The 71,943-nt window shown below is 42.5% G+C and overlaps 2 protein-coding genes across 7 annotated transcripts in view; both read left to right on the top strand.

Moving 5' to 3' along the window:
• The window catches only part of ASB11 (ankyrin repeat and SOCS box containing 11), a 24,369-nt gene extending 5,472 nt beyond the window's left edge, over positions 1–18,897 (top strand). For 2 of the 4 annotated variants that reach the window (XM_019665834.1, XM_019665848.1), the window contains exons 2-7: positions 4,415–4,494; positions 8,531–8,638; positions 11,027–11,177; positions 13,750–13,884; positions 15,416–15,607; positions 18,406–18,897. In XM_019665834.1, coding sequence (XP_019521379.1) covers positions 4,415–4,494; positions 8,531–8,638; positions 11,027–11,177; positions 13,750–13,884; positions 15,416–15,607; positions 18,406–18,530 — 791 coding nt within the window. In that variant the 3' untranslated portion in view covers positions 18,531–18,897. The remainder of the gene's footprint in view (positions 1–4,414; positions 4,495–8,530; positions 8,639–11,026; positions 11,178–13,749; positions 13,885–15,415; positions 15,608–18,405) is intronic. The other 2 variants (XM_019665839.1, XM_019665858.1) reach the window with 2 other exon arrangements.
• Positions 18,898–24,286: 5,389 nt separating this feature from the next.
• ASB9 (ankyrin repeat and SOCS box containing 9) lies at positions 24,287–44,009 on the top strand. 3 transcript variants are annotated; one of them, XM_019665887.1, is made up of 8 exons: positions 24,295–25,014; positions 25,309–25,524; positions 31,973–32,052; positions 34,447–34,554; positions 36,093–36,243; positions 37,921–38,055; positions 39,600–39,791; positions 43,795–44,009. In XM_019665887.1, the coding sequence occupies exons 1-8, from the start codon at positions 24,849–24,851 to the stop codon at positions 43,917–43,919; spliced, it is 1,173 nt and encodes a 390-aa protein (XP_019521432.1). In that variant the 5' UTR covers positions 24,295–24,848; the 3' UTR covers positions 43,920–44,009. The 3 variants fall into 3 exon arrangements, with proteins under 3 accessions (XP_019521440.1, XP_019521432.1, XP_019521447.1); XM_019665902.1 differs by lacking the exon at positions 24,295–25,014 and adding an exon at positions 25,039–25,217; XM_019665895.1 differs by lacking the exon at positions 37,921–38,055 and having other exon boundaries at positions 24,287–25,014.
• The last annotated feature ends 27,934 nt before the right edge of the window (positions 44,010–71,943 follow it).

The raw sequence follows: 71,943 nt of genomic DNA, 5'->3' as shown, positions 1-71,943 counted from the left end.
AGAGCGCAATGAGAATACCAACATGGGCCAGTGAAGGGATGTAATCCACAACTAGACTGAAGAACAAAAGGACAGCAACTTGTCTGTTTACCTTCCCGGATTCCCCAACGCTGTTCCCCTCCCCCAATTCCCATTAAAATCTTAAAAAAAATAAAGAGAATCGGAAAGCAGTGGGGTGGTGAGTGAGAGGCCCAGGACAACCCACCATGCTCTCTTTCTTGGTGGAATGGAAGACAGGCTTGCTGCGACTTCAGAAGCGTGGGGTGGGAGTAGGGGGCATCAGAGGGTGCTGCAGCAATGGGGAACATGAGGACAGGTGGCCAGATGCCAGTGCAGAGGAAAGGGGCCCAGGAGTGGCCCTGGTGTGAAAGCCAAGGCCACAGACCAGGAGTGAGATCTGCTGTCAAAGCTGAGTGTGCAGGACTGGCGGCCTCTTTCAGTTAACTGGGGAGACATCTGCCCTTTCCTCTGGCTTCTCCCCACTCCCAAGGCACCAGAGGAGCTGGCACCTAAAAGGAAGTGGGGACGCGTGTAAGAACACACCACACTTTAGCCTCCAGCTGCTCGGATGGCAGAGAGGCCCATACTCTGCCTGCCCTGGGAGTGGACAGATGAGCAGAGATTACAACTTTAAAGTGGACTGCCCAGCAGACTGGTGGTTTTTAAATCTCTGTATTGCAATGTGACGTAAACGCAGACAAGTGCACGAATCCTAAGCGAGCAGCTAGATGAGTTTTCACAAAGCAGACACAGTCGTCTACTAGCTCCAAAGGTCAAGAAACCATGTTATCAGCATGGCCCCCACCTGGCCGCCTTCCAGCCGGCCCCCGCCCTTCCTTGGGGTACTTAGGACTGCTGACACCCAGTGTGAATGTGGCCCGTTTTGTACTTTGTAGAAAAGAATCAGCACACTCTCTTGTGCCTGGCTTCCTTCTTTCCATGTTAGGCTGTGAGATGTCTCCAGGTTGTGTGTACAGAGCAGGTCGTATGGGTCTGATGAGAAATAGAAAGTTACTAGAAAAAGGGTAAAGGGGTGTGGTTCCTGCTTCCCAGAAGGAAAGGGTACATCACAGCCCACTTGGAGGCAAGTTAATTCTAAGTTAACAGCAAGTTACCACTTAAATCTTTTTATTTTTGAATCAAATATGTATAGTACCTTTAGGTGACTTGGGTGGACTGGTTATTGTTAGAACAAAAGAATAACAGGGCCACGTTTCTGGGTTTGCTCCTCACATTGATCTGGGTGCTGAGGTACCGTCCATGGGTGACATCTGTCCTCGCAACCACGGTGCCCACGTGCATTACCAAGAGCAGTTAGAGGAGAGAGCAGCATATTGGAAGTAGGCTTCACATGGAATGAGATGGAGATGCATTGGAAGAAAACCAAAGCTGAAGAATTGAGTATCACGTGTATACATTATCTCATTATGCAAATTATAAATTTCTACGAGACTTAAAAAGACTCCACTCATTAGCTTATAACCTACTCATGAACAAGTAGAGATACAAGCACAATATATTTTCATCTTAAAGATTTTATCTGTTTTTCTTATGAAAGCATTCCACATTCATATTAGCCGTATGAAAACACTAGTGATTATATATATATATATATAAATGTACATGTACATTTTTTTATTTTTTATTTTTATTTTAAAGATTTTGGGGAATTGGGGGAGGGGAACAGCACTGGGGACTCGGGGAAGGGGAACAGACAAGTTGCTGTCCTTTTGTTCTTTGGTCTAGTTGTGGAGGACGTCGCTTCACTGGCCCATGTTGGTATTGTGATTTTTGATTTCTTCCCAGGGAAGGCAGTCACTCGCTGGCCATTGGACAGCAGCTCACGGCAGCTCATGGCAGCTCATGGCAGCTCACACCCGCTGCCAGCCAGCCCCACTGCAGCATACGCCATCGCCGGCAATTCATGGCAGCCCAGATCCAGGTTGAGCTGTTGTTCACCATCTTAGCTGTAGAGGATGCAGTGTCACTGGCCCTCATGTGGGATCCGAACCGGGGTCCTGCTGCTCAGAGCTGGTGTCCCAAGCCAACTCAACCAACATGCCACTCGGCCAGCACCATTTTTTTATTTTGAAACTAATTTCAAAATGACAGAAAAGTTACAAGAGTGATACAAAGAATTCCTACTTCTCTTTGTCCACAGACCCCATTCATGTTTATCCAGCTGTCCTAATGTCCAATCCAGGGGCACACGCTGCCTTTAGATGTTGTGTCTCATCAGCTTCCTTCAGTGTGGAACAGTTCCTCAGTCCCTCTGTGAGCTGGTTATAGGACAGTTATTTTGTAAAATGTCCTCAACTTGAATTGGTTCACAGCATCCTCATGACTAGATTCGGGTTATGCATTTTAAGCAGGAATGTCACAGAAGCACGGTGTGTTCTTTCTATTATTCACGCCAGTAGTACGTGGTATCGGTCATGTATTCCATTAGATGGCAGTCTGCCAGCTTGTCTCCACCACTTCTGATGTTAACTTTGATCCCCTGGGTGAGGTGTGTCTACAATTTTGTTCCTCTGTAAAATTACCCATGTTCCCTAGATAACTAGTAATTATTTTGTAGGGAGATCATTTGAGTCAGATTCTATTTCTACATTTCTAAGTTGGAGTTCTACTCTAAGGAAGAGCTTTCTCTTCTCCCAGTTTATATAATATATTCATTTATATCAGTGATGACCTTTATTTAATAGGAATTAAATTATTTAATCTCTTACCATGATTTATGTTGATGCTCAAATCGTCCCATATTTGGCCAGTGGAAGCCCCTACAGGCCAAGCTTCCGTGTCTTTTTGACATTTTCCATAATTCACTGAGCATTTCCTTACTTTCTGGCAAGGTGTTTGAGGCCCATCTTATATTTTTGCTGGCCCAGCCCTGGAATCAGGCATTTCTAAAGGAGCCCTGGTTTCGGTGTTCTCAGTGCACACTGTGTGTGTGTGTGTGTGTGTGTGTAGCCACATTTTCATACCAATTGCTCCAATTTTAATCCAACCCTATGTGTGTGTGTGTGTGTGTGTGTGTGTAGCCACATTTTCATACCAATTGCTCCAATTTTAATCCAACCCTATTGAGTTCATTCTAGCTTTCCCCCTTTTCATAACCCAAAGGGTTAGAGAGGATAAAAATTGAGTTTTAGTGTAAGAAGACAGCTTACTGAAATGTTCGTAGCATTGGTTCCTATCAATTGGAAAAGTTCATGCTTTCCTTGAGGCCTCAAGCTATTTCAAATCTACATAATTCCATTTTTGGTGGGATTGTTTTTGCCAAGGTTGTGTATGGGGAAAACTGAATTCTTAATACCATCAGGATCATGATGGTATTAGATGGCAACCCAGAAAAGACTGGTTGCATTAAATTCAAATTGTATTACATGCAATTTAGTGTGTGAAGAGCACAGTTATAATTTGAAGAATGCTCTGATTTTGCAAACCAGAGTAGGTTTTCTTCCAAAATGGATGATTACCCTTTGGCGTGTTTGCTAGAGGGTTACTTCTCAAATGTCCATTTAAGCTGGTTAGTCTCATTTGCTGATAAGCAAGTACAAGAAAACGATGTTCCTGAGGCAATTCTGAGGCTACTCCCTGGAACACACACAGACTTAACCAAATGTACTCATATTGTGCACCTACCATCAGGGATGTATTTTATTGGCCTACTAAGACACCCAAGCACTTGTTAAATACTGGATTGCTATTACGTCATTTTACAGGTCAGGAAATCGAAGTTCGAGTAATTTTAGTAACTTAGCCATTTTTTTCAGAGAAAGTGGCCAAGGTAGGACTTGAACCGAGGCAATGTGGTTCCACTGGCCCCAGGCTTAGCCATCACACTCAACTGCCCCCAACCAAGTTGTTTAGGGAGAAGCTTTTGGAGGATTATATCATCTGAAAAACGACATTCTGCATTCTGATCATAGATATGCTTCATTACCAAATTGAAACAGGCAATTATGTAGGGAATTTAGAACAAGACCATTTTCCTGACCTGCTAGAATCTCCTTCATGGTGATAGGAAGTTGAGTCTTTAGGGTAGGGGTGAAGGTGAGAGGCAGGGGAAAAATGAAAGTAGGGATGCTCATTGTCCAGCTTTGCCCTTCATTTTGCTTTATGTAGAGCTATTGATTCAAGCACTGGGCAGTATTGATATGAACTACATCTATTGCTCGTTAAACTGCTCTAAAAAGCCAGAGATAGCCTGTGTGCTCTCCCCTCACCCATCACCAAGCTAATGGACTGCATACTGAGGCACCTGTCACCCTGAAAGTGGCTGACAAGAGAGCCTGATGCTTGTTATAAGCGTCTCTCCTCTTCCTCCAAACCACCTCTCACCATGGGTGGGCAGCATGACTGAGCTGCTGAAGAGTGCTGACCTTGGCTCTGAGCTTGATTTGTGTTTCAGACTGCTGGGCTGATCGATCCCCACTTCATGAAGCTGCGGCCCAGGGGCGCTTACTGGCCCTTAAAACTTTAATTGCACAGGTAAGAAAACCGAAGACTTGATCCTTTGTGTTTATGATATAATCAAGCATCTTTCTTTATTAGCTTTGCCTGTAGCAGAGGTCTGGCTTGCTGGGCCCCCGTACGGGCATTCTAGGTGTATGTATCTGTCACGTCCTGCGTGGCAAGGGCAAATGGGACACGAGAGGGGCGGCGCAGATTGAATAAGATCAAGAGACAGAAGTCAGATTTGACAGCAAGACCAAGGGACTCAGCCTAAGAAAGACTGAGCCCTGAATTAGGTCAATGCTTGGCATTTATTGAGAATTTTCAAAAGAAGCAAAACTGCAGAACAGTGAATCATTAACCGTGTATACGTGGGTGCCTTAAGGCTTGTTCCCATAACCGGACCCCTTTGTACTCCAACAAATGCTATGCCTTCGTACATCACTGCACAGTCCCAGGACACTCTGTTACATGTCCTCCCAGGGGAGACAACTGATATCATTCCATCAGGTCTCAGTTTTCCAAGACGCCCCCTGAGAGAGCTTTACAGATATCATTCCATCCGGCCTCAGTTTTCCGAGACACTCTCTCGACTACAGGGTAGGAGGCTAATGCAGAGGGGATGGTCGTGGGATTGGCTGTAAGGCAACATGTATCCTTTGACAGCTCACCATTTGTTTCTCCTGCCTCTCCATTCTTGGGATACTGGCTCATTTTCTGCCCAGTTCCATCCTTCCCCTTCGGGGCCTTGCTCTACTTCATCGGTAGTTTCCCTGTGGGTGTGATGGGGGATTCCCTCACATTTATGTTGCACTAACTCACCTTACACTCTCCCGATGTGCCTTCGTAGCAGCAGCCCTCAAGTTGCATCAGTCAGCTATTGCTGTGTAACCAGTCACCTCAAACCATAGTGGCTGAAACACAACACTTAGATTCTCATGGTTTCTGTGGGCCAAGAAACAGGTTACGGTAGCTGGGTGGCTCCGAGTCTCTTACAAGCTGTGAAGTTTCAGCCAGGGCTGCAGTCATCTCCTAGCTCGACTTGGGGAGAATCTGCTTCCAACCTCACCCATGTGGCTGTTGGTCAACTTCAGTTCCTTGCCACGTGGGCCTCTCCATAGGGTAACGCCTGCATCATGAGATGGCCACTGGCCTCCCCCAGAGAGAGCGTGAGAAAGTGCCTAAGAAGGAAGCCTCAGTATAACCTCATCTCCAAAGTGACGTCACTTCTGCCATAGTCTCCTCATTAGGTAGGTATGAGTCAGTAAATCCAGCCCACCCTCAAGGGGAGAAGAGGATACAAGTGAGCCAATACCAGCAAACTGATAACACTGTTTCAAGAGCGAACATTAAAATAGGTTGACAAACAGGTAAATCTTACTCCTTCGGGAAGACTTATTAAAGTCTTAGTTACCAAGGCTACTTTATTTTAATTTATGACTGTATCCCTGGCACCTTGAACAATGAATGGCGGCCAAGTAAATATTTGTGAAACGAATGAAAGCGTACACGCGCCATTTGTTTTGTTCTAGGCTCTATGTGTGGACAGAAGAGGTGAGTCATTGTATCTTTATTCCACATCCTAGTTACCACCGAAGCTGGCTTCCTTACCAGTTTCAGTTTAAACAGCTGGGCACACTGCTCTTTATTTGTGTAGGTGTGCCTTTTTTTCCCTCTCCTTTATGAATTGCGTTAGTTCTCAAGAAAGTACAGACAAAAAGAACACAGTACTGCCAATAATGATCAAATAGGTTTCATCGCTTGCTTATTTATTTTTAAGCATTTTAAATTGGATTGGATTAGATTCTTTTCAGATGTAATATATTCACAGAATTCAAAAATTAAAATGATATAAAAAGGTGCACAACGCAAAGGCTTGCTTCCACCTCCTCCCTCTCAGCCTCCCACCTCAATCCTTTTATGAGTAGTTTTAATAGGCTTTTCATTTTGGAATGATTTTAAAGAAGCCTTGTAAAGGTAGTACAGAGTTCCTGAATACCCTTCACTCAACTCATAGCGATAACATCTTACATAACCGTGGTTCTTTAGTTAGAAATAAACAGTTAACACTGGTGCAATGCCAATCACTGAACTGCAGATGATTGGGATTATATCAGTTTTCCCGCTAGTGTCCATTTTCGCTTCCAGGATTCAACCCAGGATACCACATTACACTGAGCACTTCTTTATTTTTAACTCTACTTCATACGCAATACGCACGTTGGTTTCTATAGTGTGCTGAAATGTGTAAGGAGCATTCTTCCTAGAGAAGTTCAACTTTTCCTAAGTACACCCTCACTTCTTTGCCCTCACACACTAGCCAAATGTATCCTATTTTTATTTTTCACTTTGTTTCACCTTAAGATAGTGTGGTGTGCTGAGTAAAACATTAAACTGAGGACCGGGAGCTCCTGGTTATCGAGCTGGCTGTCACCGACAGCTGGGGAGCCTCCAGTCTTATTAAGAAGTTGAATTTTCTGCTTCTGCGTTTTCTCACGCACCGCGAAGGGCATTCACGCTAGATGGTCTTTCAGGCCTGCCCAGCTTGCCGCTTCCAAAATTCCAGGTGTTCTGAAAGTTTGCGCTGATCGTTTTTTTTCCCCTGGTACATTACTGCCACCTTGTGGTCTAGCCGTTTTTCTTTTCTTGGACAGAAAATCAGATCACGAGAAAAGTAAAAGGGAAAGACTTTTCTAATTGCGTTAGATACCCAACTTGAAATACAATACATAGCACCGCTCTGGAGTAAATGATGTCATATTCAGGACATGAAAATGGACAGAACTGAGGAGGCACAGAGAGACCCTAAGATGAAGGGACAGGCACCACCACGGAGGTCTGGCAGGAGATGGTGGGTACTTAGGTTAGGGATTGGGGTTCGGGGACATGCACTAGGTTTGGGAAGCCTTCGGCAGGTGAATTACAAGGCAGGGAATCCAAAACAACTCAGCCTGGAAGGATCAATCAGGGACCTAATTCCCTTCATAGAGAGCAAGTGGAAATCATGGGACAAAGTGGTGAGGGCCACGTTCTTAAAATCAGGGCATGAAGTCAGACTGGGCCAGCAGCCGGGCCGGTCCTGTCGTCTGTCACCTGGACTCTAACATGAGAAAGGTGGAGCACGGCAGTGTGGGGAAGGGGGCAGTATGCTAGCACTGGGCCCCCTGGACCTGGGTAAGGAGATGGGGCTAGGAGAAACCCCTGGCGCCCAACCCTGGTATGCAGATGCCCCTGCACACAGCGGAGTTGTGGCGGACAGCAGCACTGCTACTGTGGCCTAGGAGCCCCGGGACATGGCCCACTTTACTTTCTTCTCTATAGCCTGGGGGTCATCCTTTTGTTCCCAATCTGATTCCGGCACTTTAAGTGTGTTTTCTCTTCCTTACGATTTCCTTAACATTTTCTTTAGCTTACTTTATTGTAAAAATACAGTACGTAATCCATGCAACATACAAAATATGTTAATTGACTATGTTATCAGTAAGGCTTCCAGTCAACAGTAGGGTATTCGTAGTTAAGTTTTTGGGGAGTCCAAAGTTACAGATGGATTTTTGACTGCGTGGGGGGTGGGGTTTGGGTCCCTAACCCCTGTATTGTTCAAGGTGTAACTACTTATTTTTTCGCCTTCCTAGCTTGAATTTTTTTATGCTTCAAGCCTTAGCTAAGTACTACCTAATTTGCGAAGTTTTTTCTTTCTTCCCAAGCCAGATTCAAGGATACCCCATGCGCCCAACTGAAATTTGAACATGCTTCCAGTACAGCAATATATTTTTGCTGCTTCCCGCCGCACCCCACCCCCATTTCTGTTTCCCCACTAGGTTCTTGGAGGAGAGAGACCTATGTCATAAGCTTTGAAGACCCAGGTACTAACACATTGCCTGGCCCAGAATGCTGAATAAGCATTTGCTGAATACATGAATTCAAGGCTCCCACGCCATATTTAGATTTCCCTGGTCATGGCCTCTATTCTGTGTGATCCCCACAGGCCGACAGAAACAGCTCCAACCATGTTGCTTTCATTGATTTTGCTAATGCAGCCTTTACCTTGAACCTACTTCTCTCCAAATTGTAGGGTGTCAATGTGAACCTCGTGACTATTAACCGGGTCTCTTCTCTCCACGAGGCGTGCCTTGGAGGTCACGTAGCCTGCACTAAAGCCTTGCTGGAAAATGGTGCACACGTGAGTACCACCCCTGCCCCACAGGTCAGTCTGCCCAAGTGCAGCTGCTACCATCTAGAAACATGACCTTCCAGACTGTTTGCCCGCTTTAGGTACAGGTGTGACCCCATCCGCATCCGCATTCCTGAATGGTCGGGAAAGCACTGCTGCTTGCCCCTCTTCTCAGGCTCCCTGCCCATTTGGGAACATTTAGATGAGGTCATGCACAGAAGCCTTTCAAAATTGCGATGCTAACTTTAGAAAAATCAGTTGAACTAAAAAGTAATTTGAACACTGATCTTGGAAAGTTTATTGTAAAACATTAAAAAGAACACATTTGAAAGAACAACAAAAACACTCTTAATTGAAAACCCTAAGTGAAGAACTGTTTTTATTGAGCAAATTATTAAAGCAAATGAGCTTCTAATAAATAATACATGGCAAAAAAACTACAAAACTCACTTTATCTTATTTTTAAATTCTCTCCAAGGAGTGTCTGAGGTGCGGTATGTAATCAGATATCAGAATATAGGCTTATAAAATTAAAACTTTTGAAAATCTCAGTGACATTTATTTAGTTGCCAGATACTGTTTTGTTGCTAATTTTGTTTTTAAACTCAGTCCTTGCATTCTTTGTTTCACGAGCTGCAATGTATTTAAGTGCTTAATGAAGATTTGCTGTGCATTTTATATGGAAGTTGGGTTTCTACATGTAGAACTGAATAGCAAAGTCTCCTGTGGGTAAACTGATTTCCCCAATGCCACTGTGGTTGTGTGTTTTCAGTAGGTAGCACTTACTTAAGTTACCACTTAGTCCACTTACGTGTAATGATGAGGTCAAGGTTGGGGGAGCGCCATTTCCTTTCCAGCTAGATGACTGGAGTCTCCGGCGGCAGTCTGTGAGTAGGAACTATCAGACAACATCGGGGAGGTTTTGTGAGGATCAAAGAGGAAGACATGGTCCCTTGTCTTTGGCAATTTTATGAGGGCACAGTCAATGCCTATGATATTATTTAATATTTACATCAAAATGAGAAGAAACAAGGGAAAGTTGGTCCATCAGTAGAAAATTCCTCAAAATTGACGGTCTCATGGGTACCTCAAACCCAGTGTATCCGTAACCGTGCTTATCATGCTCTTCCCCCTGGAACCGGCTGCTCCTCTTGGGTTCCCAGCCTCAGAGACCAGGTGAAGCAGATTCCTCGTTTCCGAAGCCCCAAACCTGGGATCAGCCTGTTTCTTCCATCTCCTCATCTGCTTAATCACAACATCCTTCTAATTTTACTTCCTAATGTTTCTCAAGTCTATGCTCTCCTTTGGCCTGCTCCTATAGTGGTCTACAACATTTATTGTTGTATCAAAATGATCTCTTCTTCTGTTTGTCTTCCCCGCTGGAATTCAACCTATTTAACCTATTCCTTATGATTTCCTTAACATTTTCTTTTCTCTAGCTTACTTTATTGTAAGAATACAGTACATAATACATGTAACATACAAAATATGTTAATTGACCGTTTGTTATCAGTAAGACTTCCAGTCAACAGTAGGCTATTAGTAGGTAAGTTTTGGGGGAGCCCAAAGTTATAGATGGATTTTTGATTGCGTGGGGGGTGCCTTACTCACTTTTGTTTCCCAAATGGGCACCTAATAGATGCTGAATGATGCTGACCTGAAATGACAGAGAAACTTACAGGAAATCAAATTAGAAGGCTTCCTGGACTGAGGAAGAGGATAATACTTAGTAAAAACAAATCAAACCAGTTCCACCAAGTATTTTTTAGGAAAAATGTAAATAGGTTAGAAACCCCTAGAATGTATACATTTACACGCATTTTCCCTGTCCTTGTCTGTCTCTGCCATCTCCGCATCTCATCTTTAGCTTTCTGGTTTAATGGGGCTGTCCTGGCACTGTGGAGAAATACCTTTTTTGTCTCTGAAAGAAGGAAATTAGGGATCCTGATTATTACAAGCATATATCCTTAGTTGTTGAAGGGATATGGTTTGACATGAAGCCCTCATTGTCTCACATTTCAGTCCTATCAGAACCTCCCCACCAGAATGCTTTGTTCCTGATGTTCTTTCCAATCTGTTGGGAATACTCAAAGATGCCTCCCACCCATGTTCTTAACCACCATACAGGAGCTCTTGTCAACGACTAGGAGGCTCCTAACAAGCTCTGAAATACCCCTGAATGTATTTGTAAAGCTTTGTCCCATTTTGTCTCAGCTGGAATGTCATTTATAGGTGAAAGTTGATAGGCTACTGGTGCCTAACTAACATAATGCTGCAATGATGTCGAGTTTCCTTGCTCAGTCACCAGCATGGGAAATTTCTCCAGGCAGATGTACAGGAATGCCACGTGGAGATGGTGATAAATACCAAATCCTTTTCGTCTTTGCCCATCACTAGGTCAATGGAGTGACGGTTCACGGAGCCACGCCCCTTTTCAATGCTTGCTGCAGTGGCAGTGCCGCGTGTGTCAACGTGCTGCTGGAGTTTGGAGCCAAGGCCCAGCTCGAGGTGCACCTGGCTTCCCCCATCCATGAGGCAGTGAAGAGAGGTGAGTCATCACATTACACACACACATTGGTGCACTCACTCCAGTCTGCATGAATCAGTGGTGTAGTGCTCACCATGCAAGGATCGCCCAGACCTTCACCAATAGACTGTGTGTGGCTTAGAAATCCCACAGCAGTAACTTCAGTTTGCCTGAATCTTCAGGAAATACCACAGGTCTTCTTATAACCTGGGGAGGGCTTTGTGTCTCAGAGGTCCCATTTCCTGGGGACAGTCTCTCAGCAGGCTGTTCTTGAGACTCTTTGCTGGTGTTTTGGTGGCAGCTGGTGCAGTCAAGACTACAGAGGTGACTTCCATGAGTTGTACTGTGCTTATGTCTCTGTCCTTACTAGAAAAGAATAGCTCATCCCCCAAGCCCATAAAACATCAACCACTAACATAAAATAAATTACGAAAGTGTCTGAAAGCGAAGGCTGATTGTCTCTCTAATGAAAGATTAAACATAATTGTCCACAACAGACAATACACTCTAGAGGATATGATGACTTCAGGGTCATTAATGATGGAAAAGAAAGGTGCAAATTTTAAAAAGCATGGCACTAGAAACCATGAAATTGACTCTAGAGTCCTGTGTTCTCAGTTACTTTTGAAATGAGGGAAAAGAGTAAAATTAAGGAATTTAAAAATTATATGCATAGATTAGACATGAACAAGAAGATGCCATTGAAAGGCCAAGGCCATTTGTCAAGGTCACACCTAAAGAGCAACATTTCTGTGTGACCCAGGTGGCATAATTGGGGATGAAAGATTTGCCCCAGGTTATTAAATATGTCCTTGGTAATTTTTTTGCAGTGTATTACTTTAAATGTTACAAAAGACCTAAATCTCAATGTGTCTATGGTTTTGATGTCTCACATATATTTAATAAACAATTATTGATTAATGACTGATGTTGGCCATTTCCCAAACTTCAAGTAAGTCTTTTAAGTTGTAGGGAAATAGTCTACTTTGGAAATGATATAGAAGTCTTTAAGTTTTTTAAATATGGATTTGAAGTAAAAATTAATCTATTATTTGCATTTTATCCAAACATGTAAAAGTAGATAAATATTGGGAATGGTTTGAATTGCCTGAGTAATTCTGCAGTGCAGGGATGGTTATATATGGAGTGTTTGGTATCTGTGTGCCTATAAAATATATATATATATATATATATATATATATATATATATATATATACACACATGCTTATCGTAAACACATGAATCCATGTGTCACTCCATATTTTTTTCTGTATCATAAAAGCACATTAGGGACCAAATGTCACAGAATGGGAGGATGAATAGAAAATTCATTATCTTACATATTGTTACACTAGTGCTAATCATTTGACTTTTATATTGGGTTGTCAGAAAAGACGTATTTTTTCTATGTGTTTTGTTGCAAAAATGCGTCATGACTTTTCTGACAATCCAATATATTCATTAAAAAAATGTATTTAGTTTTTTATATTAGTTTCAGGTATATATTCATTTTTTAAAGCTTCTCGAGAATACTTAAATTTAACTCAAACTAGGCTCCGTTTCGTCTGCAAAAAAAAAAGACAGGAATTACTCAGAAATGTTTGTTAGATACCCTGTATTTGCCAGGAAGTTTTAGGTACTGATTAGATACTATTTCTAGATTCTTAACGCTTTAAACCTCTATAAATAAGCTGGGTCAGTCTGATCAATATTTCGACATATCAGTGCTACAACCCAGGTATAATGTTTACTTATGTGAACAAATAGTTTGCACAGAATCTTTATTTGTACCTTTTAATGCATATTTATCCTTAACTCAGAATTTGTGGTAAATCCAGCAGGTTTGAGATGAAGCTCACTTTTGTGCTATCTATAAAGAAAAGGTTGGTTAAGTTAATCAATGACGATAAGATTTTTTTCAGGAAACATTTAAATCTTCAAAGAGAACAAACTCTACAAGCTCCCACTGATGCCGCTGAAACATTCGCCCCTGAACAAAATCATTCATATGCTGCAAATGAACCATGTCTGTCTGTTCATTGGGCAAACTCTCTAAAGAGAATGCTTGGTAAACAGTTCTTGTTAGCCATTGAATCGGAAAGTACATTTAAATATATTCTCTACTTGAGGTTTTTAACTAATTCTCGTAGGTATCTTCCAGGTTAACCAAAATAAGGAGGTTTTACTGCGGCATGGTGAAGAGAATGAGACATTTGTAATGGGGCGGGATCAGGGCTGGGCCTGGAATTTGAACACTGGCTTTTCAGAGTAATAATAGGCTGAGTCATTGACCCCTCTGGGTCTTCCATTTGTAAATTGGTGGCCTCGTTCTACAGGATTTCAGCCCTTCATTTAGTTGGAGGTACCTCAGAGGCTGCAAAGAGGAATTTAAGTGGGGAAAGCGTGGGCATGTTTCCCTTTCTAATGGTTTTATTTTGGAGACTTCTAAGATTTCCAAAAAAAAAAAGGTTTTTTTTTCCAGCTTAAAACATGTCTGTTATTTCTAAAGCCCATTCCAGGTAAGCGAACCTAGAATTCTGTGAGTAGTCAGTATATCCCTTACTTGACTCAGGTTATCTTGTGCTCCACCAGGTCATCGAGAGTGCATGGAGGTTCTGCTGGCAAATAACGTTAACATTGACCAAGAAGTGCCTCAGCTCGGAACGCCCCTGTATGTGGCCTGCACCCACCAAAGGGTAGACTGTGTGAAGAAACTTCTAGAGTTAGGTAACTTCCAGAAATCTTGTCATGAGAAAAACCTATTGCTCTTGTTGGTTTTCCATGGCTTCGAAGATGAAGTTCTTGTCAGGCTGGACAAAATTCTGACAGCATTTGATGCTTGAATGCTTAAAACAGAACTTCTCCAGAGAAATGAGTGTCTGTATATTTTAGCTCTGCTTCCTTTGATATTGGCTCCATTTACTTCGTATGGGTCTACCTGGGGGTCTCAAGAGAGAGGCAGAGTCTCTTTCCTGTAAGTCTTAGGGGAAAAAACAATTGTATTTCCTTGGCTCTTTTTGAGTCACATGCTCAAGGGAATGCAATGCACTAATTGGCTTAGGCCTAGATTTCAGTCTACACTGCAGTGTGAGGTTGTGGGGACAGTTTTCCCACAATGAGACCAAAAGCTGGCCAAAAGCTACCCACAATGAGACCGATGATGAAAAGAATCACACAGAGACGTGCGGGTGGAGGGGCTTTTGCCTGACGAAAAGACCCCGAGGGTCGTTCGCATCTTCCTTTTATTGAAGGAGACAGACAAAGCCCTTTCTAGGATCTGCGTCATAAGCGGGTGATAAACGGATGTGGGGGATAAGCAGTCAGTACATAGGGGGTTTCCTTGTTCCATCCTGAGCCCCCTTAATCTGTGTCTCTGGCCCTATACATACTGCCCCTTTCCTATCTAGTCCTTGAGCCGTTGCCAGCCTCCTTCGGCTGACGCGTACCTGAGTTGCTGTCTTGCTCTGGCCTTTCAGAGCAGGTGCCCTGCAATATTGCAATCCAGTGCTGTGTCCCTACACTGCAGTTGTTGGGCTTCACTGGAAAAACATGAACTGGGAATCACAGGGGATTGTTCCCCAGAGGGAACCTGGGTGTGGTTACCAGGAAGATGCTGGATAGTAAAAACAACAGACATTTGCCATAGACTACATTAGATCAATACTGCTAAGTTATTTAGTAATTTTTTTTAATTCTAAAAGGCATGTCCAGAAGCAGAGTCCAGGGGAGAGTGAAATGTCTTGAAACTATTATTTGTTTAAAGATTCCCCCAAATTAGCCACTGACATAAAAATGGAAATTATAGCAAGAACCTTTAAATAAGAATTTTTATCTCCAAGATTTTTCTTGCCTTTTTTATCTGCCATCATATACTACTCCCATAGCAATTCAGAAATCTTTTTTGTGAGCCCTGAATAATATAAATAATAAATAAACTTAGCTTTCTCCTTTGCCAAAAACCAAAATTACTCTCTGTAAAAAGAGCTGCAAATATTTAATTTTGTATGTCACAAAGTTCATATGCAAAAGGAAGTAAAGTATTTAAAATGACTAAAAATATTTTTATTCACTTTTCTTACAAAATATTTTGAAACTGTCTTAATAGGCATTGCTGAGGTTCTAAACTTACATCACATTTTCAAAGATTTGTCAAATATGTCATGGCATTTAAGATGTCTTTACAGCTACTAGATTTTAGGCTCATTGTGTTTCTACATTTGACATTGAGTTCTGAATTGTGGCCATCTCTTTTGTGAAGGAGCCAATGTTGACCACGGCCAATGGCTGGACACCCCCCTCCATGCTGCAGCAAGGCAGTCCAGTGGGGAAGTCATCCACCTGCTGACAGACTACGGAGCTAACCTCAAGTGCAGAAATGCTCAGGGCAAAAGTGCACTTGATCTGGCGGCCCACAATAGCAGTGTGGAGCAGGCGCTCCTGCTGCGTGAAGGTAGGGAAGGGCTGGGTGTCCATTTCTGGTCCGTAACGCATCTCTCTCTTCTTCCTATCTTGTCTTAGACTTTCTCGCCTTTTTCCTTTTCTCTTTTTAATTGGAACTGGTATGCAGGGGGTGGCATGTCCTAGCATCACTGAGATGGGATTTTATATGCTGTATATATTCACTTATAATCAAAGGGTATTTACATATAACTGGTATGTCGCTTGGTATTTTCCATAACAAGAAAATAATCAGAGAACTTTGTTTTCACCGTGAAAAGGTTGAACTGCTCCATCTCTCCTGGCCTAAGCATACAGTTGAGCAGACCAAACTCTGCTTTTTAATACCTAGAGGCGATTCAGGGAAAGTTAGAAATACTTGAGTTAGATGATAAGGTGGACACTGAGTGTGTATTTCAGAAAGGAGACCAAATGGTGCGGTTGTTTGCCTGTTCTCCAGATCAGGGAGTAGGTGGGTCTGCATTCCTCATTGCCTCACTCCCATTTCTACCATGAGCTAATGCAGCTACACATGCCAGCGGAGGAAGGGCGGGCCTCCAGAGTGCTCTGTATTCCAAATTCCAAAGAGAACCATGTTATGACCATACAGAAAGAGAACACTATCAGAGCCTATATTGATCATTTGTATGCTCGGGAGAATATTAACCATAATAGTAATTATTCATCTTGACGTGTGTCAGGCCCTGAACTAAACTCGAAACATAGATTACCTCCTTGAATTCTTAAAACTTTAAGGTAGCAAGAACTTTACAGTAACTGATGCTGTCTCAGTTCATCGGAACAGAGAAGCGTGAAGAAATGGGCTTGCAGAAGGTTACACGGCCTCTGAGAAGCAGAGCCAGGATACTAAGCAAGCAGCCTGACCCCAGATTGTGTTATTAATGTTATCATGGCCCAATCGTGAACCTTCTGGAACAGTTTCTAGTGGAAAAGGGTTTTCTTTCCCTCGCTAGTTCCATTTTGTGAAACCACCCCCATGCCTCATATACCTTCCAAGTGGAATGTTCGGTTCAATACTTTTAGGCATACTCTCCAGGTCAGTGCTTCCTAAGCTTTAAAGGAGCACAGAAATCACCAGGGGATCTCATTGAACTGCAGATTCTAATTCAGCAGGTTCTGTGTGCCCACCAGGCTCCCAGGTGGTGCTGATGCTGCTGGCCTGAAGCCACACTTTGAGTTCCACTGGTCTAGATTATTTCCAATGGTCTGTCATTAATGATTGTTCTTTTATTTGAATCTCCACTTGAAGAATTAGTATCTTCCTTTACCAGTCCCCAGTTTGGAAATACCAGGTACAGGAAAACCTTGGATTGCACGTGTTCCGCAAGACGAGCAAACATTTCTAATACATTTTAACGTGGTAAATGAGCGATGTCTTGCAATACAAGTAGTTTCTTTCTGGAACAAATTATGCTCGCAAACCAAGGTATTTCTGTACTTTCCAACTATTAGCTGAGAATATAGTTTATAGCAGTTGTCACATTTCCTCTTTTCTTCCATCAAAAATGTTTCCGGGTCCAGGATTTGTATTACTTATAAGCAAGCTCCTCTGTCCTCATAAATATAGCCACTTGCTCTAGAGGGATGAACACCAGCTGTGTCAGAGATCACTCTGGTGTCTGAACTTGTCTAGGCAAACTGGCCAATTTGCTGCATTACTGTTTCCAGAGGAGCTTTCATTGGGTGACAGGTAGGGATGCTTTCCACTCTGGCTTCCCAAGATTTTAACTAAGGGCGATTGTTTGTTACTCCAGGTAGCTTTCTATATCACATGGATGCTTCTTGGCGATATCAATTCAAGTGTTATCTGGCTGTTGGTACATACAGTCCGCCATTTCTCATGGGCATCTTTGTAAGATGCCATTACAGTAGGGTATTCTTGAAAAGGAAAGCTTTGTATAGTCCACTAATTACATAGGTCCACTTGAAGAGATTGTTATTGATAGAGTCGGGTTAGGAAATAGTAGGACACTACAAATGTCCTGTATAACTAGCATTCCAGCCCAAAGCTCCTTCATGCTACTCACTCATATTTTGGACTCTTGTTAGTTTATATTCCTTTAGGACTTAAAGCCATTCAAGTCCTAAATGATGACTCCGTGAGACTTTGTGAGACAGAGGTTCAGGGTATAATGGGGTCTGAGTGAACTGGGTCCTTTCTCCAGATCCTCTGTTGAGCTGGGATCCTTGAGAGAATGGAGGGCCCTCCGAGTGTGAGTCGGAACCCAGCCAGCACTGCCTCCTGGGCAGCTAGAGCCAGGCAGTCCAGGAGGACGCTGAGGTCTGTGTGCCAGCCCCCCCGCCCCCCATCTCCTGATGCGCCTCTGTGACCACGTAGGCTGGGCTTCCTGCTGATGGCCTCTTGACAGTTGTCCCTCGTTCTGCAGCTCTGCCTTGGGGTCCTGCATGTTTAGTGCTTCTATTTGTGTCTTCTCAGCCAGTGTATCACCTCCATTGGCACATGCGGTACAGGAATAAAGTGCATTCCCTTTAGACCCCACACTTCATTTCTAACTTGCCTCTGGTTGGCATCATTCTTCAGTATCAGTAATACAATACCACTGGAGGCTTAGCTAAAGAAACATCCCCACCCAAGAGGCAAACCGGGATCCCTGTGTGTATTGAGTGTCTGCCACCTCGCTGTCTAATTCCTGTGCAGATCCATCTTCTCCTAAGTTTTTAGAAAGTTTCAGCCTCTTCCAGTCCTCTGGTCGCCCCTTCCCACCCAACCCCCACAACCATCCCTGCCCCACTGTCATGAGGCTCACACCATTTTAATTCCTTCCTCAGGCCCGCCTACTCTTTCCCAGCTCTGCCGCCTGTGTGTCCGGAAGTGTTTGGGTCGAGCATGTCATCAAACCATCCACAAGCTACATCTTCCAGAGCCACTGCAAAGATTCCTCCTCTACCGGTAGTCCCAACTGTCCATGGGAAGTTCTTGGAAATAATCAGGTTGTTGCCTGCTGTACCCGGGGTACCTAGTATAGATGCGCAACAGCTACACTCACAGTATCTTCAAATGAGCTAAGCCAGTTAGAGAGTAAATTCCTGATGAATCGGTATACTTGGGGAGTGAAAGCTCCTGGTTACTTTAATGTTCTCAGAAACTTTTTTGTTTTTAGCTCTCAGTGTTAGGAAACTTTAAAAAACTGTTAGTGGAGTGAAAATAAGTTAGTTTTGAAGACTCATGATCTTCAGTTATCTAAGGGTCACCATCCTGAATATCGTGCACAGACATGTAAATCTGGGTGAATAAAACTATGATGAGTCTAAGTATTCCAAGATGTGTTTCCGATTTGGTTCCTCCCTCCTTCCCCCTTTCTTTCCTCCTATGAATAAATCTCTTCTGTAATTGTGATTTCCTTGCCTTTTTTATGTATATAAAAATGCTACATACTATAAAAACATCACAGTTGAGACTTCCGGTTACTGAGGTTCTGGTTGAGAAGAGATTAGCTCACCTGGAGATTGGGGTCTATTGCTCATCACTTTTGATATTAGATGTTGTTCTTTGAAGTAGGCACTGGGCACTCCCCCTGCCTGAACCCACAGGCACGGTTTGATGCAACCCAAGCATCCATCTATTTATTTTCAAAGTCAAGAGTCCCAGGGTTTTTGAAATAATTACATGTTTACGCCAGTCACCGAGATGGACTCAATGCTGGGTCAATATTATTTCTGTGTTTGGGGTCCAAAATAAGCAAAAAGGTACACTAAAAAAAACAGCCTTCCTCTCCCCATTTTTCTCTTCTCCTACCTCGCCTTTTTCTTCTTCCCAGCCCCCTCCTCCTTTCTGTGAATTTAGGACGTGAAAATTGGATAAAGTTTTAATTATTGTAAGTACTTCTGTCATGGTTCAGTGACTATAGTAATATTAGCTTCTAAAAATAGCATTTTGCTCTCAGACGATCCTATGATTTGTTCCAAACATGTATTATTTTTCCAGTTTTTCTAGACGTTTGATTTTCAACGGTACAATTTTGCCATACCTCCACCCTCCTTGGGTACATTTGGCAAAGTCTGGAGACATTTTTGGTTGCAGCAAGTAAGGGAGGAGTGCTACTGACATGCAAGTCAGAGGTGCAACTGATCATCCTATGAGGCCCGGGGCAGCTCCCCACAGCAATGAATTTTCAGGTCCAAAATGTCAGTAGTGCTGAGAGGTTGAGAACTGCTCTAAACTCGTGCTATTCAATACAGAAGCACCTTGCCACATGTGGCTACTGAGCAGTTGAAATGTGGCTAGGCTGGACTGAGATGTGCCGTGAGTCTAAACTACACACCATGTTGTGAAGATTCAGTACAAAAAAATGTGAATTATGTTATTAATGATTTTGATGTTGACTACACATTGAAATGATAGTATTTTGAATATATTCAGTTAACTGAAATGTACTATTATTTCCCCTTTTCCCTTTTGAAAGTGACTGCAATACAATTTGAAATTATACAGGTCGCTAGCATCATATTTCTGTTAGCACTGTTCTAGAGCTTTTTCTCATTTTCACAACTTTGGAACATCAAATAAGTTAATCTTAATGTGTTAACTATTTGGGGAAAAGGTTAAATTCTTATTTTACATCATATTTCAAAAACAAATCTCAGTGTTTAAATGTTAAAAGTTTTTAAATGAGGCTATAAATACTGGAGTAAAATGTTCATGAATATACATGAAAGGGAAGGTGTTTTTGTGTTTTGCATGGGAAGGTGTTTTCTAAGCATAATATCAAAGGCAGTCACTTTAAAGGAAAATACTGATAAATTAAAACACATATGATAGAACATTCAGGAACTGGAGGCTTTCTATCTTCAAAGTGTTCTCCTGAGGACATTGTTTTGGTCATCCTGCATCTTGCTGAATGTCTGAGCTCTGTGTTCAGCCCCAGGATGTCCTATGATACTCGGTTGGCCTGTAGCCCCAAGGAACTTGAGAACCGTGCTGTTCCATCCACTTTTTGAAACTGCTGACCATGGATTTCACAAATGCCTTGTATGGACCCCCAAGTCTGGTAAGAGTAAAGAGTATGTGTGTGGTTTTTTTTTGGGGGGGGCTCTTTAATCCTCAACTGAGTCCTGAGAGACCCCTCACCAAAACGGATCCTTCTGGTTCTAGAAGGATGTGGATGCAGCACAAGTCTCAATGCCTGCATCTTGAACTTAGTGTGATGTTTTAGGATTCATGAATGTAGAGCTTGGACAGGAGTTAGTCTCTCACTTCTCTTAGAGGACTACATCCCATCAAACTAGAATTAGACCATTAGACAAACCATCTGGTTTATATGAGATGGCGATTGCTTGCTTTTGGGGGGTTCTTGACACTACTATAGATTACTTCCTTTTTCACAGGATGTGGGATGATTTGTTCCCCAAATGGTGTACTTTTAAAAATAATGTCAATCATATTTGAAGTGCTTTTGAATAACTTCTCAATTAATTCGTTCAACACGTTTTTACTCAGCTTCTATTATGTGCCAGACACTGAGGCTGTGAAAAGGATAGATAAGGTCCTTGCCCTTGTAAAGCTTATGTGTTAGTGGAGACAGCTGGAAATAGGCAACACGTACATATATATCATCATGTCAGGAAGTGATAAGAAGAAAAATGAAGCAGATTGGGGTAAAGAGTGATGGCGAGAGCTAATATTGTAGATCAGGCGATTAGGCAAGGTCCCTGGCCGGGTGACTGCATTTTAAAAGAGCTGTTCATGTATGTAATATTTATTAGTTAATTTTTACTGTTAAGGTATTAGTGACTTTTTGCAGCACATCATGGTTTGGTTTTGGCTTTGTTTTTGTTTGTTTGCCTGATTTAATATAGTGATCGTATTACAAAAGTATTTTTGATTTCTGCCTTTCCCACAAACCATATTATAATGATTTGCTAAGTTTCAAACCCTTTGAAACTACCCTTTTAAATGGTTGTGTTGTATTCCTTAGCTAGTTCATGTTGCTGGATACTTAGATTATTTCTAATTTCTTGTTATAAATAACATTAGTATAAACTTCATTTTTTTAATCTTTTTAAATGTTTGAAGTATTTTTAGAAGATATTTGAAGTGGCATTTACTGATTAAGAAGACTATTTAAAATAATAGTTTAAAGTAATTTAAAATATATACACAATCATTTTAAGAGAAATAGATTTTAATAACTAAATACCCAGTATTTGCCATATGCCATCTGTCTATATATAGACATCTAATATATCTATATACCATGTGTCTATCTGGCATCTGTCTGTCCATCCATTATTTATCAGACTGTATCCATCATCTGCCTTGAACCATAATTAAAAAAAATAAGCTTACCTGTGTCTCTCAAAGATTTAAGACTCAACTCTTTCAAAATCCCTTAAATCATTTAAAAGGTTGGCTGTGTCATTCGACATCTCTAAGTTTTTTGTTAATATCTTTTTAAAAAAAAAAGATTTTGCTGGGGAATTGGGGAAGGGGAATAGCCAAGTTGTTGTCCTTCAATCTTTGTGGAGGGCGCGGCTAGCTCAGCTCCAAGTCCAGTCGCGCCACTCAGCTCAAGGTGCCATGTTCAATTAGTTGCCGGTGGGTATAGCCCACCATCAAACAGGCAACCTTGTTGCTACACCAGCTGAGCCATCCTGCCACCTGTTGGCAGCTCAGCGACAGCTCAGCTCAGGCGCAGCTCACTGGCCCATTTGGGAATCGAACCAGCGACTCTGTTGCTCAGAGCTCGTGCTCTTAACCAACTGAGCTACCCGGCAAGACCGCCACTGGCATCTTTGAAGAATCCAACCCCATTGTTATATAGACTGGCTCTCAATTTTGATTTGCCTGATTGTTTCCTCAAGAATACTACATTATGCCAGATTTTTAAAAACGCATCCTTGTTGGAATGTTATTGTACTCCTAGGTGGGGTAGGAATGAGTGACTGCTTTATAAAGTAGCAACATCAGATAGCCCAGCATGCAGGGCCAGTTATGCAAGAATAACTGAAACAGGATGCACAGGAAAGCAGATTGTTCCAAATTATCAGAGGAGGTGTGTTCCTTTTATGTTTTAAAAGTTTTGTGCTAGAAAAAAGTGCTAACTGGAATGGCAAGAGGTTTCAGCTCCTGGGCACACTTTGACTGATTAGAGGTGACTTTCAGGGCTCCCCAAGGCCTCAGGAGGAAAGAGTCATAATCCATGTGTGATGTCATCAATGGGTACCTAGGTGACTAGTGGGGCAGAGGCTGGTTGCTGTTAAGGCTGCCCCTGAAAAGGAGCTGGCCTTACAGGTGCTGCTGGCCATAGTTCTCACCTAACCTGGGCCAAGTTTCCTGAATATACGCACAAGGACTGACTAGAAGTTGGTAAGATTGTTGGTAAGATTGTTCTTGTCTTGTGGCTTGCTGTAAGTCAAATGGTTTCTTGATAGTCACAGCTCATACACATGTAATTCAGCTTTATCCTCATACAGATCCTTAAAAAGGCATGAGCTTCTCTTGTAATGGTTTTCTAATTCCTGACTAGAACTGTTGTTAAATGATTTTTAAAAAATCAGTTCCCATCCTCCGATATTCACAATGTTGATCAACATGGTAAATATAATGAGGAGATGAGAAGCTGATGAATTCCCTCGCAGGTACTAAGGCAGCAGCCTGGAAATCTTTATTGTCATTTTGGACAATATACTTAAATTTGAATGTGGAAAAGCCTTATCTTCTTGGAATTTAATTAAAGGTAAATAAAGAGGCTGTACTATGAAGATTTTGCTCCAAAAGGACGATGATGGATTCCAGCTTCTGGAAATCATTGTGCCCCTCTGTTAACTCCTTGTCATCTAGTCTAGTTGGGAGTAAATTTCTTCCTCTCTGCCAAATGCATGTTTTATTGGTTTTCAAATCCTTCCTGATGGATTAGTGAACAATGTACGTGCTTATGGCCTCGGTTAATTCTGCAAGTAGGGTGGAAGGGCAATTTGAGTGTTTATCTCAATTTCAAGTGAACAACCCCCTTTTCAAACTGATATTTATTTTGAGATAATTGTAGGTTCACATACAATTGTAAGAAACAATACAGAACCATATGACTTCACTGATATGTGGGATTTAAAACTGAAAACAAAGGAACAAACAAATAAACAAAAACTCATAGACACGGACATAGTTTAGTAGCTACCAGAGGGTAAGGGCAGAGGGGGTGGTAGATGAGGGTAAAAGGGATCAAATATAGGGTGATGGAAGGAGAACTGACTCTGGGTGGTGAGCACACAATGTGATAATGTAGTACAGAATTGTACACCTGAAACCTATGTAACTTTATTAACCATTGTCACCCCAATAAACTTCAATGAAAAAAAAAGAAATAGAGATCCCCTATAGCTTTGCCCAGTTTTCCCCCAATAAGTTTTTGTAAAACTGCAGTATAATATCAGAGCCAGGAAATCGTCACTGATGCAGTGTACTAAACTCAGAATTTTTCATTTTAACTTGTATTCCATCCTGTGTGTATCTTTAGTTCTAGAGAAATTATCACATGTGTATGAGCACACTTTTGACCCAGCATTTCCGCTCTTAGGAATCTGTCCTCCAGAAATATTTGTGCGTGTGCACAAAGCCACGTGTACAAAAATATGGACTGTGGTATTTTTGTAGTTGTAAAAGAAATAGTAACATTCTGCCTACATCATGGGGAAATAATGAAATATTTTCAGTAGTGACTAATGAAAGCTATATATGCTTGAAATGGAAAGAGCCCCAAGACAAAATAAGTGTAAAAAGCGTAGAACAATATGATAATGTAATTACAATTATGTGAAAAATGTTAGGGGATAAATGTGTATACATATGTATGCACGGAAATGCAGTATAAAATATGAAGGACGCTCCTCAAACTGTTAACAATAGTTACCATGTCTTTCAACTGAGGAGCCGTAAATCTGAAATAGTGAGGCTACATCTTGGGCATTAAAAAAAAGTCTGCTATTTCACAGGCAGACTGTGCTTAAGACTCACTCAGAGAACTTTTTATAATTAACAAAGATAGCAGGTCTCTTCCACGCTCCCACACCAGCCAGCAATCCGTTTTTCCAATAACAACCATTAATTATTTACTTAGAAGTTAAAATATAATGTGTGGAGGAAGGGTGAAGCAGAGCACTTAATAAAATCCTTGCAGTTAGAAGGAAGAAAATAGAAGTGCTTTCCAAACCTGCGTGTTGTTTGTAACATACTGACACATTTCCCCATAAGAAACTCCCAGAGAAATTGGAACCACATGTGTAGATGGCCAGGGCGTGCTGGGCACGTTGCTGTGAGCATTTCAGCAGGGCTGCAGCAACACCCCCTTTCAATGCTCTTGGGTCCTGGGGCTTGTCTCCACAAGAAGCCCCCAAATAGCAATGGATCTCGGCAGCGGGTACAAGGCTGCAGCAAAGAACAAGGTTTCCTACACCCCCACCCTGTTCCTTCACTCTGCAAAAATTACGAACTGTCAGTTTCCTTCCTGAAAACCCCAAGGCTTCCTCACTGATTGGTCTCAGTTTTGGAAAGGACGTGACATCAGCTACTTTGTAGACTTGGGGTTGGGGGGCTGTCGTCGGCTTTGGCCAGCCTCCAGTCAGCAAGGTGGAGCCTGCGTGTGCGAGTGAGTGGCACGTCTGACCACAAGTAGTACTTGGATTATGCTGCCTGTTCTGTTCTCTGTTGTAGACGATTGTTCTCTCCGGTCTGTCCAGGACGGTGGCACTCGGCTGACCACAGCGCCGGGATTTCTCAGGAGCAGAAGCATGGAATTTTAGATTTTTCACAAGCCATTGAAATGGAAGGCAAACCTAGTTCGGCCCAGGACAGCACCAGGGATGGTGAACCACAGGGCAGGACCTACAACAGGCTCCTGAGGAAGTCAGGAAGCCGTCCTGACAGCAGGCGCCTTGCAAACCCACTGATGGGCCGTGAGTCTGGGGGCTGTGGAAGCAGGGTGCTGGGGAGGTTGCTTAACAGAGAGAGAGAGAGGAGGGCTGGACGATTTTAGTGGCTCCTTCTGAGATGAGTCCATGGGGCACTTATTGGACCGATGTCCCGGGCTTTACATGATTGTTCCAGAATGTCCACACCTCTTTGTGCAGAGTCCCATGAACCCTAGAAAGGCAACTGGCAAGAGTTTATTCTCCAGTACAAACTTCAGCTCTAAAGGTCAAATGTACCACATTACATTACAGGTTTAAAAGTTACTTAGAAATAGGAACATTTGTGGAGGCTGTTGAAACTTGAATGAAAAGGTTTTTTAGGTCTTTGGCATTTAGGTCATTTAGGTGGGGCTGGGTTTATAAAGGATGTTCAAACATTGATTGATTCACTTTCAAAGGAGCCTTTTTTTTAACCTTGGGAGAAGTGTCTTAGGGTATGAGTCAGGTGGTGTCTTTGCTAATGTCTAGAGTCTCTCACACCTCTAGGCAGCAGTCCTTTCCTGTGAGAATTCAGCAGGTGGCTGCTAACTGAAAGGAATCTGAGGCATTAGAGGGGAGATTATTCTATCCAGCACCCTGGTAGGGTGCCTGGAACACTTGTGATCAAAGGGACTTATGCAGGGACCCTGCAGTCAGCTAGGACTTATTAATTTCCTACTGTACAGGGGCTGAAAGGGGGAAAAAACATAAGGAATAAAATACACAGTGCCTTTCCTTGGACTTGTTGAATAGGTAAGACTGCTCATTCATTCATTTATGCCATTTTGCTTGTACAATGAGCAGAGCAGTGAATAGGATTCGGGCCTGCAAGGCAGAACTGGATTATTCAGCATAGACTTGGAGCAGTAGAAAGCAGAGTGGCACCCAAAACCACTTTTAAAATGAATTATATATAAATTTATATATATATATATATATATATATATATATATATATATATATATATATATAAAGATTTTATTGGGGAGAATTGGGGATGGGGAACAGTGTTGCGGAATTGGGGAAGAGGAACAGCCAAGTTGTCCTTCAATCTTAGTTGTGGAGGGCACACCTAGCTCAGCTCCAAGTCCAGTTGCCATCCAGCCACCTGTCAGCAGCTCAGGGCAGCTCAGCTCAAGGCACTGTGTTCAATCTTAGTTTTGGGTGGGTGTAGCCCACCATCCCATGCAGGAGTTGAACCGGAAACCTTGTTGTTGTTAGGAGCACGTGCTGTAACCACTGAGCAATCCTGCCACCTGTTGGCAGCTCAGGGGCCGCTCAGCTCGGGTGCAGCTCACTGGCCCATGTGGGAATCGAACCGGCGACGCTGTTGCTCAGCGCTCTTGCTCTTAACCAACTGAGCCACTCGGCCAACCCAATAAATATATTGGGTTGTCGGAAAAGTCATGACACATATTTGCAATGAAAAACAGAAAAAAATATGACTTTTTTGACAACCCAATATTTTTAAAGCAGCAAACCAATCAATTGGGGAAAGAATCAGTAATTCGGTTGGCTTCTGCATGATTATTTTACAGCTAAGTATTATGTTGATTTTCACTAGGGTTTCTAGAGGTCCTAATACAACTCTGGTTGGGGCTGAGTGAGTGGATGGGTGCAGGCAGGCATATCCAGAGGGTGCCAAAAAAGTGTATACACCATTTTAAGATAACATCTCTTGAAATATGTTTACATTTTTTGGCACTCCCAGTATATATGGTACTTAAAAAGGGAACAAACGGTAATAGCTAAAATGCAGAGTGTCTTAGGGAGCCTAGTAAGAACAAGTTTGGAGAGATGAAACCTGATAATGAATCTTCAATAGCTGGGTGGCAGAATTTAGCTTTCATGAGGCAAGGAATTTGGCGCCATAGATGATTCTAGAGCAGAAACCAGAGCAATAATCTAGAGCAATAATAAAGGCTGTAAGTAAATTAAACTGGTAGCCACAGTCAGGATGGATTGTGGTGGGGTCACGGGAATTCCAGCACTAACCCACAGGCTCTCAAACTCTTATGTGCATCAGTGTCACCCGGAGGGTTTGATGAAATACAGATGGCTGGGCCCCACCCTCAGAGTCCCTGATGCAATTGTAGTTCTGGGATGAGGCTGGGAATCTGCATTTATAACAAGATCCCAGGTGATGCAGATGGTGCCATTTGGGGACCACACTTTGAGAACCCCTGCACTAATCCAAGCATAAACCTTACATTTGGACCAAAGTTGGAAATGACAGAGAAAGGACAAATGAGGGATCATTTCAAAAGAAAGAAATCAGGCTATGTTGGGGCCAAAGGAGAGAAATCAACCCACACTGTAAAGTTTTTAAAGCTAAATTAATGTCAGAAAAGCGGTCTAGATAAGACAGAAGTTGGGAAGGGGAGCTGGCTTGGGAGCAGAGTGAGGAAGGGAAGATAAGGAATTCTGTTTTGAACATAAAAGTGCCAATGGCCAATACACAGCCTGATGACGCGGGACTGAGGCTGGGGAATGAATACAAGTTGGGAGTCAGAGACCTCAGATAGGGTAGGCTCATTCCTACCCTATCACATCCCGAAGACTGAAGGCAAATGCTTCCGCCTTCTCAGAGAAACCCAACCTCTCTTTTTTCCCCTCGACCTTGCAAAATGTTTCCCAGGATGGATAGATTTATGCTACTGCCCGGTATTCACTGGGGGCTTGCAGGGCCTCGTTAATAGATCTTTTTAGAATGTACCAATTAGTGCATTTTAAATCTCTTCTGAAATAATGGAAATTTTAAAAATCATTCCAGAAATTGCAATAAAAACGAAATGGCAGCCTTCCTAATGTGTTATAGGTTTGATGGAAACTCAATTTAAAAGAAAAGTTAAGTTTAATGGCACTAATCGGAGGACTTCTGGAGTGGTTTCATTAGGAGATCTCCCTGGCCCCATGTAGCCATGAGTTACTGATTGCCATTGACCTCATTTAGTATCTATTCTTTTGGTAGTAAAACCAATAGACCGTGGCTGAACAGTGTTGGGGAAGAATCTTTAATATATACCAAGGGCTTGGATATGTTGTAGGCAGATTATGGCCCTTGAGTTTCAAAGACTTTGGTGTAGGGTCAGTGGAAAGGGGATTGTGACCTTGAATCTCCCGTTCATCCATATTCTACCATGACCATCGTCCACGTTCTGGTAAGAAAGAGTCCCCGTTCCCATTGATTCTGCTCTCTCCCGTTAGCAGCAGGAAGGCAGGCAGAGCTGCTTCTGGGTGTAACTCCCACGTGTTGAGCCTGTAGCTCATTGCCTGCTTGGGGGGTTGCCTCTGGAAAACCCTGGGGAGACATCTCCTGGATATCTCTTTAGTGTTCTCAAGGGCTAAAGAAAGTGTGTGTGGACTAATCCAGGCTGCAAATTATGGTGTTTGCTAAACCGTATGTATGTATATGTGTATATGTATATGTACACATACATGTACACACATACATGCACACATACACACATATATATACACACATACATAATTCATGCTCTCAATGCTAGAAAAATGTCACCTATTTGTTGTCACAATTTTGTCTTTACACAATCACTCAATTGTTCAGAGACCTGCGGAGGGTAAAGTCCTTGTATAAATTTGAGATGAGTTTTGGCTTTACAAGGACCCAAGTTTTTCTTCTGGGCAGGAGTATAAGCACACTGTGATAGCCTTACCAAGCCCTAGTGTGAAATGACTTTAAATTAGCAAGAGAAGTCTCATACGCTGCTGATGGGAATATCGAGTGGTCCAGCTGCAGTTCCACAGAAAGTTCAACATTGGGTTACCATATTATACAAGCTCTTCTACTCCTAGGCATATACCTAACAGAACTGAAAACATAGATCCACAAAAAAACTTGTTCGTGAATGTTCATAGCGGCATTGTTAATAATAGCCAAGAAGTAGAAACAACACAAATGTCCATCAACTAATGCGTTAATAACTAAAACGTGGTCTAGCTGTACAGTAGATACTATTTGGCGATAAAAAGGGATGAAGTACTGATACACACTACAGTGTGGATGAACCTTGAAATAGTATGCCCAGTGAAAGAAGCCAGTCACAGAGGACCACATATTGTATGATTCTATTTATATGAAATGTCCAGAATAGGCAAATCCGTAGAGACAGAAAGCAGATCAGTGTTTTCCAGAGGTTGAAGGTGGTAGAAATGGGGAGTGACTGCTGTTGGGTAAGGGGTTTCTTTTGGGGGTGATGAAAATGCTCTAAAACTGATTGTGTTGATGGTTGCACAACTCTGTCAGTAGACTGAAAACCACTGAATTGTAGACTTTAAATGGGTGAATTGTGTAGTATGTCAATTATAACTTAATGAAGCTGTTAGACAAATAGATGTTGTCAGCCACCTACCAGGACAACACCCTGTGCTTCTCGAAGACAGAGTCTGCTCTGTAAATGCTACATTCTGAAGCAGGGGTACAAGACCTCAGGTAGCCTTTATTTTTCTTACAGAAGTACATAATTCCTCATTTACCCTTAATGGGAGTAATGGTTCCATGATAAATGAATAGAAAGTAGAGTCCATTTTTGTCTACACTTGATAATATAATTGCATCATTTTAATGAAACCTGAACAGACTTACCATTTAGGGCCCAAATTACCTGCCTGGACTGTTTAGGCTGTCACCTCTAATTATCTGAGGTAGCTTCAAGAAAGGCTGAGGGAAGTGGCAGCTCTATTTCCTAGCAGCTGAGCCCTTGGATAGAAAAAATAGATTAATTATCACACACGCGGTGATCCATAAGGGTACATTTGCAAATCTATTTACCACTGATTTTCAAAACCTCTTTCAGTTTTTGGCTCTCTGTTCTCACTCAAGGTTTTGTGTGGATGGTATTTTGCATTAGCACCCGCAGGATAGAATGAGTTGTCCTTTTAATACTAACTTGAAGAGAAACATTTCTGTATGTGCAGCCTGGATTGTAGGCTCCGAGTGCTAGAAGCAGCAGTGTTTTTCCTGAGAGAATTTGGAACCCCAGAGAATGCTTTGAGGACCCTTAGTTTCTACTGAGCTTAAGGTTTTGGAGGTAGGAAAAGTCACTTGACTTAGCATGCCTCAAGTACCTCAGTGGGCCCAGACGGAAGGCATTGGATGGGCAGTGTGGAGGCGGGCTCATTCAGCGTGTCCTTACCTAGTACATGCTTTAGAAATCCATCTAGAAGGATGGGAATTTGCTCATTGGGAGAGATTTTCCGGGACGCTGCTAGCTCCGTGGAGCAAGCCGACCTCAGCCAACACATGTTAAGTACGAAGTGTTCTCGCCTCCTTCTTTAGGGCCTTTCAAAGTTGTCCAGGTCTTCCCACCTTCTAGGACATACAAGTTCCTTTACGAGGCGTGGCTAGTATTAGACAGTTCTGCCTTGTTTGTGCGTAGCGGGGTGTTTCCTCAAGCAGGCAGAGCTGGAGCTAAAAGCAAGGTCAGACCAGCCTCCTCACATTATGACTTCCTGCGTTTGTTCTGGAAACTAGATGCAGCTTGAGATGAGAAAACATCAGGTCTACACCTCATTCAGCTTACACCCGCACTCAATCAGAAAGAGAGAGGAAAGCATTGAATGTGTTCAGATACGGTTTACAGGCTTCCTTCCTAAGGATGCGTGTTCCTTCCATACGGTTGTGGAACAAATTTGCTATTTTAAATAACAATGATTATGGGATGTAATCAAGACTCTCTGTTTACTGTTAGGGCAGGATAATAGTAGCTAATAGGTATTAAAGCCATGGGGAAGTGGATTGCTGTCATCACTTTACACAGAAGGAAAGTGAAGCTTAGGGCCTGACCAGGGACCCACCACTCAGAAGAAAAGAGGGTCTGAATTCAGAGCTTTCTCTGAACCACATCGGTGGGCTGCCTTTGGGGGTAAATAACGTCCCTGTTAACAAGGTCAGACTGCACTCTAATTGGCACTTGATACTGGGACAGGAGGTAATCCATAAATAGATATGGTTCTGTTTAGATTTGATTCCAAGCCTAATGGTGTATGTAATTACTTGATTACTACTATTAGTCTATGGCACTGTTTGCTGAGATGCCAAAGTTTGTATTTCACGCAGGAAACTAGACTGGCAACCACAGCCTCACACATTAATGCTGGTAATTAGTGAAGCTCTCACTTAACTAAATGGACCATTTGCCTTTGAAATCAGTGTGTAAGTAGAAGTACAGTAACCCATCTGTCATCTCAATCTACCTCTTTTGTCCTTAGTTTGGACACTGGCTGTAGTTTTCTTTAGCTACCTAGACACTTCAAATAAACTGTGTACAACAAACGTTAATGGAGGGGAGAAATGCTGATGAGAGTTGGGTTGATTGACTCCAGCGTCTTCATCCAATAAGACCCATTAGGCTTTTATTGGCCGGCAGGCAAGGATGAGCCTCTGGGCCTAACGTGCATTCGAAGGATGTAACCCCTTCCTCCCTTTCCACAGATGTCGTGTCTGATCGGACTCCTGTGCATGAAGCTGCGATCCATGGGAGTCTGTTTTCTTTGAAGAAGCTCCTCAGCCAGGTAGGTAGCTTTTTGGGAAAAAAAATACGATAACTATTAAGCACATCCTATTGCTCACCACATTTAGAAAAAAAAATCATAGTCTGATATTAAGGTATAAATTCGTCTTCAGCAAAGTGAGGTGAATCCCGTCCTATCCAACCATATATATATATATTTTTTTAGCTGAGCCATCCTGCCACCTGTTGGCAGCTCAGCGGCTGCTCAGCTCGGGCCAGGACTCGAACCGCTGTTGCTCAGAGCTCAAACTCTTGAGCGAGCTCTTAACCAACTGAGCCACTCGGCCGGCCCACAACCATATTTTTTATTTGGAGCCTGGCCTAATACTAGGATTTAGCACAATTCTATACACACAGTAGGTAGGTTCTATAACAAATATACATTGAATGAATAATGGGAAAATTAGTACATTCGAGTTGCCTTCATTGTATTCAATAAAATATGTTCCTAAAAATTATCACGTAATTTTGGTTCTCAACTGGGATGATTTTGCCCCTTAGAGGACATTTGACAATGTCTAGAGACGCTTTTGGTTGTGACAACTGGGAGTGGGGGTGAGGGGTTGATACTGGTATCTAGTAGATGGAGAGCTAGAGACCAGGGATGCTACTAAACATACTGCATTGCACAGGATAGCCCTGCACATCAAAACTTGACCCATCCCAAAACGTCAGTGATGCTGGGGTTGAAAACCCCTGATATAAAAAACATGCTTGAAAATGTCTTTTTAAATATGTAATCTTACTATTTTTTTCCAAGACATTTTCAGTTCTGTTGAATCTCCAGTTTGATATGAATTTCTCTGCTCCTCAGATGTAATTTCAAGTACACATTAATTTGAGTTTTGCTGGTTTGAAATTTTGGGGGATCTTAAGCAAAGGCACTAGTAAGAAAACAGTTAAAATCAGCCTTCCACATGCTAAAAAAGTTTTTGTTCAGGATGTTCTGTTCTCTGGAAAAACAATAGATGTTTTAGGTTAGGAGTACTTGGCCCTTTCTGTCCCATGGTCCCCTTTGGCAGTCTGGCAACGTCTCCTGGACTCCTTGTGAGACTACTGTTTTAAATACATAAAACACAACACAAAGGAAACCTATCAAAGTATTAAACAACAAGCGTGTGACACAGTAATATATTGACTTCTTTAGTAATGAACTAAATACGATTTAGTGGTGATTCTAATGACTAACCATAATTTCTAAGTAGGATGAACATATATTTTGGATATTTTAAATATCTGTAGTAGTTGTAATAAAAATATCTGTAATTCCTCTCCATGATAGTTCTATATACTGCTATTACTACTGTGGTTTGCTGTCTACATTTATAGTTCAATACATAATTGAAGGGCATGATAAATTTCAGGCAGTGGTTAGTGAAAATAAATATGCTTTTTTTTAAAAAAAATTCCAATTTCATGGACCTTTCTAGACTAAGTAATCCTCCTATAAGAAAACAATTTGTAGAGAAAAATGTCAGACTACCCCAAGCCACTATCTTAAGCTGTTTTTGATAGCAACAGCCTATTATAAATAGAAACATAGATAGTAACACATAACTCTAGCTAAAAGAAGTTAAGCTGCTTCTCGGATAAAATGAAACATTTACCTTGTTTTGATAGGATGAGAAATGATCATTGCAGCTTTTATATGTCACATATTAAATTGGACGGATACTCATTTATATTCAGTATTTATATAGTTACTGAACATCAGCCGGAACCATGTCTTTATCTAAGCTCTATCACATTATTTCAGCAAGTTATCTTCCTGGAACCTCAATTTCTGTCTTCATAAAATGAGGATTCCAATACCTACCTGCATTAGTCAGATCTTCCTGTGTAACAAACCACCCGAAACTCAGTGGCTTCGTGCCATAAACATTTCTTCCTAGCAAGCCTCTGCGTCAGCTGATGTAGGCTGGGCTTGGCTCCATCCTTCTTTGACCAGTGGTTACATGAGACATTTTCACCTCATGGCAGAAGGCTGGAGCATAGCAGGAATACATGTAAGAATAGTTCCTTGTCATGGACCTCATCAAAACAAGCCAACGAATGAGAGGACACGAGAGAGTGAGAGCAAAATGAAAGTCAGTCTTGAGTGTATATGCCTAAGAGTCAAATTTCTGGGTAACAGGTATATGTGGCATCAATTCTTATACATACTGTCAAACTGTTTTCCTGAGTGGTTGTATAATATACTCCCATCAGCAGAATGAAGCATCCTTTTTTTTGCTCACATTTTTCTATATCATTGTCAATACCTTAATGTACTGTCAGATTTTAGGCCAGGTTAACTTTTAAAAGAGTTGTCACAGTACTGCATTTGTGGCTGAAAACCAACCCTACGGAACTGATGCTTTGCACCCCTTAATGCTGCCCATTTCCCCTCCCACAGGGGTGGCCTGTGAACCTCGTCACAGCAGATCATGTGTCCCCACTCCATGAAGCCTGCCTCGGAGGTCATCCCTCTTGTGCCAACATTTTATTGAGGCATGGAGCTCTGGTAAGTACAGCTCAAATAGCATCTTAATAACCATGAATGAAAAATGACTATTTCTATCCCTTCAGAATAGTTTCCAGCATTTTTTATTAGCCTTATTTGAAATATGAAGATGGGTGCTTTTCAAAAGCCTTGTGTCCTTCAAGCTTATTTGCTTTAGCAATACATGAAATATTGAATTTTAACCGGAAAGTAATGGTTCGAGTCTATATCATTTTCTTTAATAGTCAATACTAATAAATAGTTGTTTGATTTCTGTTTTCATTCCTATGGCTTGAAGGTAGTGAAATATTGTAGAGAAAACAGAACATTTGGCTCCAGACCTGAATAATGGTCCTAGACCATCTCTACCATTTACTAACATTGGAAACTTGAACAAGTTACTTATTCTTGGAGCTTTAGCACCTACCTCTGAAAAATGGGGGAAATACCAAAAAAAGTGACTTCAAATCATTCCTTATAGTGGGAGAGTCGAATGGGTGAGAGGGGTCAGAATATAAACACCCTTATTGTCCATGCCAAGAAAACGGGCATTGTCCTGAGAACAGTTGAGAGCCATAGCTGAATGCATCATCAGGTTTCTGTTTATTTTGCTTAAGAAAACGTATCCAACACTTGGAAACAGGGCCAGGACTAGGGAAAGACAAGAGGTGCCCTGGGTGCAAACTTGAAAGAGCCGCTCACTCTGAGGAGCATACAGCACTCTCTTGACCCTGGGAGGGAGTGTCTCCTTAAATTTTGCACCCTCTGGGCATCTTCTGTGCCTCACTAGTCCTGGCCTTGCCTCACAATATTCTTGTTCAACAGGTTAATCAGAGAGTTTCTTAACAATCTAGAAAAATGCACCTGCGTTTGGCTTTGCTCTTTCCTATTCAATTATAGCCCCAACCCTGTGAAGTTCAATGCTAACATGTAAGTTTCTGTCTGATTTCCAACATTAGAAGATAGCCCCAAAGATTATAGTTTTATGGCCCTGTAGGACATTAACCAATGTTGTGTTTACAGCAAATTCATGTCAACATTCCATTGACTGTCTTCATACATTCTCCTTTGAGCCAGCCTTACCATCTTACTGGATAATGAATGAGTTAAAAAAATCTTTGGCACGTGTAAACTCTATATTTGTATAAAAATCATGTTTTAAAATGTTTTTGAAATGATACATTAACGATTATTAAAGGCTACTCTGGCTGCTGTGAAGAAACGGGATTGGTGTGGGATGGGTCTAGGATGGAATGTTTAAAATAAAGAAATTAGTTTGTAAGGTATGGAAATATCCTAGCCTGTTTCCAAGTTCGTGTTCCTGGGGAGGGCATGGAGCAGACAGAACATCACATCCAGTAACATTCTCGGTGCCTTACATTCCATGCCTCATTCAGTTTTTCGTAACAGTTTCGTGGAGTTTGGTATTTTCATCCCCATTTTATAGTGGTGGAATTGAAGGCTCCCTGAAGTTCAATAACAACTTGGGAGTGGTAGAGTGTAGGTCTGAACTCAGGACACCCTAGAGGCTGTCTTCATCGTGGAGCATTTCTTTCCAGGTGAATGGCATCACCATAGACTGGCACACTCCCTTGTTTAACGCTTGTGTCAGCGGCAGCCAGGACTGCGTGAACTTGCTCCTGAAACATGGAGCCAGCCTTTGCCCTCCAAGTGATCTGGCATCTCCTCTCCACGAAGCTGCTAAGAGAGGTAAAGCTGCTGCAAATTTCAGTTTTCCAACTACTCCTTCAAGGGATCTTACTGTTGAGAGAAAGAAGGAAGAGGAGGTCTAGTTTAGAGCGGTAGTTCTCACAGTGGGGTCCCGGGACTAGCACACACAAATGCAGATTCTTGGGCCTCACTGCAGACCCACTGAATCAGCAACTCTGGGAGGGGAGGGCAGTCCAGCCATCTGTGTTTTGCTTAAGAAACCTTCCAGATGATTCTGATGCACAGTTTGTTTGAGAGCTACCTTTTTAAAGCATTTTGAATGTTGTTCACTGCTATATTTCTGGAACAGAGCCTGGTGTATAGTAGACTATTCGTCAGTATTTGTTGAATATATTGTTAAACCCATGACTCCATAGAAATCAAGTTATTTTGGAAAACAAAGTATGTCCTTCTATTTAAAAGGCCTTAAAGAACATTGTCTCAAGGCTACCCAAGTTTGCTAAGTGAAAGAAACTTTCAATTTTGGGGAATGTAAGTTGATACATACAGTTTGGGGGAATTCCTTTTTCCTTCCCAGCTTTATTGAGGTAGGATTGACAAAATTGTATAACTTTAAGGCGTACCACGTGACGACTTAGTATACATTCTGAAATGATTACCACAATGAAGTTAACACACCCATCGCCTCACATAGTTTCCTTTTTTCGTGTGTGGTGAGAACACTCAAGATCTCTCTCAGCAACTTGCAAGCGTCCAATGCAGTATTGTTAACTATAGTCACCAGGCTGGACATTCCATCCCCAGGACTTACTCATCTGCTGTAGTTCTTTTTTAAAGCCACAGGTTTTCTGATATTCTGAACGCTTGAGACAAAAAAATAAAAACGCAAGTTTTGCTTTTCTCCAATGCCACCACTGCCCTCCTCTTCCTTGTCCTCCTCCATCATCACCATCCCCATACCTTGCCAGAGGGCTTCCTGTTTCCCTAGTGGCTTTCACAAAATGGCTTCCCCTGATCCTTAGAGCCAGCCCTATTTGACTGGATCAACCATTATTACAGTGATCTCCCAAAGCATTGACATGTATCCACTAAGAAACATGCTAACTCATCATATTCACTGGATACATGAACCAAAATGAGAAACGCAAAGGGGCGATGTTTAAAGTATGACATTCTAGAGTCTAGACCAAGGAAGAGTGACTGATTCAGCTTTCACCAAACCTAGTTTGCCAGACTGGGCCCCGCTCATGTTGCATTGGGCAGCAGCTTCTAAGCTTCACCTGTGCCCACCGTGGCCTGTCTCTCCCAGGGCCTGTCCTCGGTGAGGTTGTAAGTGAGCTCCCCTGTCCCATGGCCCGTACTGCGCCCTTTCTTCTCTACGTCCGTCTTCAGTCCCTGTTCCTCCACACCTCTCCCTGACTCTCACTTCCGTTTCTGTACTCGGACTGATTAAAGCCCAAACAATGGGAAAAGGCCGAAGGTTGCTGGTTGCTTACCGTGGCTAGTAAACTCAACTGCTGTTCCACCCAGAGCTGCAGACCACATCCATGGTCAACCGGTGAGCTCATGGCAACACTTCAAATCGTTCCCTATTCAAAGCAAAAGAAACAGCTTTTGGTCCCCTGGATAAGTTGCACACACACAAATGGGGAAGGTGTGACTTTCCTAGCGAGAAGAATTTGTGCTGTAACTGTTTTCTCCCGCTTTGGGCTGCAGGCCACGTGGAGTGCATCGAGTCCCTTGCAGTTTATGGGGGCGACCTTGACCATCACATCCGCCACCTGGGCACTCCCCTATATCTGGCTTGTGAAAACCAGCATATAAACTGTGTCAAGAAACTTCTGGAGTCAGGTAAAACAAAAAGCACAATAAAACAAAGAAGATGAAAAGTACATTAAATGCATTTGGAAGCTCTTTCTATTGTCTCAGAGGAAAGAGTGTGAGCCGTGGATGGAGTCGGACAAGGCCAGGATTCCTAGTGACTGTGGTCCCTGGGGAATTGTTTTAAACTCTTTCCCTTGAGCTCTCTCACTTGTAATGAGGATAATGATGAGGATGATGGTAATGTCTCCTCCCAGCGTGGTCCTCGATGATGGCTACTTTAATATATGATAATAATACAATCATATTATTAGGCCCTGCGTAACTCCCAAAGCTGCTGGATGAAGGCTGAGTCTTCCTATTTGGGTCCTTCCTCACTAGTTCTCTTTGTTTTGGAAATGGAACTTGCCTCATTTTTAGCCCATTGTAAATATTATGTTATCTTTGAAAAGGCTTGTGCACCTTCATTCTTTTTCACCTCCCTGCTGTTGTCCAGTCCCCTCTTCAAAACTTGGAGCACTGTGTCATCACCTCTTTAATTATTTGAGTCTTGTTTATTCTTTAAAACTTCAGTAATCTTTCCTCCCCTGAATGTTCTTATAGTTCTTATTGCCTTCTACTCATCTAGTAGCCATTGCCATGAACTAGTAGATTTATATTTATTCATATTCATTCTCATTCATTCTCTCCCTCCCTGTCTCTCCCCCTCTCTCCTCCTCTCTCCTTCTCCCTTCTCTTTTCTTCCTTCCTCCTCCCCCCTCCCCTCCCCCTCTTCCCTCCTCCCCCTCCCCTCCCCTTCCGTCTCCCTCTCTCTCTGTGTCGTCCAGGTTTGGCATCCCTCACAAAGCTAAGAACAATGCAGTTAACATTTATTGAGTGGACATAGATTCCCATTTTACTAGAGGGACAGCAAATCAGGAAAGGCCACATGTCCCCATATGTCAGCATGGGAGCCAGCATCCAGGCTAGGGTGGGGATTTGTTGAAAGTGTAGGAATGGAACTGGGTGGCATGGTTCTGGAAATCCACTTTGCTGCCAAAGAGGAGGACTTTGCCACCTTCCCTGTGACCTTGGCATTGGCCAGAGCGATCTAGGAGATGCCCTCACAGGCTGGTTGCTCTTCACAGTCCCAGTCACACAGTCCGAAGTCCCAGGTTTTAAACCCCATGGCAGTTGCTCATGTGAGTGAGTGTGGCTGCTTGCTATAGATGGGATTTCACTATCTCGCCTCACTTCGGCTCTGTACTGGCTAATAGTAGGGCTTCATTCAAAATGGGCAGCTGTCACGCCACCAGGATTTTTCTTGACTGTATCACACCTGTGTATAGCACTCACAGGTGAGGTTTTAAACCTCATATGCTACATAGCTTGTGCTGTACATTCAGTGACAGTGTCAAATGGTATGTACCCCATGTTTTAAGCGGAATCAAGTCATCTTCCATTGTCTCAGGAGAATTGCTGTGCTCACTATGGATGTCCTTTCGTTAGGGAATTTTGAGGCACAGTTCTTGGAGAAGGGGGGTGCTTGGACTGTGCCCTTCGGCTAACTCTCTGTTGTTCTCGTGACTGTTTAGGAGCAAGTGTGAACCAAGGCCGAGGTCTGGACTCCCCTCTTCACGCAGTAGCCAGGATATCCTGTGTGCCCCTGGCTCGCCTGCTCATAGATTTTGGAGCAAACACCCAGGCCAAGAATGCGGAAGGCAAACGTCCCTTAGAGCTGGTGTCTCCAGAGAGCCCTCTGTTCCAGCTCTTCTTGCAGAGAGAAGGTGCTTCTCCTTTGCCCGAACCTAAACCCTAATCCGTAGAAAGTCCTGCGAGCTCTAGCAGGAGGCAGGTCCTGACTGGGTTCTGACTTCTGATCCTATAAAAAGGATCATTGTCTGCCACCCCCCACTGTGGGGAGCTGACATAATTTAGGATTCAACAAGGTACAGTATCGGTGATGTAGTAAATAACCATCCTGCTGTTTGGCGCGTGGGAGACAGGCTGTCGTGGATAAGCTAATAATATTCATATATAGGGTAGGCCAGTTTTCAAAGAACGAAAATATTGTTTTAAAATGTTCACATTAACGTTGACTAAAACATGCTTTGGAATGATGTAGCACAAGCCTCGCCGGGGCTGAGCAATGTCCCCAGGATGCTTTACTGCACTACAGATGGGCTGAGCTACTGAGCGCTTGGTCTCTGGGGGTAAGAAGGTAACTAATTCACCTTGATAAGGTATTACTTTAATGATTCACAGCAATCTGGAAACATTTACTATTATAGGTTAATCAACACTAAGGCCACATTCCTCCATAAATAAGAACTGACACTTCTGACCCTGTGGTTGAGCAGTGTGCAAGGGGTCAGGGGCAGTTCCCTGGGCTGTGAGGTCGGGGGTGGGCTGGGGTGGGGAGCAAAGACCCCTCAGATTGCGTTCTTAATTGTCCCTAGAGGAAGAGAGCAGCCAGTTTAGGACCTGCTTTGTTTACCAGAGTGTGGACTTTAAGTTTTAGGGCTTGTAGGACTTTGAAGCAGGCTTCCCACCGGAAGGAATGTCATGTTGTAATCAGCTTATTTTCTCCCTACTTGCCGAGAATTAGGGCTGGCTCTGGGCACAACTGTAAAGTGGCCACGGAATCCTTCCTCCTCTTCCTCCCACTGCTCCAGGGTACATGCAGCCAAAGCCCAGCCTTGGGGCCCCGAAACAAGGCTTGTACTCCCTAAGCCATGCCAGCCGGGCTAGGGGACACTGACTGTAGGCACAAGGAACAGTCCAGTAGAAGCCCTTTATATTAAGCACTGGGATAAATACCAGGCAACTGTACCTGCATTTTGAAGATTTCTTGTTTTCAAAAAATTCTATTTATCTATACAGGGCCGATTTCTCTAGCAGACACAGATAGCACAATACTTGGGGCCCATGGAAATGTTTTAATTCCTTTTAAAATTGGAAGGAAAAATGAATAAAACTCAACCTGGAGTACATTCATCTTTACACTGACACAGTTTCAAAATATTATATATATATTTTTTTAATTGGAAAAGAGGTCCACAAAGGCAGAAGTGCGTTGGAGCCCCGAAAGTCATAAAGTCAGATACACACACACACACACACACACACACACACACACACGATTTTCAAATCGCCTCCACTGATTCTTTTCTTCCACTTTATCTCCCAAAGTCATTCCTAGACACCCTTTAATTACTTTCATTTACATTTTGGTGACAGTGTGGCCGATGATGCCACTGGTTTATAAAATTCCATTTGCTGTTGGAGAGAATTGCCACTTCTTTTGCGTCCCTGAGTCATGTTGGGGGTTCTGGTAAAGTCCCCTCTCAGCAGGCAGGAAACTCACAGGAAATGGAGACAGAAAGCCAGGCCTATGGATTTAGCACAGACATTTCTCTCTCTGGGTGTCCCTGAGAAGGAGTTCAAGAATATGACCCAACCACCTCGAAAAGCATCTACAGCAGTGTGTGCGTGTGGCAAACAGTGAGAACTAAAAATGACCCTTTCAGCTCAGCTCCACAGGAGCCACTCCTGAATGCACTTTGGCTTGAAAGCATCTTGAGTGTTGCTGGGGGAGAAAAAGAAGTCAAACTCAAAGCAACATGTCAATTCAGAAACATAGAATGAGCTGATTTTATTATTGAGCGTGGCAAATGGCTACGAAGCTGTCGTGGGTTTTCGGGTCAATTGAAATGGAATGAAGGTGACAGTTGCACATCATCCCACTTGTGGTAAACAGCAGATACTGAGTTTGCATTGGTGGCTCCACGGAGCTTGCTCGGATGTCCTGCTTTTCCTGATTCTCCACCTGGCTTGCTCTGACGTCTTGTTCTTCGTAACTCTTTAATCAATACCTTCTTCTGTACTTGTCCCTCACACTGTATCTACTGCAGATGATTAGTGATATCCTTCACCATTCCTGAGTGAGATGAGATTAAGTTGTTTCCCCACAGCACACCTTTTGCAGTGTGTTAATATGTTTTGCATACAGTAAGTCCCCGACCTATGAACGTTCGAGTTGCGAACTTTCACAGATGCAAACGGACCTCGCATTTACAAACATTCATAGATGCAAACAAATCGCAGAAGTAGCTCCTGTGTCTGCCGGATGTCCCAGTTGTGCTGCTGTGTGCTTACTGTCCAGTGCAATAGTGTACAGTAGTACAGGGCTGAATCAGAGCCCAGGGTGTCCGGGAGCAAGGGGAAAAGCAGTGGTGATGTGGAGGGGACTGCTGGGAAGCGCAAAGCAATAACCATGGAAACAAAAATGAAAATAATTGAGAGATTGGACTGAGGCGAAAAGATGGTAGACGTCGCTCTTATAACGTGAATCATTCAACCATTGGCTTTACATTGTATATTTGTATCAAAGGTGTATAAGATTCACTTTGTCGGACTTAACGAATGAATCCGACTTACGAATGTTCTCCTGGAACGGAACTCGTTCGTTAGTCGGGGACTTAACTGTACACTGAATATAATCTGCAAATTACCCTAGCTTCCAACAGGGACCTTTTGAAGGTGCTGTGAGGGCCTGATTGAAAATATTGCCTTGATTTCTCTGATTGTGTGTGTTGTTTCGCCCTCTCCTTGCTCTCCATCTTCTGAGAAATACGCAACCTGCTTTATCCTGTAGCTTTTGGTGACACTGTAGGAAATTAGAAGCCACTGTATCCTTTTAATTGTATTTTCAACCCTGGTGGCACAGTCAGGTTACCCTGGCAGGGCACGTGCCTCTAACAAACCCACATGCATGGTCCCCACTCAACAATAATTGTCATTGAAAGCCACCCTCCCCCAGGAGGCGATTCTGAAGGACAGTCTAAGTTGAGGGCGACTGCTCTCTGGAGTTCTTGGGGCTATATAGCTTTGCTTTTAAAAAAATGATGTTAAAATCCAAAAGAGAATCCCCATTACAATTTGGTGCAGGTCCCGGGGGAGGAGGTGGGAAGTCATTTTCCACCCCCTTACCCTATCGCAGGGTTTCTCAGCGTCAGCATTGTTTATGTTTTGGGCCATTGGGGGCCATCCTGTGCACTGTAGGGTGTTTAGCAGCATCCCTGGGCTCCACCCACTAGATGCCCCAGCACCTCCCCCAAGTTGTGACAACCATGAATGTCTCCAGACATTGCCAAGTGTCCCTGGGGAGCAAAATATCCCTCCTTTCCCCCTCCCCTCACTCCTGTTGAGAACCACTGTCCTAAAATGTAAACTCTTGGCTGGTTCCTTATGCAAGGTTTGTGCTAGCTCACTTTTCACCTATGAATTGAAGCATTGGGGTAGCTCTGAATGCAGAATCTAAAAACAAAGATGACTGAAGATAGCATGTACTTATGAGTCACAGATAGCTCATTCTATTCAAATATCTTCCGATTGCTCAAATTATAAAAATGTTTGCTTCTAGAAATATGAGCTTTTTTAATGTAAAAGACAAGAAAGCCATTAAACATGAATTTTATTTTCATTAATGGGAATTTTGTGTAGCTTCATCATTCCAAACTTAGCTCTCTTAAGCCTCCATTAATGAGACTAAGCTTTGATTTTTTTTTTCAGTCTGTTCTAAATCAAACCCTAACAAACTCTTTTCAATTAGACCAGAAAAGAGAAAACATGGCCTAAAAATGCCTCCTATAAACCACAGAAAATGGTCTTAAACAGTCCCATAATTCTTTCCTTATCACAATGGTGTATCTTGTCTGCTTGAAAAGAAGGAAAGGAAACTGTCTTAGATCCCTGAAACCAATGTGTGGCTGTCTGATCTTTTTCCAGGGCCCCCTTCTTTGATGCAGTTATGCCGCCTTAGAATCCGGAAGTCCTTTGGGATCCAGCTGAATCATAAGGTCTCCAAACTCTTCCTCCCGGAGGAGGTGAAAGAGTTCCTCCTACACGTTTAAATGTGTCCAAGGAATGGAGTCAGAAACAACAGACAAACCTTATGGAATGTTCCGGCCACTGGGATTTTCAAATAAAGTCAGGTTATAAAGCTTGGCTCATTTTCTCAATGGGATGTTTTCAGCGGAAGCACACTGGGTACCTTTGTATTATTGGTTGGAAGGCATGAAGACGTTTTTCCCTCTGGCCTGGAAGAGGATAGTTCAAAGATAACTATGGTTTTGTATATGTACTACATGCCAGACACTGAGCTAGGAACACTTTGTGCATCATCAGATTTAGCCCTCACAGCAACTCCACCAGCTGGGTACTATCGCCGCCCTTCTCCAGGTGACACACTGAGATCAGGGAGGTCATTTTGTCCAGTTACCCACAGCGAGGACAGGAAAACCAGATTTGAGGATAGGTTTTCTGATCCTGTCCTGGGAACTTGGGAGTGAGGTAGAATTTTCCAGTACCACTATCCTGGCTCCATCTGTGTTAACATGAGAAGGCACATAAAGAAGAAAGATGGTTTTTTGTCTACGTCTGACATTTTTTTCAGTTACAGTTGACATTTAATACTACTTTATATTAGTTTCAGGTGTACAGCATAGTGGTTAGGCATTTATATAATTTATGCACTGATCCCCCGATTAGTACCCACCTGGCACTACACACATAGTTGCTGACTTTTTTAAAAAAACCTTCGTTCTCACAACAAAACCACTACTGCTCTAGTATAGTATAGGGGCCAGTTCTTTTTCTCAACCCAAATATCTCACACATTAGGCACATTCTAGAACCGTGCTGTCCAATACAGTAGCTACTAACCCAGTTGCTGTCAACCAGGGGTAATTTTGCCCCCTATGGGACATTTGGTAATGTCTAGAGTCTTTTTTGGTTGTCACAGTGGTTGGGGGGTACTACTGGCATCCAGTGGATAGAGGCCAGGGCTGTTGCTAGACATCCTAAGATGCACAGGAGAGCCCTTACCACAAAGAATTACCCAGTTCAAACTGTAAATAGTGCCAAGGTTGAAAAACCCTACACTAGCCATATGTGGCTATTTTTAAAATGTAAGTTAAGATTAGATAAAATTAAAAATCCAGTTCCTCAGTGTCATTAGCCACATTTCGGGTGTTTAATAACCACACACAGCTAGTGGCTATTGTACAAGCACAGATATAGATCATTGCAGAAAGTTCTACGGCACTACTGTTGGCAGAAGTTTCTTTTGGAGAAGTTTTTTTTGGCCAGAACTCTTCAGATGCTCTTCAAACAGATTTTAACTGCCTTTCAGGTTCTGATTTACATGAGACTTGTGATATAATTTAGTAATGATGGCTGTAGTTTCAGCCCTCTCTGAGAGATTAATTTGGAGTTCCATTCCATCAATAGAAAGAAAATATTGTACCTACTTAAGTCACATCTTTACCTGTAAGATGACATATGGCCTAGATTATCTCTAAAGGTATTTTGGACATGATTTTCTGTGATTCTAAATTCAATTTGCCACTTGAAAGACTAGAAGATTGTTCTGAAGGGCCCAACTAGTTACCCAGCAGATGGCGCTGCTGCCACGTAGACACTAAAGCAAAAGGGTTGCGCGTCATAAATAACCCGTTGTAAGATGGTTTACCACATAGGCTCTGGAAATTTCCATTCGGGAATGCAAACTCGGTACTGATAAATTCCATTGACACCGGGTTTTCTTTTCCAATGTACCCCAAAATCCAAATGTGACTTTACAGAACCTCACTTCCCTGCTCCTTTTTTTTCCCTTCTTGGTCTGATCAGGTTTCCATTTACAACTGCTCAGAATTGAGACAGCCTCCTGCCACTTGCTAACTCATTTATTTTCATTAATTCGTTTACTCAGGAAATATGAGTGAGTGACTGTGTCTGTGATAGACGCTATTCTAGGCACCAGGCTGGCCTCAGGGAACGAGACAGGCAAAAATATTGATTTTCTGGATCTTACACTCTAGTCGGGGGAATCATTTGCTAAGGAGTAAGGAGCTGTAGGCATTTTGCTATAATTTTCTTTTTGAAAACACTAGTTTAAAAGATAGCCTGGTTTCTCATAGGAAATGTATTGGACAGATTCATATGTTAATCTTTTCTCGGCCAAATCCTCCGAGTTTAACCCAGGCCTGTGCAGAATTACTAGACAGCATTTTTCTTCTTAAATCTTCCAGATAATTAACCAATTTGCAAATCCAGATAATAGATGGTCATCTCTGCAAATGGGAAAAGCACCACCACCACCTCCCTCATTGCAATTTAGGGAAATTTCAAATTGCCTCATTTAGCAATGCTCGGAAAGAAGATTCTATTAAAATAGGAAGTCTATTTTTATGAGTCTAGATGTGGTTCTATTTATAAGCGGCATATACCTTTGAATGTTTTATCGTCACAATCTGGCACAACTTCATAAATTCTGTCATTAAAGCTGGTTCAGTGACATTTAATAGACTCCCACCTTCATGAATGAGGGATGTAAATTTTTAGGCTCATGAAACTATCTTTAAAAAAATACTTCGTCTTAGGGCGCCAATTTAGCACGTATTTGTTGTTAGCCCAGTCTCATATTGTCAGTGTCCTATGCCCTTGGTTTTCGCCAGTGGAAACGCTGAACAGTTTGTACACATCACTAGCACAATTCCTCTTATAATGAAGGAAGAAAGCAGAAGAGGCCAGGAAAGGACAATTGATTTATTTTGGGTTTATATGGGGGCTGATTGACATGGTCTGATACTCCATGTACAAGGCTGGAGTGGTTAGTCATTAAGCAGACATTTGGGGCTCCCAAACAAGGAGCAAGATATACTCAGCTGTCTATTCTGAGGCAGAGGGTTGGGCATTTATTATATGATGAAAGCCCAACGTTAGGGCTTGAGTATAAGACCCAGTCAGTATCAAAAGCATCTGCACAACAGCTCCCATTTCAGAGGGCTTGCTAGCGGCCAGGCCCCCATGCATCAGTGATTTGTAAGCCTTACCTCAAACCTGCACAACTCTGTCATCCCCATTTTATAGATGGGGATACAGAGGGGTTAAGGAATTTGCAAGTCACACAGGTGGTGAAGCCCCAGTTCACTGCAGAAGCCTGAGCTCTTTATCATTCTACTCTCTGCCTTCTATTTTATACAACCTCCAGAGCTCTGGTCCCTGGGTCCTGAAAACACCTGCCTAATTTCCCAGGGTCTTGGAAGTGAAGGTGGAGCCAAGTCTGTAGGTCAAAGGTCTCTGCATGATGTCAGGCAGCTGTGCCAGCTTTAGGCTGGTTATCAACCAGCCCTTTCCCCAGCCCATGAACCAGCCTGGGAGGCCCCAAACCTGCTGCCTCTTGGGGCAGGTGGGTCCGTCTTGTCCTGCCGGTGATGCTGGTGAGTACAAAACGCCTTTCCAGGGGACCAAGCCCAGTGTGGCAAATGAGATTTTTTTCTGAACTGAGAGTATTTTGTACTGATGGTCAGTGACAAAATCTTTTTCTGTAATGTGACGGGGTGGAGGGGAAGCTGCCTGGGTTTTGAAAAAAAATGTCTGGCTGCCGATTTGCTAGTTGTGTATGTTGGGTTTTTTCTTTTCTTTCTATCTTGCTATATTAGTGTTCTATTGCTGCATAACTAATTTTCACATGCTTAGTGGCTTAAAGCAATACAAAGCTATTGCATTATCTCATAGTCTCTGTAGGTCAGAAGTCCAGGCACGGTGTGACTGGATTCTCTGCTCAGAGCTGAAATGGAGGTGTTGGCTAGGGCTGCAGTTCTCGTCTGGGGCCTAGGGCGTCTTCGTTCAAGATCACTGGTTTTTGGCAGAATTCAATTCCTTGTGGTCACAGGACTCAGGTCCTTGTTTTCCTGCTAGCTGTCAGCTGAGCACTGCCTCAACATCTAGAGACCACCCAAATGTTCCCTACCCTGTGGCCCCCTCCATAGGAAGTTCACAACATGGGTTCTGGCTTTCTTCCAGGCCAGGTAGAGCGCATGCCCCTGAGTGGCTATGCTGCAGCCAGCTGGAGGAAACTATTTCTAAAGGGCTCACCTGATTAGGTCAGACCTACCTGGATCATCTGATTTGGGACCTTAATTACATCTGCAAAATCCCTTCAAATGAGCACCTATTTCCATACATTGCGTTTAATTGAATAACTGGCAGAAAGAGTGTGTATGCTAAAGTCCCTGAATCTTGGAGACCATCTCAGAATTATGCCTACCATACCTGCTCATGGCTAATAAGCATCAATTTTGTGTTGATTTTTCTGAAGCATGGACTTACTCTATAGCCACAGGAGGTCTGTCTTGTCAGGTGGCCCAGCAACCCCAAAATGTCAGAGGCACTCAACATCAGAGGCAGGATAAGGGGGCTTCCTCTTAGATATACCCTGGAGGCTTGTTCTGGTGACCCAAGAACTGGCACAACTAGGGCTTCCTGTGTCTTGCTCCAATCCCCGCTTTCAGGGTGTTTGGGCTGGGACTGAGGAAGTTACGCTCAGGTTTGGGTTCCGCTGTGGGCTCATCTTGATGAGGAACATGGCAAAATCCTTAGCATGGTCCCCTCAGTACAGAAAAGGACCCAACCTTCATGCTGTATCCTCCATGATGTGATGGAGGAGAACGTCCTACTGACCAGTCTACCCTCCAAGACCTTTAGACTCCTTCAAGTATACAAATTCTCACTGATTTGACAAGATTGATTTTCTCCCCTTTACTTTGTAAAATCTATTGTAAGGCAGAGGCAAGTAAAATTGATTTCAGCTCACTTTCCTCCCCACCCAAGGCCTCTTTGCTCACTCCTGGCGATATGTGATTTTTCAAGTTTCTATGCCCTTTTGAAAAGCTTGGTCTTTGTGGAGTACAGTGAAGTCAGGAGGTTCTACAGGCCAGTGTGGGAATTTTAATGTGATGTTTTAGGTGTTTAAGCTTCATTGGCTTAGAAGATACCTCTGTTGGAAGCCTAAGTATTTACATTGTAAGCATTGGGCTATGATCATGAAAACTGGAGGTGGTATTACCCTGCTTTTCATCCAGTTCACATTTCGTGCATTTTACATAAATAAGAAGGCACTTCAGAAAACCACCAGTGGAAATTTATTCCTCTGAGTTGCATTGTAGAATCAAATGTAGGGGGGCCCAATTAAAGTCACTTTAGAGAACTAAAAGAAATGGGACATTCTTTATACCCTACATTAAAGAGTAAAATGCAGACCCACTACATTTGATATTTACCATCAGCCTGGCTAGAAATTTAGCCACAGTCACAATATGGATCCCTTTCAAGGGTTAAGCAGAGATCTCAAGGGCCTTATGTTGTCCAGAACATGCAAGGAGGGCCTGCTGGTCCGAGGTCTAGGTGGGCACTGATGATGTTTGTTGCCCAGGCCCATGTGGTTCCTTGGAAACAGGAGGCTCTGAGGCAACCATGTAACCAAATACTTGGGCTGAGGCTGGGAGCCCTAGTGCCTGGGACCCAGCCTCCCTGTAGAGACCCTGTAGCCATTGTCTTTTAATGCTCTGCTACTCCCCCAAGCTGTTGTGTGGGAAGAAGACACGAGTACCTGCTCCTGGCACCCACCCAAAACTACAGTCCCCTTTCAATCTTGGGGAATTGATATCTCCCCATGTTAGCAAAGTCCACCCTCGGTCTCCACATGCTCTCTCCCTTCCAGTTTTGGGAAAACCTCAGTGAGTTTCAGAAACACAAACCAAGAAAGTGGGCACTTAACACAGAAAGTGCCTGCTTTCAGGGAACCCCAGCCTTCAACCCTGTATTGTAAATGTTTGTGAGCCTGGGGAAGTACAGGCTTGAATATTTTTTATTTTCCCAATGAATCACAAAGAGTGAGTAGGGGGAGGTGATTTTGGAGATGAGAGCATGGAAAAGATGTAAGGCGGTTGTCTCTGAGAGCAGACAAGTTAACTCTACTGGAGAATCGTGGTAGGATTGTTAGGTGGTGTAGAGTGCCTGCTTGAGATCCATGGTCATGATGGTGTTTTTCCTCCAGCCACACTCAGTGTTCAGGTGCAGCTGTGGCATGGGTGCAAAACTCAGAGAGAAGGCCAAGGGAGTTAAGTGGAGTATACAAGGGTATGATTGTTGTCTCAATTGGGCAAGGAGGCATAGGAAGACGTGGGAGGGCAGGGCTGGTGGACAGTGAAAAACTGATGGGGTCAATGGATTGAAAGTCCATTCACTGAATCAAAGAACTAGTGGTATCAAGAGTAAGTGGGTTAGAGCAAGAGGGATTGCTTGTGAGCCTGAGGCTTGAATTCAAGATTTTGGAAAATCGTTTGGTTACTGGAGATAGATTCTAAGAGAATGTGGGCGGATTAAGGAGAAGATCAGTAGAATTGGAAGTTGCAAGGGACAGAGAAGTGAGGATGTGTGGTGAATCATATTCTCCATGAGTGGGAAAGTTGCCAAGAACAATGGCAAACACAAAAGATTAAGAGGAAGACAGATAGCCAAGTCTAAGAAGGAGACATTTGTTGATGACCATAACAAGGAGGGGTAAGGAGTTGTATATGCTCTGATGGTATAATTTAAAAGGAGATAGAGTTTTGAGGGAGGAAGAAGAGAAATAATCTAGAACAGAGGTTGGCCAACAGTAGTTAGTAGACCTAATCCATCTTGCCTTCTGCTTTTATAAATAAAGTTTTATTGGAACATAAATACACTCATTCATTTACATATTATTTATGTCTTCTTTGGCACTACATCAGAGTTGAGTAGTTGTGACAGAGGCCATAAGGCCTGCAAAGCCTAAATTATTTACCATCTGGTACTTTACAGAAAAAAATTTGCTGGCCCTTGATCTAGAATTAGCAATGAAGAACATTAACCTCACAGTTAAAAAGTAAGCATGATTAATATCACTTACCTTGCCACACAAATGTCAGATCCTTCTGTTGCTTTCAGTCTGGGTCTGCTCTAAGTCACAGATCAACCATTTTGACTCGATTGATTTTTTTTCTCACAATCAACCCATTGAATGGTTGAAATGACAGAATGGCTGGCTGCTTTAGCTTTGTGCATGGATATATTTTTCCATATAAGCCTGAGCCAGCATACATGATTGTAATACATGAAATTTACAGAGGTGATTTTCATCATGTGCAAATCCATTCAAAAATCAACTGCAGGGTATGGCACTATAGTTGGCTTCTTAGGGCACTGAGTAAAGATGCTAGTGGATCTATCTGCCACAACTAATTTCCTGTTCTAACTTACCTGGTTTCTCACTACTGGTCTTAAGATTGGGACACTGTTCTACATGGATTTCCCAGTATAATAAGACAGGCATAGTCAGCATTCCCAGAGTAGTCAGTCTGAGGCTTGTGATCACCCACATTCCTTCTCTGGAAAATTTGAATTAAGGAAAGAAGGACTCAGAGAATGGTCAACTGCATCAAGTCAGTAGTGAGAAACCAGAGTAAATATTTAGGTTCTTGGTCATAAGTGGGTTCATTGTCTTAGCTCTTTTAGGATTTCAGATAAGATGTGTTCCTAGCCCAGTAGTCCTTTATGTCCTTTGTACAAGGAGAAAAGAATATGGAGGGAGCAGCACAAATGCAAATGAGTCTTTATTCTTGGGAAGACCACTGACAGCAGGAACCCAACTGAAGCAGCGTCAGTAGGTACACTTTCTGTCTGACTTATTTTGCTTAGCATTATAATCTCAACATCCATCCATGTTGTCGCAAATGACACTATTTCATCTTTTCTTATGGCTGAGTAGTATTCCATTGTGTATATATACCACATCTTCTTTATCCGATCATCTTATGGCAGAATAGATGGAAGGAGAACTGACTCTGGGTGGTGAATACACGACGTGATATACAGATGATGTGTTACAGAATTGTGCACCTGAAAACTTCACTGACACTCAAACAGCAAGCAAAGAGCCACTGAGGTTATTTGCCACCCAAAGATAGTCTAGGGATTTTCTCAGACAAAGCGAAGAGTGAGCATTTGAGATGCAAATGGTTTCCTTGGAAGATTTTTATTAACTAGAGCATCACCTTGGCCATTTTCCTCCCTGCATTTTCCAGAACTGACATTCACTGTGGTGTTTGTAGAAACGTATTTAAAATGCAGTTGTATCAGTTATGCTCTGGACCTGTCAAACTGCAGTGATGGAAAAAAAACTTTAAAACTATTCCCGCACAGCCCCTAGCTACCAACAATTACTGATGGAAATAGGCCCTGTTGTGCCCTTTGGCTCATTAATAAGTTCTTCTGATCCCGTCACTTCTTAGGTTAGTTGGGTTTAGTTAGTGAAAATGCACTCTGCTGTTTGGGGATTTAGCAGCAGAAGAGAGGAAAAACCAAACAAGTGTACCAGTTTCAGCTACAGCAAAAACACTACACCAGCGATCTGAAATGATTGTGACCAGTGGGAATCCTGATGTCTCGGGTTCCAAGGCTCTAAGTGTACTCTTTCCCATGCCCGGTCAATGATGACTCCTTTTCCTCTGATGAATGAATAAGCAGTTCTCTGTCTTTAGTTCAATAAACTGTGGATTGAAGGCAGCTGTTCTGCTGTGGATCCCACCAGTGGTGGTGATGCCAAATTGGTTGTTAAATGAGGCTGGCGGATAGTTTTCCTCGGGCTGTGAATTTCCGTGTCTCATGTGACTTCCACTCTAGGTCAGGACCGGCAACAGCTACTTGAGAAGGGAGAACGACTTCAGTTTGATGTGACACTTCCAACTGTGCTGTGTTGGAAGAAGTCATCAAAGCCAATGCCTTTGTCTATAAACCTTTATCTGTAAGTGGAGAGGCATGGACTAATTAGCTTCTCTGAATTCGTTTGGTAGTCATGAAAAGAATGACTCAGAAATTAGAGAGCAGGCTTGTTTTCCCCTGATGTGGAATAACAGGACAATATTTGATATCTAGCTGTTCTCAATGTAGAGGACCCACGTTCAAACTTTACCCGGCTAGTGGAGGCAAGATAATGACATTTTCATTTTCTCTACCTGGGCATGAACAATAGCTTTCAAGTTGTAGTATGCTAGTAAATGTTTAACACCCAGATCTCCAGAAAAAAAAATACAAATTTCTAATTTGTAGTGTTTACGAGTTTTCTGTGGTGTAAATATGCCCACCGTAGCTAATTTCAAGCCACCAGTATGATAGCGTTGAATGCAGAGTTGGGGAAAAATGTGCACAATAAACTTTTAGGAGCTGGTACCAACTGGCTTCAGCCTTCTTGGAATGATTAGACTATATACAACAAAGCTGGCTCCTGTCAACTACTTTAGAAGGGTATCCGCTGGAGAGGAAAGTTAAGGGATGTGTTTTAATGATGTCAGTTTTAACTGTACCTCACCTTTATGGCTTAAACACAAGTGAGAAGAAGCTAACTGAATGTGATTCATTTGGCCACTCTAGGTGAATTGTATGTGACCTCCGACTACTGCAGTTTTTCATTGTGGCAGTATAAAATTGTGGAAAGAACACAGGGTGGGGCCATTGGGGAAAGAGCTTTCTTCTACCTCCAGCTCTTCCAATTATTGACTATTTCACTCTTGGAAAGCTTGTATGTCACCCACCCCCTACTCTGCCTCCCCAACAACTTATGAATAAAATCCAGGGACCAGTTTCTTCCCAACAAACTCAAAAGAAATCTATAGGGCTGTTCATTTTACCCTTTTTCTTCTTTACTTTCCCTCTGGAAGTTCAAACAATAGGACAATGAATGGAAGACACAAACAAGATGTTAGCAAAGTCACAAAGCCCAGAGCAAACTGCACAGTCTCCTCTGACAGGATTTCACCACTTTGACACTTAAAAATGTAATATACAGCATGACGAATGTAGTTAATAATACTGTATTGTATATTTGAAAGTTGCTAAGAGAGGAAAGCTTAAAAGCTCTCATCACAAGAAAAAAATTGTAACTATGTGAGGTGATGGAAGTTAACTAGATTGAGGTGCACATTTCCAATATATACAAATATCAAATCATTATGTTGTACACCTGAAACTAATACAACATTATACATCAATTATATCTCAATACAACTGGGAAAAATTTTTTAGAAACAAACAGATTCCTTGAGAGAAAAATGAAAATTAAAAACAGGAGTTTTTCCCATAATTCAAAAGAAGTGACTATAATTTGCTCATTGAAATCACAAATCACTTTTGAATTCACTAATTCTTTATAATACAATTCAGAGAAGATATTCCCCAACTGTAAAATCATGCACAGAAGTTCTAAAAATACTGATTTCCCAGATCCCACCTCAGCCAGACCTGATGATTCCGAATGCCAGTTGGTTTGGGAAGTAGAGAAGAACAGATCCTGTATTTTCTAAAATTCCTCTTGATTCAGATGCAGGTGAAGATTTGGGAATCGCTGCCCTAGACCAAGGAAGGACTTTGTGATTGCCCAGCTAAGCAGCGCTCAAAGTTAAGCAGTCTTTTCTAGATCAGCAGTCCATATGGGAGCTAAGAAAGATGGAAGCATTTACAGATTAATGTTGCCAGTGATAAGAAACCAAACCTTGGGCCGGCTGAGTGGCGCGATGGTTAAGAACTCGCTTGGGATGCCAGAGGGCCCTGGTTCAGATCCCACATATGAGGGCCAGTGACACTGCCCTCCACAGCTAAGATGCTGAACAACAGCTCAACCTGGAGCTGGGCTGCCATGAGTCGCTGGCGACGGCGTGGGCTGCAGTCCCTGTGGCAGTGGATTGCCATGGGCTACCGTGTGTGGCCAGCAGCCAGCGTGAGCGGCCAGCAGCCGCCGTGAGCGGCCATCCAGAAGCCGGCGACTGATCTGCCTCGCCAGAGAAGAGCGCGATGATGGTGCCAACTTGGGCCAGTGAAGCAACGTCCTCCACAGCTAGATTGAAGAACAAGATGATAGCAACTTGTCTGTTCCCCTTTCCCCAATTCCCCAGCACTGTTCACATCCCCCCAATTCCCCAATAAAAATCTTAAAAAAAAAAAAGAAACCAAACCTCTGTACCAGGGGTCCATCGAAATGGCTCCCCTTTACCCTCATCAACCTCCCCCTCCCCCCTTACCCTCTGGTCACCACTCAACTATTGCCTGTGTCTATGAGTTTTTGTTTCTTCATTTGTTTGTCTTGTTCCTTTGTTGTTTTCAGTTTTATATCCCACATATCAGTGAAATCATATGGTTCTCGACTTTTTCTGTCTGACTTATTTCGCTTATCATGATACTCTCAAGATTCATCCATGTTGTCGCAAATGCCACTATTTCATCTTTTTTTTATGGCAGAATAGATGGAAGAACTGACTCTGGGTGGTGAACACACAATGTGATATACAGATGATGTATTACAGAATTGTGCACCTGAAACCTATGTAATTTTATTAACCATTGTCACCCCAATGGACTTTAATTAAAAAAGAGAAATGGCTCCTCATCAAACTTATAGCTCCCCAAACTTCACTGCTAATGTCCCTGACTGATAAGCTCCGGGGTGTTTTCCAGCTGCCAGCCATTGTGTTCTCCCACCCCTCAAACAAAGTTCCTGAAACAAAGGCTTCTGAAAGTATTAAGGAAACTGAAAGAGATGCCACATCTGGGTGACTCTGATTGCCTTCAGACGCTGGAATAAGCTGTCAGAAAGAGAAGCTCTTAGCCACTTGTAGCCCTTGATGGGCATCAGTTTTTGGTCTTCAAGTTGATGTAGATTAGGTACATCAATTCCTATTGTAGCTGACTGTCAGTTAGCATCTCTGTCCCTTATGGTGACTGACTCGAGTATAATCAGCAGGTGAACACACTCTTTATCATTGTCCATCTTTCTAAGCTTCTGTGTATTGATTTCCAACCTCAGAGCTGGGGAAAACCAGCCTTGAACTCGAAGCGATTTTTCTACTCTGCCTCTTTCATCAAGTCATTCATTTAGTCATCAAAGAATAAATGCAGAAAATCTTCTATGGCCCAGAGATACTGCAGTGAAAAAAAATTAGACCAGAAACCCTGCCCTCCTGGACTGTCCCTGTGGGAGGACAATAAAAAATAATAAGCAAAGTAATAGCTATGTTACTGTGGTGAACAAAATAAATAATATACATAGTATGTCAGATGGTGCTAAGTGCCATAGAAACAAGGAGGAGGGAGAGTTGGGGTAGGGATTGTGCATTAATGATGGCAGTTAAACGGGGTTTGATTGCTAAGAAAACCCACGGGACTCTAAATGACAATGCTTGCAAATCTAGGAAAAGGATATAATAGAGAAAGAGCACTGAAGTGAGGATATGCATTATAGCCAAAGACTGCCTCATAGCAAGGGATCTGGAGAGGCCAGGGTGCGGATCTATTGTCCTTTGTAAGGGCTGTGGTCGGATGCACTCTTGCTTTCTGATCAAGAGCCAGTGATGTGTACATGGTACCCCTGGGAACCACGGAAACCAACTTGGAGTCTGGGTTAGAGTTTTTTATACTTTGCTGGTAATGTATGCACATTGCTGCTCTGTAACCAGCCTTAACAGCAGAGACCTGAGGGTGTCACCCGGACCAGGTGCAGATCATCAGTGTCACTCTTATCAATAAACAACGTTGACAAACTGGTACGAACCTCTCCAAACTCCTCAAACCCATGGGTACACTGTAGCACTATTAATTAATAGGTTTCATGCCTTGGCCAGGGATCAGTGCCATACAGATGGATTTCTTATTTCAACAGAAGTTTCGGCTAATTCTAGGCATGCTGCAATTAACTCTCACAGCACAGACGGCAATTCTAAATATCAAGTTAGGGAGAGCTCAATGAGAAGGTGACATTTAAGCCAAAATCTCAAGGTGAAGACACAGCTAGCTATGTAGAAATTTGAAGGCAGCTTTTTCCCCCCTTTAAGGCATGGAGATCAGCAAGTGCAAAGGCCCTGAGGCAAGACTGTATTCCAGGAAAAGCAAAGGGGTCTCTGAGGTCAAGGCTGAATGAATGATGAGGAAACAGTAGATGATCTCAAAGCGGTCAGGAGCAGACGCTGGGTGGAGATCTGAATTGCATGCTCTTTGAAAGTTTCCTGGACTCTGTCTTGCTTTTCCCTTCATGTTGCAATGGAATATGTCAGTCCACTAGAGCAGAAATTCTTAACGTGGGAATCGATGGATAGAATTCTAGAGGCCTGTAAATGTAACAATTTTTAAATCTTTATTTTCACTAACCTCTCACTGAAATTGAGCACGTCTTTCAGTTAGGAATGTAGGCAACCAGAGAAGTGTTAACAGTATTTGTAACTCTGCCCTTAATAGACCTCACAGATATTTTTATATCAGATTATAGTCATTGCAAATATTCTGAAATATCTTTTATCCTCATGGCTCCTTTGGAATTACAGTAGTTATTAACCTGCGGCTATTATAGATTACACATGACAATAATCTTCGTGTCTCCAGATCAAATGATGAAGTTGAATATTTTCATAACTGGATTTAAACTCAAAGCTCTGGAGAATTCTGATGTCTTTAAGAGAAGGTGATCTTCACCTTGTAAAATGAGCCACGGAAGTTCAATTCCATGTGCAACAATATATCTTTGTGGATTGGCTTTTCAACATTGGTAACCATTATGACAAACAAACAAAAAAATGATGTAGATTGGATAGCCAACTTGATGTACTTCCAACCTTTCAAAGATCACACCACAGTTTAATGTTCTTTTTGAAACTAAGCAACAACAGCCCTCACACAAAAATGTCTTTGAAAATACCCTATAACTTGCATAGATGTGTTATATTCTTATTTTATTTGTTGTTATTTAGAATGCTTACAAAAAAAGCACTTAAATTACTATGCCATAAATTTATTCATTTCATTTTTTCTTTAAGATTCACTGAGTTATATTTTACATGCAATTCATAGAACTTTACCAGCTGCAAATAAAATAAAATAAAATGAGTTCAGCAAGAACATTTCCTATTAGCTGTTCCAAACAGATATGCAAGGTCTCCAGGATAACAGCTGGTATCTTGAGAAATTGAATTTTCCAGTGCCAGGTAAGGTTGATGAGGTATTAGCTCCTGAATGGAATATATCATATAAGATTTGACAAGCTTGAATTAATACCTAATGTTCTCGAAAGAGGCAGGAAATGATTGGAGAGCAATCAGGGAGTGCTCCCAAAGAGGCCACAGATAACATGGAAGCAGATAAATATGAAAATGCACCCCATTAGCAGGTCACAAATGGACTGCCATCAGCTGGTTATTGCTGAGGGTAAAATGAAAGCTTAAGGAGATGTGTGAACACAGCAGGGAACCGGGCACCTCTGCTGATTTTTCCCTCTCAGGTAACCAGAGGTTTGTTTATAGGACAAGGCTACTCAGAAATGCTTTTGGCTGAAGGCTCTATTTAAACAACAAAAAAGGGCCTGCTCAACCATGCCCCCTGTGCTGAGAAATATGTGCCCCTAGGTTATGTTTCAGTTATTGATTTAGGCTCTAACCACATCAGATAATCGTCTAATTTACATATTGACAACCAACATTTAATCCAGCAGTCCTTTCTCCACCGTGTGCAATGCCACGGAATCTTCTGGGGTCCCCTGGGGCCTGCAGGTGTCCTCAACTGGGGAGTATTTAGCTCCCCCACCATCACTACCCGGGCACATTTGGCAATGTCTGGCGATACTTTTGGCTGTGACAATTGGATGCTACTGTGTGTAGAGGCTAAGGATGCTGCTAAACATCGTACAATGTTGAGGACAGCCCCCACAACAAAGAGCCCTGGCCCAGAATGTGGGTAGTGCCCAGAGTGAGAGACCCTGGTGTAGAGGGTGGTGCATGTAACTACCTGGTGGTGTCAGGCATACAGGGAGGAGGGTCTTGAAGGAGGAGCAAAGTGGCCAAGTAGAGAAAGAAAGAAAAGGTATACCATTTTGTCTGTTCCGACACGTTTTCCAAACATGCCTCTACTGTGGACTTCAGGTTGTTTCATGGAAATTACTCATTTCTGTCCTGCTTTCATCATCAGGGAAGGTTACAGCAAGGCTCTGGCACCACCCAGAAAAGCACCCACACTTGGGGCTCCATTGTTCAATTAATCATATACTAAAATATTGATATATCATCAGTATTGACCTATCATATATCAATCATAATTTATTGTGCATACTGATACATGTCATCCACCTTCTAATTCACATTATGTTTTAGCTCCTATCCAAATAAAGCACTTGAATGCAGTCATAACTTACATGGTGGAGTGGCTGGGCGATAAAAGGGTTTTCAAACAATATTCCAACCCTGATCTAAAGTCAGAGTTATGGGTGCTCTCACTTGCCCCACGATGGGACAATGGAAATATGTGGGAGAGAAGTAAGGAAGCACATTCTCACAGAGTTGTGAGAGGTGGTAATGGGACTCACAGCAGACGTACTGCAGATTGAGAAGCAAGGCAAACTGGTAACAAGCAGCCGTCCTTAATCGCCTGGTTGGCCCCTTTCCCCATTACAGAGCCCGTGACTCATTTGTCCACCATCTTGTGGTCTACTGGCTGCTAACTATTCCTGCTCTAATGTTTGCTACTAAAAGCCCAAAATATTTCCTAGCAAAGTACTTGGAGATTCTGGGAGACAGAAAAGTCTTAAAGACACAAAGGAATAGCTTTTTTTTTTAAATATTTTTTATTAGAAAAATATAGCTAACATACAATATTATATTAGTTTCAGGGCACCATAGTTGTTCAACATTTATATACCTAAAGAAGTGATCACTGTAAGTCCAGCGACCATCTGACACCGCACCACGCTATCACAATATTATTGACTTATATTCCCTATGCTGTACATTACTTCCCCATGACGTATTTGTTTATACTTCGGAATTTGAACCTCTTATTTCCTCCACCATCCCCCCCTTTTAATTTTTCAATTGCAGTTAACATTTGATATTATTTTGTATTAATTTCAGATGTATAGCATAGTGGTTAGACATTTACATACTTAAGAAGTTTTCCCCCTGACTAGTCTAGTACCCACCTGGCACTATGCATAGCTATTACCATATTATTGACTATATTCCCTGTGCTTTACTTTACATCCCCATGACTATTTTGTAGCTGCCAATTTGTACTTCTTAATCCCTTCCCCTTTTACCCTGTCCCCAACCCCCTCCCATCTATCACTCTGATAAATCTACCCATCTGACACCATACACAGTTATTACAATATTATTGACTATATTCCTTATGCTATACTCTACATCTCCATGACTACTTTCTAACAACGAATTTGTACTTCTTAATCCCTTCCCATTTTTCACCCACCTCCTCAACCCCCCTCCCATCTGGTAAGCATCAAAATGTTTCTATATCTATGAGTTTGTTTCTATTTTGTTGTTTAGATTCCACATTTAAGCAAAATCACATTGCATCTGTTTTTCTCTGTCTGACATACCCCACTCAGCACAATACCCTCCAGGTCCATCCATGCCACCACAGATGGTGAGAACCCATTGCCTTCCCTGGCCAAGCAATATTGCATAGTATGTATGTACCACCTCCTCTTTATCCATTCTTCCATCGATGGACACCCAGGCTGCCTCCACATCTTGGTCATTGTAAACAATGCTGCAATGAACATATGGATGCACATGTCTCCTCAAAGTAGCGTTTTGGGTTTCTTCAAATAAATACCCAGAAGTGGGATTACTGGGCCCTTCTTTGTCTCTTGTTATAGCCTTTGTTTTAATTTTGTCTAGTATGAGTATTGCTACCCCAGCTTTTTTTTTGGTTTTTTTTCCATTTCCATTTTCACGAAATACCTTTTCTCATCCCTTTACTTTCAGCTTGTGTGTGTCTTTCAATCCGAAATGAGTCTCTTGTAGGCAGCATATATAAGGGTTTTGTTTTCTTATCCATTCAGCCACCCTATGTTTTTGAGCAAAGCATTTCATCCATTTACATTGAAAGTAATTGTTGATAGATATGTAACTATTGCCATTTTATTACTCATATTTTTTATCTCTCTCTCTCTTTTTTTTTTCATTTTAAAGAAGTCCCTCTAACATTCTTTGTAATATTGGTTTGGTAGTAATGAACTCCTTTAGCTTTTTCTTTTCTGGGAAGCTCTTTGTCCTCTGATTTTAAATGATAGCCTTGCTGGGTAGAGTAATCTTGGTTGTACATCCTTGCTTTTCATCACATTGAATATTTTCTGCCAATCCCTTCTGGCCTGCAAAGTTTCTGTTGAGAAATCAGCTGACAATCTCATTGTAGCTCCCTTATAAGTTACTATTGGGTCATCGGAAAAGTCATGACGTATTTTTCTATGTTTTTCGTTGCAAAAATACGTCATAACTTTTCCAATGACCCAATAGTTGGTTTTCTCTTGCTGCTTTTATGATTCTCTCTTTGTCTTTAACTTTTGCCATTTTAATTATAATGTATCTTGATGTGGGCCTGTTTGGATTCATCTTGTTTGGGGCTCTCTGTGCTTCCTGGGATTGTATGTCTATTTCCTTTGCCAGGTTAGGAAGTTTTCAGTCATTATTTCTTCAAGTAGGTTCTCAATCCCTTGCTTTCTCTCTTCTCCTTCTGATACCCCTATGATGCGAGTGTTGTTATTATTGATGTTGTCTGTCCCACAGGTCTCTTAAACTATCCTCATTTTTTTTAAATTATTTTTTCCTTTTGCTGTTCTGATTGGGCGTTTTCTGCTACCTTGTCTTCCAAATTGCTGATTCAGTCCTCTGCTTTGTCTAGTCTTCTGGTAATTCCTTTCAGTGCATTCTTCATTTCAGTTATTGTGGTCTTCACTCCTGTCTGATTCTTTTTAGTAGTGTCTATGTCTTTTTTTTATGCTTGCTATCTCTTTGTTGAAGTTCTCACTATGTTCCTTGAGCATTCTTTTTTTTTAAGATTTTTTTATTGGGGAATTGGGGGAGGGGACCAGCCAAGTTGTGGTTCTTCAATCTTCGTTGTGGAGGGTGCCAGTCACCATCTGGCTTCCTGTCGGCAGCTCGTGGCCTCTAAGCTCAAGGTGCTGTGTTCAGTCTTAGATGCGGGTGGTTGTAGCCACCATCCCATGCAAGAGTCGAAGCAGAAACCTTGTTGGTAAGAGCGTATGCTCTATCCACTGAGCCATCCGGGCGGCAGCTCAGCTCAAGGTGCCGAGTTCGTCTTAGTTGAGGGTGGGCGTAGCCCACCATCGAACAGGCAATCATGTTGTTACACCAGCTGAGCCATCCTGTCACCTGTTGGCAGTTCAGCAACAGCTCAGCTCGGGCACAGCATCACTGGCCCATGTGGGAATCGAACCGGTGGCCCTGTCGCTCAGAGCTCACGCTCTTAACCAACTGAGCCACTCGGCCAGCCCTCCTTGAGCATTCTTATAACCAGTGTTTTAAACTCTGTCTCTGGTAAGTTGCTTGTCTCCAATTTGTTTAGTTCTTTTTCTGGAGTCTTTCCCTGTTCTTTCATTTGGGACGTATTTCTTTGTTTCTTCATTTTGGCTGCCTCTCTGCTTGTTTCTATGTGTTAGATATATCTGCTATGTCTCTTGCTAGGTGGCCTTATGTAGTAGGTGCCCTGTGGGGCCCTGGCATGGTCTCACTGGTCACCTGAGCCGGGAGTTCCAGGAGTGTCCCTTGTGTGGGTTGTATGTCCCCCCCCTGCTAGATTTGAGCCTTGATTGCTATTGGTACATCAGTGAGTGGGACTGATCCTCAGGCTGCCTGGCTGTGGGGTTTGGCCACATCCACAGCTTACCATCTGCCATGCAGGGGGTTTACCACATGGAGTAGGATTTGCCCCAGTGAGCTCTGGTGCCTGTTGAGATCACCCTTTGGGTGTGTGACTTGTAGGGCTAATTGGGCAGTGCTCTGCTGTGGTCTGAAGCCAACCTCCAAGTATGTTGATTGGTTCTGGGGCCTCTTAGGAGGGACTCTGTGCAGGCCCAGGTCACCACTGCATGTGACCAGTCAGGGACTACCTGTAGTTGGTTGCTGCCTGTGCTGGATCTGGAGGCATGTGGGAGAGGCCATGCTACAAACTGAGAATGGCTGCCACCAGTACCGGGTCTGGGGTAGTTCTACAAAAAGCCAGGACACACTGAGGCCTGCTGCTGCCTGCTGCCAGTTGCCGGCTCTAGAAGGTTCAGCTGCTCATAAAGCCTCCTGTGATATGGAGCTGGGTGTAGCTGGGTTTTCAGTGAGACAGCAAGGTGGAGCTGCAGAGCTCACCAGGCCAATCAGATTCAGATTTGGCCATAAGAGTAAGGGGAGGGCTCAACATAGGAAAGATGGCACACCTCTTTTGGCTGCATGGGAGGAGGAACCAAACAGGAAAATTGCTGACTGTCCTCCAGGCCGCCTCCCGAGGCCACACACGAGTCTACCCCCAATATGCCTCAGGTGTTTCCAGAGTCACCATCCCTCCACTGGAGCCCAGGGTGAGTGCCTGTGAGCAAGTCTGTGTGTGGGCCCTTTAAGAGGATGTCTGGGTTTCCTGCGGTTTTCTGTCCCACCCTGATGGTTGGAATCCCCATTGTTTTTCATAGCGAGATATTGTGGGGGCTCCTTTTCCGGCACCAGTACTCCTGAATGCAAAGCCTGGTGTGAGCCTGGGGTCCCTTGCTCCTCTGTGGGGAACGTCTGTGGCCGATATATCCCTCCTAATTTTCATCCACCACACAGATGTTTGGGGCCAGCCCTCTTTGTGTCTCTACCTAGACTTCAGATGGTAATCCCGGTTGATTGTTCTATAATTCAGTTGTAATTTTGATGTATTCACAGGATGAGGCAAGCACAGAGTGTATCTTCTCCGCCATCTTGGATCATTTCCAGGAATAGCTTCTAATGTTATGCTTTTGCTCTTGTAGGTTGGAAGAACAGATATTGGGGCTCAGTGAGGCATTTAGAGAATCTCTTCAATCACTACCTATCGCATCTACTATCTCTGTTCTCTTAAGCAACATGGCTTACTCTTGCACCACACTCCTTATCCATAAAGCCCCAGGTGGCCTTATCCAGCCGCATGGCTATAAATGCCACATTTATTCCAACACTCCCAAACATAAAAACTGAGAAGTGACTATCTGATTTGGAAGTCACCAGTACAATAGTCAAATGGTAACTCAACTTCATTGAGTTTGAAATTTGATCATGGTGGGTTGAAACAAATGGGAATGGGTTGAAATCACATAGTAGGTGAAGAAGTGAAACCAGTGATGAAGTTCTGGGGAAGGGAAACTTTTGGCTGATGTCTTAAGTAAGATGTATCTGGTACCTGTGTCATATCCAGTTGGCCTACCTCTGATTTCAGCTGCAGCTGATATAGACAGTTCCTTGCAAATCTAGAGTCAGTTTGCACTTACAAGTCCCCACCTCAAGCACACACCTTTCTGCATTCCCTTCAAGGTCTTTTCCAACCTTGAAGTTCACTAGGAATTGTTTGAGCACAGCCCAAACATATGAGGGAGGTACCCACAGGGACTAGCTTCACTACAAGGGAAGGAAGATAATGTATAAATGCTCCAATCTCCAATCTTGAGGGTGGCCATTTTTTCTGCTTCTCTGGTGGAATGGAGCCCCTATTTTGCACTGCAGTGACTTAGATAATGCACCCTAATATGGGCGTTTCCTCCTCCCTGTCCCATTCTTTCTACTCACTCATTCATGCCTGATTACTATTGCCAAATGCTTAGATCTTGTCATTACCCGCACTAAGTGAGCTCTTTGCTCTGCAGTCTTGAAACTTTAGAATTTTACTGATTATGTTCATCTACTATACCAAATACCCTCTGTGGATACTTAGTAGTGTCACAGCCTTCCTGAGCTCTCCCCTGTGCTGCAGTGGCTGAAAGACTAGAAACATCTCCCAGATCCCTTGCTGTCAGGGTTCCAGTTTCATTTTGTTAATGAGGGAACACTTTGGAAAGCCATTATCTTCCAGTGGTGATTGGAGGCAGGTGACAGGAGCTGTAGATGCACCCTTGAAAATTGCTCACTTTAGCACTGCAGGCATCTTAGGTAATTGGCACTTCCTGTGACTCCTGTACTCTTTGATCAGTTTCCCTGACTTTCATTTCTCCAATCCTTCTAGGAGTTGCGTAAGCCTCCAATCCCCTATGGCAAATCCTTTCCTGTTCAAAATACCTAGAGTGGTTTATGTTTTTGTGGCCAAACCCTGACTGATACACATATATAATCTAATTTTATTGAGAGAAAAGGTCTGAGAATTTGATTTGCTAATATTGATGGTTAATAGGTGAGGGAAAGATAAGATCCTGCTCAGGTAACAAATCAAAGGCATTTTGAGATATATTAGAACAATAAAGCAAATGCATTACATTAGAAGTCATGGTGAAAATCATTTCAAGAGAAAGGGGATCCTTGATGATGAATATTCTATTGTCCTCCAAGAAATGCCAGCCTGTATCAAGCTGATAGATACAAAAACAGTGCAAGCTTTAAAGTGGAAGAATTGAAACCCTCTATAAATCTGTGCAAGTGAGTGAAGAAGGAAAAGATGAGCCAACCATGGAAACCTCATTAACATGCACGTCGTGACTGTGTTATCTGACTTCTTACGGGTGCTGATGCAGTGATACTGGGGATTGTGTACTGTGTAGTGCTGTGAAATGGAAAGTACAATTTACCACAAAACTTAAGAATTCTAGGTGATGCTGCAATTCATAAAACACATTCACAGATATACCTAGAATAATGTTTAATCAAATGACTGGGCATTCTACTTGTGGCCCAGTCAAGTTGACACATAAAATTAACCATCACAGTGCTGTGAAAGGGAACACTTGATTTCTGGTTAAGAACACCGGGAGCAGATGTATGTATTCATTTGACAAACATTTTCAAGGACAAAGTCAGGAAGAGCTCCACTTTTAGTTGCTAGAGCTACTGACAGTGACCCTAGTCCAAGGTTCCTCTAGTCCACTAAGAGGAACAGACAAGATTTGAAAACTGCATTGCAATGTGTTAGAGGTCTGTACAGGATACAGAGGGAGCTGAAGATGGGCTCTTGGAAGAGATGATACCTGATCTTTGTCTTAAAGGACCAGCGACATTTAGCTAAATGGAGAAGAGGATGAAAGGATATGTCAAATAATAGAGGCAAGAAAGAAAACAGCATATTCAGGAAGTTACAAATAGTTGTCATAATGAAATAATGGCTGTAAGCACCAATATTTGGCTCTCAGTAAATGTTAACCCCTTTCCCTTGTAGTTGCTGTATATTCTTTGGGGAGACCAGGAGGTTTTCAAAGGTCAGCCAATCTTTGGATAACGAGAAGTACTTCCATGTAATTTGCTACACTTAAAGAAATCATTGCCGCCTTGTAGAAGCTGCACCTTAACAGATGTTTCTGAGTGAATTTATTCATCATATCAAGCATAGCCTTGCAATGTGGGATGCTTTTCAAAAGTCCCTTTTGGGTGAACAGATTGTGTTGCTGCTGAGGGAATTCACAGGAGTGAGGCAATCACTGTAATTCAAACAATTTCTCCTCATTTAAGAGCACCAACTGTTTGTATTAGCACTGACATGATCCATTTATGAAGGATCTCAGCACAGTTGTCTGTAATTTTTGGCTGTCAAATGGTCATCAGAACTGTGTAGGCTCTAATTGCAAGCAAGATCCTTCTGATCTCTTTATCACAACCTTTACTGAACAGCCACCATATTTGGGTTCAGTTGGCTGGCTTGAGTGTAATACTACAACATGAGACAAGCATGGCCTAATTTACTTTTTTATTCATTGAGCAGAATTATTCAAATGCTTACTATGCGGTGCTAGTACTAGGAATGTGGGGATAAATAAGACACCCTCTCAATGAGCTCTTAAACTAGTAGGAGAGGAAGATACATAAACAAATGTTTGCAGTAGAATGTAATCATTTTAACAATATATACAGGGATGCTGCTGTACAGAGAAAAAAGACCTTGAACTGGATTTTGAATGTAGAAAAGGCAGACAAAAGGAGGAAAGAAATGCAAGATATTGGGGACAGCATTGCACCAGAGGAGGAGAGTTTGAAAAATACATTCCACTGAGAAAAAAGAAGTTGGCTTGCATGGTTGTTGGGAAAGGATAGGAGATGATGTTGGAAAAACAGGCAAGGACCAAGTCATGCCTAGGAGTTGTTGTGTGTCTGAGTGTGTACATGTGTGTGCATGTGGGTGTGCATGCAAGACTGCCTTTAAAATGTGAACTGGATTAACGCCTTACCTTTGACCTTCATATACCACATAGTCACAGTGGGTGCTATGTCTGCTTCATAAACTTTGCATTTTTTGAATACATCATTGTAAAAAAGCATTATGAATTCTTCGCAGCTCGGTGAGATGACAAAGCTGTTCATAACAACTTCTTGATAATCCATCAGATTCCCAATTTAACTTTCACTTTTCCTTCTCATCTCTTTTACTCAGAAAGTCACTGCATGTTGAATGAAGCCCAACTCAGCCTATTTTCCCTGGTGTTATTGAATCTGAGAAGGTAGAATAGTTATCACTTGAGTGGCTGTGGTATGCCTAGGAATTGGGGCCTTATTTTCTAGAGAAAAACGTGCAGAAGAGTGCCATGATCTGATTTGTGTTTCACAAAGATCATTTCAGGAGTGGGATATTTGGTAGATGAGATGGCAGGAATAAAATTGGAGGTAGAGACACTAGGAGATGATGGCATTAATTGCTGAGAAATGATGAGGTCCTGAACTGAGCCTGCAACATTGGGGTGGAGAAGAGTGGATGGATGTGAAAAAGGAAATGTTTCTTCCCCCAGCTTTATTGAAATATAATTGCTATACTACATTGTGTAAGTTTAAGGTGTACAATGTGATGATTTATATAGATATAATTACCACAACAGGATTAGTTAACACCAACCATAACCTCACATAATTATCATTTTTTTGTGTGTGGTGAGAACATTTAAAATCCACTCTCAACAACTTTCAAGTATACAATACAGTATTGTTAACTATAGTCACTATACTATACATTTGATCCCTATAATTTATTCATCTTATAACTGGAAGTTTGGGCCTTTTGACCAACATCTCCCCATTCCCCCTTTCCTCCCCTTAGCCTCAGGCAACCACCAGTCTAACTCTCTGCTTTACGAGTTTGGCTTTTTAGATTCCACATACAAGTGAAATCATATGGTATTTGTATTTCTCCATCTGACATATTTCACTTAGCATAATATCCTCTATGTCATCCATGTCATTGCAAATGGTATGATTTCATTCTTCTTTATGGCCGAGTAATACTCCATTGTATAAATGTACCACAGTTTCTTTATCCAGTCATCTACCGATGGGCATTTCGGTTGTTTCCAAGTCTTGGCTATTGCGAATAGTGCTGCAATAAACATAGGGGTGCGTATATTTTTTCAAATTAGTGTTTTGGAATTCTTTGTATAGATACCTAGGAAGGGAATTACTGGGTCATAAGGTAGTTCCATTTTCAATTTTTTGAGGAACCTCCATACTGTTCCACAGTGGCTGCACCAATCTGCAGTCCCACCAACAGTGCACCAGGGTTCCCTTTTCTCCACAGCCTCGCCAGCACTTGTTGTTTGTTGATTTATTGATGATAGCCATTCTGACCGGGGTGAGGCAGTATCTCATGGTGATTTTTATTTGCATTTCTCTAATGATTAATGATTAGTTGAGCATCTTTTCATATGTCCATTGGCCATCTGTATGTCCTCTTTAGAGAAATGTCTCTTCATGTCCTCTGTCCATTTTTTTAATTGGATTGTTTGGTTTTTTTATCTTGAGTTGTATGAGTTTTTTAAAATAAATTTTGGATGTTAACTCTTTATCAGATATATCATTGGCAAATATCTTCTCCCATTCAGTAGGATGTCTTTTTGTTTTATTGATGGTTTTCTTTGCTGTGAAAAAACTTTTTAGTTTGATGTAATCCCATATGTTTATTTTTTCTTTTGCCTCCATTGCCTGGGGGGATATATCAGTAAAAATGTTTCTAAAGGTAATGCTTGCAACTTTAGTTCCTATATTTTCTTCTAGGAGTTTTATGGTTGAGGGCTTACATTTAAGTCTTCAATCCATTTTGAATTTATTCTTGTGGATGTTGTAAGGAGGTGGTCCAGTTTCATTTCTTTGCATGTGTCTGTCCAGTTTTCCCAGCACCATTTATTATATACATTGTCTTTACCCCAATATAAATTCTTGCTTCCATTGTCATAGATTAAATGACCACATAGACATGGATTTATTTCTGGGCTCTGTATTCTGATCCATTGATCTATGTGTCTGTTTTTATGCCAATATCATGGTGTTTTGATTATGATAGCCTTGTAGTATGATGCGATGTCAGGTAGCATGATGCCTCCCACTTTGTTCTTATTCCTCAAGATTGCTATGGCATTCAGGGTCTTTTATGATTCCATATAATTTTATGATTATATGTTCTAGTTCTGTGAAAAATGTCATTGCTGGGCCGGCTGAGTGGCTCAGTTGGTTAAGAGCGCGAGCTCTGAGCAACAGTGTTGCCGGTTTGATTCCCACATGAGCCAGTGAACTGTGCCGGGGCTGAGCTGCTGCTGAGCTGCACCTGGTGAGAGCACATGCTCCTAACAACAAGGTTTCCAGTTCGACTCCCACATGGGATGGTGGGCTACACCCACCCTCAACTAAGATTGAACACGGCGCCTTGAGCTGAGCGGCCGCAAGCTGCCGATGGGTGGCCGGATGGCGACTGGACTTGGAGCTGAGCTAGCTGTGCCCTCCACAACTAAAATTGAAGGACAACAACTTGGCTGTTCCCCTTCCCCAACTCCCCAACATTGTTCCCCTTCCCCAATTCCCCAATAAAATCTTTTTTAAAAATGTAATTGTTAATTTGATAGGGATTGCATTGACTCTATATATTGCCTTAGGTAGTATGGACATTTTAACTATGTTACAATAATTCTTCCTATCTATGAACATGGTATATGTTTCCATTTATTTGTATCTTCTTTAATTTCTCTCTTCAATGTCTCATTGTGGTTTTGATTTACATTTCCCTGATGATTAGTGATGCCGAGCATCTTTTCATCTACCTGTTGACCTGGTATGTCTCTTTTTTTTTTAAGCTGAGTCATCCTGCCACCTGTTGGCAGCTCAGTGGCTGTTCAGCTTGGGCCAGCAATTGAACCGCTGTTGCTCAGAGCTCAAACTCTTGAGTGAGTTCTTAACCAACTGAGCCACTCGGCCAGCCCCAGACCTGGTATGTCTTTTTAGAAAAATACTCAGGTCTTCTGCCCACTTTTAAATTCATTTTTTTTTGCTGTTGAGTTGTATGGTTTCTTATATATTTTTTATATTAAGCCTGTATTTTTTTTTAAGATTTTTATTGGGGAATTGGGGGAAGGGGAACAGACAAGTTGCTATCCTTTTGTTCTTCAGTCTAGTTGTGGAGGACGTTGCTTCCCAACGTTGCTGGCCCAAGTTGGCACCATCATTGCGCTCTTCCCGGGTGAGGCACATCAGTCGCCAGCTTCTGGATGGCCGCTCCCGGCGGCTGCTGGCCGCTCACGCTGGCTGCTGGCTACACACAGTAGCTCATGGCAGCCCACTGCAGCAGGGGCTGCAGCCTACGCCATCGCCAGCGACTCACGGCAGCCCAGCTCCAGGTTGAGCTGTTGTTCAGCATCTAGCTAAAGAGGGCAGTGTCACTGGCCCTCATATGTGGGATCTGAACCGGGGCCCTCTGGCATCCCAAACCAGCTCTTAATCAATGTGCCACACGGCCGGCCCTAAGCCTGTATTCTTTATAACACTATCAACAATTTCAAAATTTTAAAGGAGAAATCTTTATTTATAATGGAAGTCAGCAGTTCTCAAATATTTTGGTCTCATTTACAGTCTGAAGAATTATCGAGGACTCCAAAAAGATTGTGTTATGCAGGTTCCTTGGCATATGGTGCTGGTTACAGAACCAAGGCCAAATGGGCTGTAGCTAAGTTCCCATGGGTATGGAGCTATTTCTGGGTCTATAGCCAGGACCACAGTCAGTAAATCAACCACCTGGGTGCAGGGGCCTGACCTCTCAATATGGCTCTCCTCTTTCTTGGACTGCACTGGGGCCTTACAATCTCCTAGCTGGATCTGATAGCTCCCATGAAGGCACTTCTATTTGTGGATGGATACTAAATTGTCATTGTTGGGGGGATGTGATAAGGAATGTCTTATTTGGCCATCTTGCCAAAGTTACTCAGCCTAAAAGAGGAAATGTGAAAGAGGTAGACTAGGCGTGCCAATGGAAACTGAACATTGGGTGAGAAGGAGATGGTGAAGGTTAGGATGACACCCACATGTCTGACTTGGGTTCCTGTCTAGATGATGGTTCTATAAATCAGAATAGGCTGATGGGAGAAGAAGCTTCCTTTACAGTGGTGGGGTCAGGAGGAATAATTGCTACTCTTTTAGCTATGTAGATTAGAAAGGTCCTGGGACACTAGCAGTCAGGTGAAGATTTGTTGCTGGACCTCAAGAAAGTCTGGCAGTAGTTAATAGGCAAAGCCATGAATTTGATTAAGGCTTTCCAAAGAGGGAGTATTCTATGGGAGAAAACAGCAAACTGAAGAGTTTTTAAAAAAAATTCGTTTGAGGTGTACAAAACAATGCAATAGTTATCCTTTTCACCCCTCACAAAGTGACTACCCACCTCCCCCAATCAACTGCCCCCTCCCCCGATATCATACATATCTATCACAATTCCATCAACTCCACTCCCCGCACTGTACTCCACGTCCCGTGACTATACATGTATCAAATTTTAGTTGACATACAATATTATTCAATGGCAGCTTCAGATGTACAGTGCAGTGGTCAGGCCTCTACACCGTCCATGAAGCATTCTCCCTAACAAGACATGTGACCATCTGACCCCCTAAAAATATTTAAAACAGTATTTGATTATACTCCCCAAACTGTCTTTCGTATCCCAGTGGCAATATTGTAGTTACCTATTTATGTTGTCTCATCCCTTCCCCTTCTCTCTCATCCCCACCCCCCTCCCATCTAGCAACCATCAGTTTGTCCTCTGTGTCTCTGAGACTATTTCTGTTCACAA

This window comes from Hipposideros armiger, unplaced genomic scaffold, assembly GCF_001890085.2.
Source record: "Hipposideros armiger isolate ML-2016 unplaced genomic scaffold, ASM189008v1 scaffold_13, whole genome shotgun sequence".
In the NCBI taxonomy this organism is placed as follows: Eukaryota; Metazoa; Chordata; class Mammalia; order Chiroptera; family Hipposideridae; genus Hipposideros; species Hipposideros armiger.
The sequence above is the reverse complement of the archived record's forward strand: the minus strand, read 5'-3'. Positions and strand labels throughout refer to the sequence as shown.

Bases quoted from the DNA above. Each gene is read 5' to 3' on its own strand.
- ASB9 (XM_019665887.1), top strand. From the start codon at position 24,849: ATGTGTAGATGGCCAGGGCGTGCTGGGCACGTTGCTGTGAGCATTTCA. The intron at 38,056-39,599 runs GTAAAACAAAAA...GTGACTGTTTAG, and splicing joins CAAGAAACTTCTGGAGTCAG to GAGCAAGTGTGAACCAAGGC. The intron at 39,792-43,794 runs GTGCTTCTCCTT...ATCTTTTTCCAG, and splicing joins GCTCTTCTTGCAGAGAGAAG to GGCCCCCTTCTTTGATGCAG.